The sequence below is a fragment of the Pleurodeles waltl genome, chromosome 3_2, assembly GCF_031143425.1.
Source record: "Pleurodeles waltl isolate 20211129_DDA chromosome 3_2, aPleWal1.hap1.20221129, whole genome shotgun sequence".
In the NCBI taxonomy this organism is placed as follows: Eukaryota; Metazoa; Chordata; class Amphibia; order Caudata; family Salamandridae; genus Pleurodeles; species Pleurodeles waltl.
The window spans coordinates 8,299,464-8,371,552 of record NC_090441.1 but is presented as its reverse complement, the minus strand read 5'-3'; positions in this window follow the sequence as shown (position 1 = coordinate 8,371,552).

Sequence of the window (72,089 nt, the reverse complement as noted above, 5' to 3'; positions counted from 1 at the left end):
GGGGACCAACTGAACATATTGTCTCCCTATACGCCGACGATATACTTATTTATCTGAGGGATGGGACTGGTGGACTCCCATGGGCTCTAAGGGTCCTGGAGGACTTTGGGGTGGTGTCCGGGCTTCGCCTTAACCGAGGCAAAACATTTGTGTTTCCCATGCTGCCAGGCTGCGTACGCCCCGGAGCATGCCCGATGGACGTGAACTGGGCCCCACAGACCTTCAAATATTTGGGCATTCAAATATTCCATGAGCTGAGTGATCTCCGGGATGGTAATCTTGGTAGGATGCTCCGCTCCCTGCGGTCCTCGGTTGGGTTCTGGCTCATTGAAATTATCAATAATGGCCAGAGTGGCGCTGTCCAAAATGATTATGCTTCCTCGCCTCCTCTACTACTTCGCTAATTTACCATTACTGATCCCCCTGGCGTGGTTTCGCGAATTGAACACCTTGCTCAGGGAGCTAATATGGGACGATGGTCGTAGACGCACAGCACTGAGGATCATCTGTAGACCAACCCACATGGGTGGGCGGGGTGCCCCTGACTTCGAAGCATATCACCTGGCATCCCAATTACAGTGGGTGTCTGGTTGGCTGGTGGGCAGGGGACATCTGGACTTGTGTACCGCCCACTGTGCAATTGACACAGTTCGGATTGTAGCACGTATGGCAGACAGGAAGATTGCCCCCCTAGGGGACAACATAATGAATAGTGTTGCGATGACATGCTGGAAAAGGTGCGCGAGAAGGGTCGGAGTGGGCCCACCATACTCCCCAGCTTTGCCGTTATCGGTCCTTGCTCTGGACCCGGGAGGTAAGGGACTGGGAGGTATGGGGCTGGGTCCTTGGACAAGAGCAGGAGTAGGGACAATTGGGGAGCTCTTCGGTGAGGGAGTGCTGAAAAGCTTCACTGACCTAACAAGAGTGGGTGTCCCTCAGGGACAGTTTTTACTCTTCAGGAAGCTAGTGCATACCCTGAAGGACCACTGGGACACGATTAACGCGGAACCCACTATCCACAGGGTGTTACACCTCCTGCTGACATCAGGAGAGGAACCTCATTTGATTGCTAAAATAGATATCGGGCCCAGATTGAGGCCGCACTAGACCCTCTGCATTCCCTGAGAGAAAGATGGGGGAATACGATCGGGCGGGACTTATCTGAGGCAGAGTGGAGCAGAACTCTGGCTTATCCCCGGATGATTTCACGCAACACACGGTTAAGATACATTCAATACAACTACTTACATAGGACGTACCTCACTCCTCACCGACTGTTCTGCATCTATGGGGGGACCCCTAGGACATGCCCTAGATGTGGGGGTGGGGAAGCGGACTTCGACCACATGGTGTGGGGATGCCCGGTGCTCCAGACTGGTTGGAGGGAGATGAAGAAGATCCTGTCAGGACTATTTGGGACGGAACTGCCGCCCACCCCTGCTTTGTGCTTGCTGGGCCTCAAGACAGATGCGCTGCGGGGGAAAGTTAGGGGTCGTTTCCTGGACCTGACCCTGGCCCTTTACAAAAGACTGATCACGAGGGCCTGGAAGGCCTCTAGCCACCCCTCACTGACTGAATGGAAAGGCGACATTGTGAGATGGACTAGGGCTGAACTGCAGGTCCTGAAGGCTGAGGAAGCCAGGGGCATCCGTCAGGCCCCCATTGCTCCAGAGTGGGAGGACTTAGTGACGAGCTGGGATGACCTAATGAAGGGACCGATAGGCCCCGAGATAGAAGTATGAGACGATTAATACACTCAACAGGGTTGGCACCTGGGGAGGGTTCCCAAAGCTGAAGCCGAGATATTGATGAATACATCAACAGACCGCACCAAGTGATATAGAGCAGAGACGGGTGAGACACAAATTGCTACATAAATGTCGGTAGGGGGGGAGAGTGGGTGGCTGGCCGTCCCCCGTACACTGACGTGCCCTAGGAGTGACTTCCTTTATCAGCCGCAAGTCCCACCCACACAAAGCCATTAAGTTGATTTTTTATTTATAGTTTAAAGTTTAATTAAGACTGTTATGTGGTCACACAATTCAAAATAGTGACATAGAACCGCAAGGAGTATAACCCCTTAAAGCAAGGACGTTAGCATATTAGATCTAGTGATTAATGAATACAATAGGACAGATAACTGTACTAAGAAGGTGTGTAACAAAGTACATGTAACGTATAACATAAATGCGGATTATTTGATTTATATGTATGATAAGAACAAGATGTTGCCACAAACGGAATTGCAAATGTAAGGCAGCGAAGTGTTAATAAAAATATATTTAAAAATAAAAATTAAAAAAATAAGTGTGTGAGGTAACAGATTTTAATTCATATTCCAATCATATCACCAACAGCACTCAGATGGCACACCCAATGTGTTTCAGCATACAACGCTCCTGTGAACAAGGCAATGCATGCTGGCATGCGTTGGGTATGCCTTCCGAGTGCTGTTGGTGAAACAATGGGAATATGAATTAAAATCTGTTACCTTGTATGCTTATCAGTGCATGTGTTCTTTCTGCGGTTGGAGACCGGAAGTGGTGAATGGTGAATATGAAAATATACATTAATTAATGTAGATAATAAATAAAATATTAAAATTGGAAAATCAAAAAAACAAATTGAGAAAAGATAATATAAATATCAAAATACATTTAAAAATGAAAACTAGTGATATAAAATGCTAAAAAAACATAATGGTATAAAGTCTCTTTAACAAATAATATGAAAACTATCGGACTATATGAATATTATATTTACTATTCCCACTCTAGTTTATGCAACAGTAGGGAAAGTGTTGATCTTCGGAGGGGTTAGATTTACTATTCTTACTCCAGTCACCGCAATAATAAGGAAAGTGTTGGGCTTTGGAGGAGTTACATTTACTATTCCTTCTTTAGTCAGTACAACAGTAAAGAAAATGCTGAACTTTGGAGTGATGAAATTTACTATTCCCACTTCAGTCTACACAACATTAGGGAAAGTGTTAGACTTGGAGGGGTTAAATTTACTATTCCGACTCCAACCAGTGCAACAGACAGGAGGGCATTGGATTTCAGAGGGGTTAAATTTGCTATTCTGACTCCAAACAGCACAACAGTAGGGAAAGTGTTGGGCATTGGGGGGATAAGATTTACTATTCCCACTCCAGTCTGTGCAACAGTAGGGAAAGCATAGGATTTCAGAGGGAAGAAATTTACTATTTCCATTCCAGGCATTACAGTAGTAGGGAAAGTGTTGGGCTTTGAAGGGGTAAAATGTACTATTACATTCCAGTCTTTAAGTATGGGTTTATCTCTTAACTATGCAGATAATGATCACCAAACTTAAATTTACTTTCCCAGTTCAATATGGTCCCAATCAAATGGAGCATACATATATGTCATTTCTTGTCCAGGACTTCCTTGAGTAAGCCCATAAAAGCAAACAGTTGCATATCCAGGAGAGGTGGGTGGGAACTCAGAGCTGTGAGGAGGAAGACATGGATTCAGAGTAATCAAAATTAACAGTAACTAACCGGGAGGGCATTCCCACTCCAGACTATGCAAGAGTAGGGAAAGTGTTGGATTTTGGAGGGGTGAAATATACTATTCCCACTACAGTCAGTGCAAAAGTAGGATAAGTGTTTAACTTTGAAGGGGTAAAATGTATTACTCCCACTCCAGTGTGTGCAAAAGTAGGGAAGCATTGGATTTCGAAGAGGTGAAATTTACTATTCCCAGCCCTAACAACGCAACAGTATGGAAAGTGTTGAACTGCGAAGAGATTAATTTTACGATTCTTACTGTAGTGTAAACAGGGCTAGGGAAAATTCTAAATATGTGAGTAACCCCATCAATGTAGAAAAATAATAAACTCAATAAAAATAGTACTTAACTTTATATATATATATATATATATATATATATATATATGTATATATATATATATATATATATATATATATATATATATATATATATATATATTCAATAAAAATAGCAATTACTAAATGGTAATTAGCAAATAAATAATTAACTTCCCACTCTGTACCCCTGCAAACCTAGCAGGCCACACTAAAATATGACTAAACAAATAACTTCCACAATTTACATATTTAAAGTTCAACTAAAAAATTACTTTACAAATAATAATTAATAGTTAATTAATACTTATTTAACTTCTTTCTCCATGCCTTTACATACTTAGCATTCCACAACTAAAATATAAGTAAAATAAATCAGTATTCCATATTTACATAATTAAAAATCAAATAAATAAATAATTAATAATAAATTGTTAATTCTTTATTAAACTTCCTACCCTACACCCCTGCAAACCTAGCAGCCCACATCTAGAATTTAAGTAAAACATAAGTATTCTATAAATGACATAATAAAAATGAAATTAAATAATTAATTAACCATTAATATTTAAATGTCAATTATTACTTAATTAACTTTGCACTTTATACCCCTACAAATCTGTCACACCACAAATAACATATAGGAAAAATAAATCAGGGATAACTAAATTATACCAAACAAGTATCAAACATATAATTAAATAAAATGTATTATATAATTCTTAATTAATTATGTCCTAATTAACTTCCTACCCTATCTCCCTATAAACCCACTATTACTATTACAAATTAATACAAAATTCTAAATCATTTAAAATACAAGCTACATTTTAAAAACAATTAATAACATTTATTTGAACAACAGTAACACATACAATTAATATATCAACAATAAACACAGTGAAAGAATTTAAAAAACAATATTTTAACCACTATATAAGTGAAAAAAATATTAAATACATTGATATTTTTTATAGTGACATTATTTACTTAAAAAACAGCATTCTGGTCAGTGATATGTGTGCATCACAATATTTCTGTGTCACAATATTTAATTTCCGATATTTCAGTCTCCCAATATTTTTAAGTCAATATTTTGTCCAAACACCGAACTGAAAATTCTCTCAGTGCTTATTACTTACTACAGCTTAAAATTACAATCATGACCAGGCTCTTGACTGTAATGAAATCCACAAACAAATTGGCACTATGAAATAGTACCTTTGCCAACATGTGCAGAATATTAGCTGGATTACAGGAATGCAAGACTACGGCTGTAGCAATTTCTGAATATTTGTGGATTTTCCGCATCAGCCTTATAATTCTTCATCTGTTGCATAATTTGCATATTTTAACAAAATTGTTTCTAGTTCAAACTGATTAATAGTTTCTAAAATGTGGTGACAGGTGTTACTCTGCAGACAAAGGCCCTTTTCAAGGGTTGAGTGGTCACCTTTCAGCTGGTTATTGGTGTATTTGGGTGTTAAACTGGTACTTATTAGGTGAAACCTTTGCTGAGACAGTGTTAAAACATGTAAAAAATGACAAAATACTGAAGTTATACTATTCCAAACTATGCTGCATTAAGCCATATAATTTGCCTTTTCTGATGCATAATTTGTCAACTCTGCCTCTGGGAAATCTTGTTGTTTGTTTTAAAGTGTTTGTAGTGCTACCCGTGCCTATTTACTGTAGGCTCCCTGTGTTTCAGTCAGCTTGTCCTTTTTAAACTGCTGTTTTTTAAGCCATGACTGTTTGAAATTTCCCTCCAAGTTTTTTGGCAAAAGACTGCATAAAGCCAACCCGCCCTCTTTTTTTTAAGAAAAGAGGCTACATACACCTCAGTGGCTAACCAGAGTGTGTTTAGGAGACTGCTTGATCTGTTTCTGTGAATTATTTAGAAAGTGTCTGCATCACTTGTTTTGCCTTGAAAAAGCCAAATATCTGAGTGCGCGACAAGCAGTATTTCAGTGTTTTTCAATCTCTCCCTCACCTGGAAAGTAGACTCTGCTAGCTTGGAAGCATGAGTTCAGCCTGTCTGTATCCAAGGAGATTCTGAATAGAGCAGCAACTCCCTCCTCCCTTCCACAGGGGCTTGGGTTTCAGTTAACGTGGCCCTTATATGAGTTTCTATTGGTTGTTGCATATGTTGTTGTGATTGGTTGCTGGGATCAGTATTTCTATTGGCTTAAGGATTAGGGTCGGTGTTGTGATTGGTACTAGGGTAGGGATTCAAATTAGTTCGTGATTTTAGGGTTAGTGTTGTGATTGGTTGTCAGGACTAGGGGTGTGATTGGTTAATAGAGCTAGGTCTCCCATTGGCTGTGGGGTTTAGGGTTACAAATCTGATTGGTTAGGGTTAGGACTAGGTTTCTATTGGCCAATAGGGCTATTTAAGCCTAGGGTACAGGGCGGGCGTCGAGGCTAAAGGCGGAGAGAACAAGGGCAGTTGCCTGTTTGAGCCTGTTTGGGACTGGTCAGGCCTAGTGCCAGAAATGCTATCCAATTGACCATTTACCAGAAAGGACCTTACTCCCTACCCATCCTTCAACATGCAAACACATTATCAGCAAAGACATCCAGCTCTTGCATCACAACCTTACCTCATACAGATTGCAGTGTCTCATCAATCAACACAAAACCCCACTTACCACACGCATACACTTATACACAACAACTACAACAGTAAGACACCTTCGTTCTCATAGCAAACACTACTCTGCCCATTCACACTAACACAACCTGCCTTCGCCCACACAACACAAAAACACATTATACAGTAGTTTCAGCCACCCAGGTACACACTCCCTGTTTATACAAACCAACAGCACTGTTCTCTATTTGCTACCGCCAGACCCCCTTTGTAATGACAATACCTAAACCGGGTCTTTCAACACACCATCTACAAACACCCTCCCCCTCTCTTCACCAATTACATACAACCATACAATCCTTACACTCCACTCCACCAAATATATTACCTCTTCCAGTGATCATAACTAACACAAACACCACTGACCCACATCCATCTCATTTTACACACCTTATACACTCTTCTCCAAAACACATCCATACCCCCTGTAATATTCTAATACCACTCATCAGCCCTAACTCACATATAAATCCTTCACAGAAAACCACCACATCAATATATCCTCTCACTGTTCCACAAAAACAAAACAGACCACACACATTAGCACATCAAAATAACACAAACGTTCATAATACTTTCCGTCACACCCACTCCCACCCTCATGATAACACAAATAATACAAATCCTGACCAATCTTTACTCCTACATTCTCACTCTTCACAAACATCTACCACAAGCACCCCAACACAACAACATTCATTCACCCACCTCTCATCCACTGCACAATTTAAAGCCTTACATTATGATTCATGTGCTCATCCACCACCCCAGCCCGTACTCCTTCCACACTAAACAGACGCAAACAAAATAAACAACAAGCCACTATTAACTACTTTGCATCCCCTTGTCTATTACACAATAAGGATACTCTACAAAAAAACTACACTCTTCATTTCTTTCTCAGCCACCAAGTCTACCACCAACACACACAGACCCAACAAAATGCCTCCTAAGCCTGCTGGAAGAGGAACACTATATTGAAAAACAGGACTCACACAGTTATCACAACTAACAACACACCTGCTACAAGCTCAAAATATACTGCTCACCCTTCTCCAAAACAAAACACCACCACCACAAACACACATTTTCTAAACTGCCTGCTCATAAATGCTTGATCATTCTCAAAAAACAAGCTCTACATCTATGACCTGCTCACGGACACACAACCTGACTTACTATTCGTAACGGAATCATGGTTGGGAGATCACATGGGCCCAGTGTTGCATGAAGCCACTCCTCCGGGCTATCAAACCATCACACAAAACTGTAAAAGTAAGAGAGGAAGTGGACTGGCTATTATATTCAAACAAGCAATACATCTCAGTAAAACAGACAACATTTCCATACAAGGTTGTGAGGCCCTCCTCACTAGATGCAACCATACACCAACTTCCTCCTGTAACTTTCTCCTCCTTTACAGACCTCCACCTAACAATCCAACATTCCCGGATACTTTTCTAGAAAGAGTCTCAAACCTCATAACATTATACTCAAATCTATGCATTCTTGGGGACCTGCACATTTGGTTTGACAAACCCAATATGCCCCATCCAAAAGCTATCACCATTGGCCTAGTCACATTGAACCTACACCAGATTGTACACAATCCCACACACATCGCTGGACAAATCCTAGATGTCATTTTTGCAAAGCCTGAACTAGTTACTGTTCGATGCATCATGCCAAACACATGGTCAGACCACTATTTGATAACTTTCTGACATAAAACACTACAAATCAACACACCCCACATCAACTTACATACATGCATCTATCGATCATAGAGCAAACTCAATTTTGAAGATTTGGAAACACAACTAACAGCCAACACAAATGTAGATAGAATTAATTATGTTCCATAACCTTATGAGTGGGTACAGGAAGCTTTTGATATCCTAATACCACTCAGAAAAACTAAACAGGACAAAAGAAAGCCAACACCTTGGAATAACACAGAACTTAAAAAGATAAAGCAACAAATCAGAAGACTGCAATGGACCTGGCTCAAAACAAACAACATTCAAGACAAACTTCAGCTACACAAACTTAACAGAATATACAAATCATCAAGCAAAAAAGCAAAAAAAGTACTACTCAGACAGAATTCTAAATGCTAAATCTGCACTTAAAGCATTTTATAAAATTCTCAATGAATAAAAAAAAAAACACATGCATGGAAGAAAGTTATCCCACTACTCACATTTTCACAAACAAACTGGCAACTCATTACACAACCAAGGCAGACACATGGGACTCCTACTTTAAACAGAAGAATATAATCAGCACCAACCTCTTTCCTAAAATCCCCTCTAAAATTAAACCAAGCCAGCCTCTGCACTCTTTCAAACAAATATCACAAGGTGAAGTTAAGGATTTGGCCAAAGCAGGCAGGCCTTCCAGTTGCCCTTCTGACCCTTGTCCACCACACATCATCAAGAACATTCTTTTATCTACTTCTGCTGCCAAACCTGTAAGAACAATCATCAATAACTCTTTAACTACAGGAACTTTTCCTGAAGACCTGAAAAAGGCATACATACGTCCAATTTAAAAAAAAAAAAAAACTTAGACCCACAGGACCATAACTACAGACCAATCACAAATTGACCTTTCCAAGGAAAACTGATAAAAAGGGCAGCATTCGCCCAGATGTCACAATTCGTTGATGCCAATTCCATACTTTCAGACTACCAAACTGGATTCCGCCCAGAAAGAGGCACTGAATCGGCACTCTTAGCAATCTGGTATGATCTTAAAAACAAAGTCAACTGCAATGAAGTTGCTGCACTACTTCTCTTGGACCTCTCAGCTGCCTTTGATACTGTTGACCATTACACCCTAATTCAAAGACTCCACGAAGCCGACATAGAAGGGACTGCTCTTGACCAGATTACATCCTACCTTCAAAACAGAACTACTATTATCTATTCTCTCCCCTTCTCGTCCAAACCCTACCTCACAAAAGCAGGGGCCCCCCAAGGATCAATCATCTCACCTATGTTTTTCAACATCTACATGATGTCATTACCAGAACTGATCAATGATTTTCAACTCACATGCTGCAACTGTGCAGATGACACACAAATACTACTTAAATTGGAATGCCCCAAAGACATTGACAACTCACAAATCTCCATTGATCAGTGGATGACTTGGAGCCATCTCAAACTGAATGCTTCCAAAAGGGAAGTACTCACATGACTGGAAAAGTTATGAAGCACTGTGCACCTGGCCTGATGATCTCGGAGCACCTCCTCAAGTATCCAAGGAAGTTACAAACCTTGGAATTACAATGGACTCCAAGTTAACAATGAATGCCTAAGTGGACAAATTAGCACGATCAAGCTTCATCACCTTGAAGACTCTGCGACTCAGAGCAAAGGTCGCTCCCCTGGGGGGCAAATTTATTTTAGGCCATTTCTGCCCCAGGTGGGGGCAGATCGGCCTATATTAATTAGGCAATAAACCACTAGGCACCAGGGATTTAAAAAAAAAAAATTGTAGAGATGGGGAGCGACCCCTTAGGCAAGGATCACTCCCCTGGGGGACAAATTTATTTCGGGCCATTCCTGCCCCCCTTGGGGGCAGATCGGCCTATTTCTATTAGGCCCATCTGCCCCCGGGGGACAGTAACCACCTAGGCACCAGGGATTAGTGTGTGTGTTTTTTGTTTCGGGGGCAGCCCCTTGTGCAAGGGTCGCTCCCCATGGGGTACATTACTGTTGGCCATTTCTGCCCCCCGGGGGCAGATCGGCCTATTTTTGTAAGGCCCATCTGCCATCAAGGTGGGCAGAAGCCCACCATTTAGCAGGGAAGGTTATTTTTCAAAAAAAGAGGGTGGGTATGACCATACCCCCACCCCAAATAAATGGGGACAAAGTTGTTCTGCCCACCGGTGAGCAGATGGGGCAATTACTCCCAATCAACTCCCTGGGGGGGGTGGGAGAAAGCCTACTAGATGCCAGGCAATAACAAAAAATTAAAAAAATAGTGGGGTGGTGGCAACCAACCAGTATGGGCATGGTAATGCCCCCACCCCAACTGAAGGGGGTAATAGTCTTTCAGCTCTCCCCCACACAATAATAGATCTTATCCCAACAGCAAGCAAGAGGACATTTGATTATTTGGGGTTTTAGTTTTACATTTGGGCCATGAGAGCTTGTCTAACTCTCAAAATCATCCCACTTGGAATGGTAAAGGCTGAACTTTTGGGACTTTAGGATGCTGACACATCTGAAAACTAAACATCTGGGTGAGTCCAGGGTGGTGTGCTTCACATGCATCCCGCACCATTTTCTTACCCACAATGCCCTGCAAACCTCTAACTTTACTGGAAATCACACATTTTTCCCACATTTTTGTGATGGAACCTTCCGGAATCTGCAGGAAACCACCCAGCATTGTTGCATCTATACCGATAAAAATTCTGCCCCACTTGTCAGCCCAAAAATGTTTTTTTTCAAAGTGACCTTTTGGACCCGCTTTGGTTCCCCCTCATTTTTTACATGTTTTTGGCTTTTCCCTGTCACAGGCACTCGGCTCACCTGCACAAGTGAGGTATCATTTTTACTTGGAGATTGAGGGGAAGGTTGGGTGGTAGAAAATTTGTGCCAGTGCGGTAGTCCCACACAGAAATGTGGGGAAAATGTGATGTTCTTTAGCTAAATTTGAGGCTTGCTGAGGATTCTGGGTAAGAAAACACTGGGGGATGCATACACCTCCCTGGACTCCCTCGGGTGTCTAGTTTTCAGAAATGTTTGGGTTTGGTAGGATTCCCTTGATGGCTGCTGAGGTTAGGACCAAAAACTCAGGTGCCCCTCCCCGCAAAAACAGGTAGTTTTGTATTTGATAATTTTGATGTGTCCACATAGTGTTTTGGGGCATTTCTTGTCGTGGGCACTAGGCCTACCCACACAAGTGAGGTACCATTTTTATCGGGAGACCCGGCGGAACGCCAGGTAGAAGGAATTTTGTGGCTCCCCTCAGATTCCAGAAATTTGCAGCACCGAAATTTGAGGAAAACTTTTTTTTGCCAAATTTTGAGGATTGCAAAGGATTCTGGGTAACAGAACCTGGTGAGAGCGCCACAAGTCACCCCATCATGGGTTTCCCTAGGTGTCTAGTTTTCAAAAATGTATAGGTTTGCTAGGTTTTCCTAGGTGCCGGATGAGCTATAGGCCAAAATCCACAGCTAGGCACTTTGCAAAAAACAGATCAGTTTAGTTTTCTTTAGGAAAATGTGATGTGTCCACGTTTTGTTTTGGGGCATTCCCTATCGCTGGCACTATGCCTACCCTCAGAACTGAGGTACCATTTTTATTGGGAGACCTGGGGGAATGCTGGGTGGAAGTACATTTGTGGCTCCTCTCAGATTCCAGAACTTTCTATCACCGAAATGTGAGGAAAAGTGTTTTTGTGCCATATTTTGAGGTTTGCAAAGGATTCTGTGTAACATAATCTGTTGAGAGCCCCACAAGTCACCCCATTCTGAATTCCCGTAGGTGTCTAGTTTTAAAAAATGTATAGTTTCGCTAGGTTTCCCTAGGTGCTGGCAGAGCTAGAGGCCAAAAAATCACAGCTAGGCACTTTGCAAAAAACAGGTCGTTTTCTTTGGGAAAATGTGATGTGTCTATTTTGTGTTTCCTGTTGCGGGCATTAGGCCTACCCACGCAAGTGAGGTACCATTTTTATTGGGAGACTTGGGGAAACAGAATAGAAGAACAAGTGTTATTGCCCCTTGTCTTTCTCTACATTTTTGCCTTCCAAATTTAAGACAGTGCGTAAAAAAGACGTCTATTTGAGAAATGCCCTGTAATTCACATGCTGGTATGGGGACTCCGGAATTCAGAGATGTACAAATAACCACTGCTTCTCAATACCCTATCTTATGCCCATTTTGGAAATATAAAGGTTTCCTTGATACCTATTTTTCACTTTTTATATTTCACCAAATGAACTGCTGTATACCCGGTATACAACGAAAACCCATTGCAAGGTCAAGCTCATTTATTAGCTTTGGGTCTCTAAAGGTCTTAATGAACCTACAAGCCCTATATATCCCTGAAACCCTAAGAGTCCAGCAGACGTAACAGTATATTGCTTTGAGAATCTGACATGGCTGGAAAAACTTACAGAGTAAAACGTGGACAGAAATTTCAGTTTTTTTACCTCAATTTTAATATTTGTTCATTTTAGCTGTCATTTTCTGTAGGAAAACCTTGTAGGATCTACACAAATAACCCCTTGCTGAATTCAGAATATTGTCTACTTTTCAGAAATGTTTAGCTGTCTGAGATCCAGCATTGTTTTCATACCCATTGCTGTCACTAACTGGAAAGAGGCTTAAAGCACAAACATGGGGTATGTTCCAAAAAAATGCCAAAATTGTGTTGAAATATGTGGTTTTCTGATTCAAGTCTGCCTGTTCCTGAAAGCTGGGAAGGTGGTGATTTTAGCACCACAAACCCTTTGTTGATGCCTTTTTCAGGGAAAACAAACACAAGCCCTCTTCTGCAGGCCTTCTTCTGCAGCCCTTTTTCTCATTTTTTTAAAAAAAGGACATTTTTGCTGTATTTTGGCTAATTTCTTGGTCTCTTCAGGGGAACCCACAAACTCTGTGTACCTCTAGAATCCCTAAGATTTTCGAAAAAAGACGCAAATTTGGCGTGGGTAGCTTATGTGGACAAAACGTTATAAAGGTCTAAGTGCTCTAGTCAATCCAAATAAAAAACTCACATATCCTCTGCTCAAACTAACTCATAATAATACTAATACTGTACTCATATTTCCTTATACTAATCCACCACTAATTCCTCTTGGGTCCCGGAGTAGCGTGCTACTAAGAGCTTCGACACCTCGTCAGGGATAAAAAGCACTATATAAATACAATTACAATTACAATATTTTGGTCCACCCCAGTAGCAATTCTAGTTGCCCTGCGTGTACGAATATATAACATAACAAAGCCTAACAACATACCAGAAAAATTATGAGGAGTGATAATTGTGTCACTATGAGAGTGTCTGAAAATAGTGTTGCAGCGAACAGCACTACAATGACAATAGATGGCCTGACGGAGGGAACAGCACCAGATGTCTGTTCAGAACAATGGTACCTGGTGCCAGGGAGGAGTGATAGGGAATGTGACAGAGCTGGCAACTTCACTACATGGAAGTGGTGTGTGCCAGGAGTTATGACCATCGTATATAATTGTTTCGACAAGTTGCAACGAGTAATGCAGGATGCACCATCAAAGCCATGTCAGGCTTGCACAAAGTGCTAGACATCAGAAAGGGCAGTGCTGGAGAGGTTGTTCAAACTACCTTAGCTGGCCGCCAACAAAGGCTGCTTGACTTCACTTGGGGGACATAAGGCTCTTTTTTGTGCAATGCCTGTCATCACTATGCCCTAGCCTGCTGCACCGTTGTACAGCACTTGTGCTCATAATAGTCCGTTCTATGTTTTAGCACTGAAAAATAAAATATAAAAATACAATTAAATGTTCGATTTCATAAAAAAAGAGTGCCTATGTTTCGTTGTCTAGTGGGACCAGGATATGAGTCCTCACTTTTAGCCACTTGTGCACATTGCATTTGGGGACTTGAAACTTCAACTTCCCGTTTAACGCTGTATGAACGAGATTAAAGATACACGGCAGAAAAATCATCTTAGCGTAGTGCTAGAGGCCATATTATCAAAGTGCCCCGGGCATTTATGTCATTTTAGTGCTTCTGAAGACGACTGGCACTGGAGCGTGGACGAGACCATTTTTCAGGCTGTTCTGTAATGCCCATTGTGTGACTGCCATGTCAGTGTCTGCATAATGTAAAGTGTGTGCTCGCTCATTTGCATTGAGGCGTGGCCCAATGAAAATATGAGAAAAGCTTTGTTGATCTTCAAGGAGGTCTCAAAGAAGGATTAGTGAAGTGTTTGACTGCTGTGAGGACCTGCGGAGTCCCCTTCGTAGGTCCTTGATGCCTCCTACGTGGAAACATGAATTAGTGAGTAAACTGCAACTCAATACTTTGTTATTATTCTTCTTGAAGCACGTGCAATAACTTATTACATTAAGGCATGAGCTGCAAGAAGCGTCATTATTTTAATATTCAGGTGCACATGCCGATTCAACGTGAGGGAGTCTATCAGCAACTCAGGACTAGAAGGTCTATCTGACCCAAACGAGGCCGAAGGTGCCATATATGGCATCGGAACACTTGGCACTCATAGATCACACAACGTATTGTATAAAAGGCATGCTAAACATTGCTGAATGCTCATAAGATTCCTGAAGAACTTAGAAGTCCCATAATGGTCTTCAGCCCTACCCACATCCTCTTTCCTGTATTTGAGTAAGATGGTTGGAAGGCCCAGTGAATTTAACATTTGCTGCTTAACAAAGGGTGATGATGTCCAGGTCAGAGTTTTAATCCCTACAAGGCTGACTCAACTTTCATACTTTCAAAGGCCTGTAAATGCAAAGGTTACAGAGGTAATGTGAAAACGTGTTCTTACACTATTTAGAAATGGCAAAAGTGTGGCATGAAGAACTATGTAAGCCTCAAACTATTACTGAATTAGCGGCCTTAAGTACCTTATGCACATTGGTGTTTTATGGTTGCAAAGCCTGCAATTTACAAAAAAAGGGTTTACAACCCCAAAAACACATTTTTAAAATGTAGCAAAGCCATTTTAGGGGTCAGAGAGTTCTTTCTGGATCTCTCTGGATCGAGTTTCAAATAGGAGGGCCACGTAAAAGAGACTTATTTTGCTATTTGTGATTTTCAGTGGAATGCATCAGCCTTTTTTGACTGCAATTGCAGTTGCAAACCATTGATCAGTTACCAACCTGTGAGCTGTGGTCCTAACTGATCTGCAAAGGGTAATTTGCAAAAGCAGGGCAATGTATCATAACCTTCTGCGGGAGCAGGCAGTTGAGCCTTGAAGTGTTGCCATACGGGAAACATTTTTTAAGTAGTTCATTCCATGAAAGGGACAGGTGCTACGTAAAAACGAAAAACGTTTCCTCTTTGGGAATGGAAATGCATGGATAGTGGGCTGCTGCCTGCATCTCTGCATTCACAGCGAATCACAGGGTGTCACAAATTATGACTTACCTAATTAGTATTCATTGCACTGATCATATTGTGATTCCCTATGAATAGAAAATATGCAATGAAACTTTTGCATTGCAAATTGCATGCCCATTCACAAGCAAGTCAATGTGCAAATCATCAGGCACATGGTGTTTTTTTTAAAACACAGTTAAAACTTTCATCAGGGCTCTTGGACCCTGGTATTTGTTGTCCAACATTTAGCAATGCTATTGGCCGTCTTGTGAAGATTTCTGTTGTCCATTAGGCCATATAAATAACTTCACCAAAGCAAATGCTCAAAGGTAAAATGGTCACTCAATGGCACTTGTGTGTTCAGGGGTACCCCATGCTTTTCCTGCAAGAGGTCACAGTGATCCTGTCATACAGATAGCGGTGTTGGTTTTGGGGGAAGGAATGTGGATAGACTTGTCAACAACAAAGGTAGCTTGAGACAAAAAAGGTGGGGAAACAATTGCAAGCAGAGTGGACAAAGGATGATGTGAGCTGCCAGAGATGTGCCCACTGCAATAGGTGAACTCTAAGAAGCTCTGTCTTAGTCTGGGGTCTCTCGCCATAGACATCAATTCACCATAATACTAGGGATAGCAGAAGAAACATTGACCACCTCTTCACCCTAGATCAGTGGTTCTTAACTTGTGGTCCCTATTTAGAGGGTCTGTAACTGTTTAGAATGTTTAGAATTAAATAATATTAACAGATTTATGAAGTGTATATAAATGATAAAGCAACATTGAAAATTGTTAAATGTTCTGTAAATGTGAATGAATTTGAAAGTGGAGGCTAATAACTTACGTTTGTATCCTCAGATTTATTCATGGGAGAAGCGCAAAAGCATCAAACGAATAAAGTATGGACAGTGAGTGGACTCAATTGTATTTAGAAGAGCTCCAACATTCCCTTTAAAATTATTTTTGTATTTATATATTTGTTTATATATTAAATTAAATATTTAATTATTTGTATATTTGTTTGATGAATGCTTGTTTCTGTATTTTTGTTTATAGTTTTATGGTTCAAATTATCAAAAATGCTTAGGCCAAGTCCTCGGCTTCCATTACTGACTCAGTGGTTGGGGGGGGGGTCCCTGGACTCTAACGATGATTCAGATGGGGCCCCTGGGTAGTAATAAATGAATAGGAAGGGTAGTAGTTAATTTGTAAATACCAATGTACCGGTGCTCAAAACTCTCCTCTGAAACATAGGGCTGCTGCTTTTAAATGTGCGAGCACAGAATACTAATGCAACGTAATCCTAAAGCCATCTTGGGCTTCTTTAACTCATTTACAGCCACTCCTTGCCCCTTTAGCTCACTCCTTCAGCTTTCTGCTTTCTCCCTTGTGACGCTTTTACATCTTACCTTCCTCCGTCTTTTGCTCTCAGTAATTGTCTGATGCAGAAAAATAAGTGCCAGCCCTCAAAAATAAGTGTTGGTGCCCCCCACCAGCATCCACCGGCTCAAATTAAGCACTGAAGTAGGGGTTCACAGAAGTTAAAAGGTTAAGAACCACTGGTCTAGATGACATCCTAGGGTTGAGCCCTTGTCCCTTTCTTAGCCCTTTTAACATCCTAATGTTCACTGCGACGACAAAATGACGGGACAATGAAAACCTTAGAGATTAGCTGCTTTTTCGAACCGTATTAATTTTCTGTTGTTATCACTGAGTTCATGAACCCTGAAACAAAGCCAGTATTAAGGTAGCAAAGGACAAGCCAGATGTAACCCTTAGCTGATGTGTGCATTCCTGGCTGCAAGCGTAGGGCTGTATGTGAAGACCTTGTTACACACTCAACACCAAATCTCACATTTAACTGTATTCGAACTGGCCCTTTTCAGAGAAAGGTCTTACTTACTAAGAGTAGCTTGTTTATTAAAGCGCATTTTGTATCCCCATTTTTAATCTTTTAAAGCAGCTTACAATGACACTTATTATTACACAATTTAACGCTACTCGAATGTTCACCTCACAAGGATGAAATGATAAGGTTTTTTTCTGGACTCGAACTTATGACCTGCAGCTAAACCAGGCGACAGCATCGAGTGTTGGTGAAATCGCTGAGCATTCTTTTGGTCCCATTGTAATAGCTTGTAACAATGCATCGTTACTTGTAAGAATTTTAAAAATAAACATAGCACAAGAAACGTCCAATGTATTGAAAGCAAATATATAAGTGCCACGTGCGTAACTTTAAAATAAACCAATTTCCATTTCAGCCGTTCGATATATACAATAAAATATATTAGAAAATAGGGCAGCCCTAAAAAAAAAAGGGCACCAATGCAGTGTGTCTGGAAGGTAGGTAAACATGAAATATGCACTCGCCCTCTTGCCTCCAAGACTTGAACGGGTGAAGCATGTTCCACAAATGTACATCAGCTCATAAACAGGCCCTTAATGTCACAGTACAGCCGATACGGTCGAGAACTCCCTTCACCCCATCCCTCCACCTCCCCGTGATCCTAATTGTATCACATCTAATCATTTTTAGCGGCTAAAAATATTTCCACAGATCACAAAGGGTGGCATGCTTAGGCCTGTCGGTCCATCAAGTAAAATTAGATAAAAAATTCTCTCCTCAGCAATGATTTCAAAGGATGGAGGGCGGTGGGGGCATTGGGGGGAATCCACGTCGATTCTCACACTACCCTCCTCGGTTCAAGAGCGGAAAATGCAAATGCGCAGTTCCTCTTTGGACAGAGGCAGCTGCTTCTATCAGCGCCGGCAAACTGCAGCGGGACAAAGGGGTAACTCTGGTAAAAAGGAAAGGTTAATAGCAATGCGCGGGAAGCTCATCAAAATGGGCGGCACGTCGCCGGCTCCACCGCCGGTGATGGGTTCGAACTGGGAACTGACACGAGATATAGAAGTGCTCATTGAAAATAATTCAGAGTGACGGCCACGCTGGCCTGAAAGTGGAGAGGAGCTGATTCACCGCCGCGCACTTGGAGAATATGCAAGGCGCGAGGCCGCCCCTCTCCCCCTCGGTGACAGCCGCAACTAAACCGATACCCACTCAACACCCACGCGGGGAAAGAGCCTCCATCCCAGCTTCACAATACTCGCCCCGTCGTCTGCTAGCCCTTATTTATTTTCCTCAATAATTTATTTTTGTTTTTCCTGTTTTCCTCTGCTCTAAATGGGAATTTGGATAATCAGAGAATTGAAAAAATATCTCAAAGGCAAAGTCAAGATGGCTTTCATTTTAACAAAGGTGTCAGTGACAACCTGGTCTTAGAAGAAATATCAGTCAACTCAAGAATACTAATTATGTGACCAACATTGATGGACATTGATCATTGGTTACATAGGTGAGTCAGTCTTGTTCAACTCTGGATCACTTAATTTTACCGATCATAGGCTGGAATTGAGAGAAAATTGATCACAGTGCCATAAAACGGGCTTTGTGCCTGACCTTCTGATCATGCTAGACTCATTTGTAACAAAGCACTACCCTCTTAGAGACTAGATAGCTGATGCCAATTAGCGCACAAATCTGTACCTCAACTGAGCGATGTAATTTTATCAATTCGCTCAAGGTACACAGCAAACCACAAAAGGAATATTAGCCAAAGAAATCAATGGAAAAAAGAAAAAGCCACAATTGCACAAGCTAGTCTGCCCTTAAAATAAATAACATTTAGAAAAAAAATGAAATAGCTTATTTTCTTACATTTTTGACCAATAAACTGACAGCAACAAACAGAATTACCAGTTACCTAAAAAGCACATAGACAAAACTCAGAGTTCTTTGATGTACTAGATTTCCAAGATTATTTTTTAAAATGATGGCAATGGGTGGTGCAGTATTTCATTTCTGATTTATCAGAGCGATACAGTCAGTGTCAGAGGTATATATGAACTGCCAAGGAAGCACTTGTTCAGATATATGAACGTTGCTTGTTTATCTCTTTTGAGATACATGAACATACATATTCACAAAACCACCCTGACAGTTTTCAGCTCCCCTTTTATCCTTCTGTGAATCAAGGTTCTCTCAACCAATATATTCACTTGGAGAAAGGGTTAGGGCATGCAACTTTTCTAACATGTCTGATTGGGGAACAATGCCAGAATCCCCCAGATCCTCTGTAATTAATAATAATATTTATCAGCAAGCCAACATGGTAACTTCCACTGCATATAATTGGTCAATGTACAAGTTAGCAAATGTTGGTCATATTTAAAAATCTATTGTCTGCCACATGTAATAAATGAATGACTTTCAAACGCAGGTGTTGCCGTCTGTCAGGGCTGCATAGCCTTGATTACACTGCTTGCCTCCGTCTTTACCACCCTGTACTTCCGTCTCTTTATGTCACTTGGCAGGTTCTTTTTCATCCCATTTTCTGCTGCTGTCACTACTACCTGCTAATTCTGCAGTTCCTCCGTTATCTTTTTTCTGCTCTCTGAGTCTGGTTCAAATCTAATGACAAAAAATAAGTTCCAAGGCGTGGGAAACATGCTGAAACGGGAAATAGTGGCTAAATACTTGTCCAGGCACAACCCAGACATGATTCTGCTGCAGGAAACAAATTTGTGGTTTTCTCACTCGGGGGTAATACATGCTTTTGGCCCATGCAGGCTTTTCTAGGGAATTGAGTGGTGGATATCCTGGTGCGCAAAATACTGCCTTTGCAGGTTACCAACACCTAGGTGTCATCACAGGGCTACTATGCAGCTAGAATGGCATAGGTTTAGCGGTGGCGTCCTGGTACTCACCCCCTGCCAGCCCCTCCAGGCCTACAGAGAGAGGGGCTGGTGAAGCTCGGAAATTAGATAACAAACGCCCCTGGGAACCATGTTTAGGGAAGAATACAGGATCCTTGCCCACTAGGAAGCAAGGATGCACCACAAAAACAAACAGGGTAGAATGTACGAACTGGGCATGAAGGTGGGGAAATTGCTGGCCAGAAAAGAGAAGGATGCGAGGTGGATACACAGGGGTGACCGCCCTTGGAGTGTCCGTGGCTGGAATCCCTGAAGGGATGGTGAGTTTCATTAGTAGTCCTTCTGTTCCCCGGCTGGGGGTGGAAGTATGTAGAGCCCTCGAAGCAGAGATTACAGAAGATAAGGTTTCTAAGGCCATGGCCCAACTCAAGGTGGAAGGGCCCCGGGTCCCCTCCAGAGTTTTTCAAGGGAGTGAAGTCTTGAATAGTGGTCTCCATCAGTGCTATATTCAGAGAGGCAAAGAAGAAAGGTATCTTGCCCAGGAACCTGCTTTATTGTTAAGAAATTCAATAGACATTTTAATTAAAAAAAAGAAGTTCCAGTCACCACATATGAGTGTCACTGCCCACTACTAAAGTCCACAAAGAATGATGAATGGAATGCTTGAATTAATCTCAGCTACTGGTAATTACGCATGCCACATCACAGTCCATTGTTATTTCATACACTATGCCACCTCAGAAGGAGCCAGTCATATGCAAATCAGTCTTGGCCTTGCTCTGATGGGAACAGCCCTGCCCGAACTGCCAGAGCACAAGCAGCCCAGGACTGGTTTTGTTCTAGTTAGTGCTCATTGGTCAGGTACAGCTTGGTTCCAGTGACACAGTGTGCACGGGACCCAATTCTTATCATACCTGTCCCACTTAAGATGACACACTAAATAATTCAAAAACACTGATGGATGTAATGCTTGAATTAATCTCAGCCATTGGTAATTACTCAGGGCCGCATTGCAGTCCCTTGTTATATTGCACATCATGCCACCTCAGTTTGGAGCCAGCCATATGGAAATAAGACTTCACCCTACTTCACTTGTAACAGGCCAGTCCAAACTGCCAGGCCGGTCCTTCCTGAACTGGAGCATATGCAAACCAGGGGAGCTATTGCCCTAGTTAGGGATCATCAACCATGTATAACTTGGTTCCAGTGACGCAGTGTGCATGGGACCCAGCTCTGGGAATACCCATCCCACTTATGGCGACACACTAAAGTATAAAAACACCACTAGCAACTACCTACACAACTCAAGCACTAGCTGGAATACAGGTGCCTGGTAAAGGTCGGTATCAAACAGCAAATTATAGAAAACGGGAGATGCTTTGTGGGTCAGCCTTGCAGAAGTTTCACAATGGGAACATATGCAAGGCCTATGGGGATTTCCTGATTTGTGTCAGGTATACACAAAGGTACAATACCATTCAGCACAAACCAAGTTGAAAATGAGGTTTGATATTTTGCTGAATGCACTATATCTGTAATATAGCCGTACACATTTGCACTGCTAAAATGATCATATCACAGCTTTTGAACCACAATTAAAAACAATCTCGTTTCTGCATGCACGATATTGAAGAGTATGCACACCTTGTGATAATCATAATGATAACAGTAAGCATTGGCAAAGCTAAAAGTTCTTGCCTTTTCGACCTAGTGGCTTTGTCAGCAATGTTTAATGATACTATGAAGAATTGGTAAAAAAGAAGTAAAACAAAGGTGTAGTGGTGCAGCTACTGTCGCCGGTCTCATCATTCTGTAGGTGCACATATGCGTTACTATATATGATGTTTGCTATTGTGTACCCTCTTGTCATGTTAGAGTTTTGTGAAAAAAGTAGGAGGTGCAAGATTCAGTTAGAGGAGGTTTCCCCAAGTCTTTCATGTTGCCGTATGTTGACCATATTTGGGCAAAACAGTATGCAAGTTCACATCAAGTGTTGAGCTGCGTTCTCCATCAAGGATAATTAAGACAATTCTAATCATATTCAATCTAAATGTTACATTGGCACCGATGTTCAGATTCAATCTCCTGATAGAGTGATCCATAAATATCAAATCCCACTCTGACCAATTCTTTCATCAATTCTGAAGAATGTTTAGGTTACATTTTCCAAAGGTTCAATATGACATATTACACAAATATATTCTAAGCGTGAACTTGCCGACGCTAACAATAGTAAAACGTATTTTTGAATCCCCTAGTCCTTTGCAACTCTGTATTACCTTCAAAGGATAAAAGGCTGAGTCACCATCTGTCAGTCACTGCAGTTGGTTCAAATATGCAACCCCAGGTTGCACAAAGACCTTTGTGATTGTCACATTAGCTCACTGAGGTTTCCATCCAGTTACAACATTTCCTGATGTCTAGCACTGCACTTACATTATTAGGTTCAGTCAAAGTGCAGTTCAGACAAAGTGCAAGATGCTAAATCCTTCAGCGTCCTGGGGATATTCCTACCGCTTCAACAGCTTTTCCGATTTATGTGGTGGGCCTTGGAGGTCACTGAGTCACCAGATCAGGGAAAGCCTGACTTAAAAAAGTTGTGCACATTATGGGGAGAGCATTAATTAATAGCTGTTTTGCTCCAAATCTAAACCCAGAGGCAGATTTTGTTAAGGAAGCACAAGTTCGATCTATTAGAGTTGAAATTAATAATCAAGGATTAATTTAGTTCGAATTAGAAGCAGTCTACCTGAAGGGCATACATTCACAATATCAGTACAGGTACAGGGCCACCAAAAAGAAAAAGATGGTGTCAGGCATCTGTCCAGGGTCTCCGAATTCAACGAGACAGAAGTGCATATTTGATAGGAAACACAACCTAGTATCTCCGAAGGTGAATGCTTGCAAAGCATCCATGCCTCTCCCAAAATAACTTTAGGGTAGGTTGGATGGTGAATCGATTCAGCTGCCTCTGTTTTTCTGTTTGTTCGAGTAAAGAGGGTATGTTTCTTTTACAGACACATGCAGGAAACTCTTTTTGATCATTATGAGAAGTTGGAGTGGGAACATTAAGAGTTAGTCTTAAGGGATACGCATACTGTACCCCCGCACTGGACCACCCCCCTGGCTATAGCGTCATGTCCCTTTGAGCACAGGAAGACACCTGCCAGGTGCACCTGGCTGTACATAGCGGACTGAAGAGACAGCGGGCCAGATGTAGCAAGAAACCAAATTGCGACTTGCAATTTGCGAGTCCGTGCGACTCGCAAATTGCAACTCGCAATTTGGTATGCAGAAAGGTGTCTCAGACACCTTCTGCAACTCGCAATGGGGTCGCGAAGACCCACCTCATTAATATTAATGAAGTGGGTCGCATTTTGCGACCCCATTGCGAGTATGGGCACTCACGGGGATGGTGGCCTGCTGGAGTCAGCAGACCACCATGTCCGTGACTGCTTTTTAATAAAGCAGTTTTTTTTTTTCCATCTGCAGCCCGTTTTCCTTAAAGGAAAACGAGCTGCACTTGGAAAAAAAACGAAACCTTTAGTTTCGGTTTTTTTCAGGGCAGGCAGTGGTCCATTGGACCACTGCCTGCCCTGAAAAAATATTTTTGTTTCCAATCACAGAGGGGAAGGGGTCCCATGGGGGTTCCCGTTTGCGATTGGGTTACCATCCACTTCAAGTGGATGGTAACTGCGATTCCATTTGCGACCGCTTTCGCGGTCGCAAATGGAATTGAATCGCATTGCGAGTCGCAAATAGGAAGGGAACACCCCTTCCTATTTGCGAGTCGGAAATGCATTTTGCGAGTCGGATCCAACTCGCAAAATGCATTTCTGCATAGCAAAGAGGCTTTTGTGCCTCGCAAACGGCGTTTTTCGCTGTTTGCGAGGCGCAAACCCTTTGCTACATCTGGCCCAGCATTTCTACCCGGCACATGTGGCTGTAGGGGGTCCTCTCTCATGCTATACATTTGTCTGTGTGAAGACCTGGGTCCTAATTTAGAGTCTGGCGGATGCAGACATCAACAAAGAAGCAACGTATATCCCCCCGTCCATCATTTTGAGTATTTAGACATATGCACTGTAAAAATGGGGGACGAGACAACCACTTTTATTTTACGAATGTCGCATCTACTCTTCAAAAAGGCCAGACGGGACATCCACTACTTTAAGGTTGATATTCACATCCTCTAATTCGGGTCTTTGGTCCTCTGTTGTACCTGTCTGTAGCAGTTTATCGTCCTTAGCAGTAACCAGGAGGTGATTAGGGAGCGTGCGTAGGCTGAGAAGCTGCGTGAAAGCACGTGTAGGTGTTCTACTGGTTGAGTGTGTGTGTTTGTGTGTGTGGCAGAAGTGTGAATGTTCTTAGAGGTTTTATGAGTAAGATCTACCAAACTGTGGTGAGCCAGGGATGTCAGAATTGTGAAGGGAGGAGGATTGGCCTAATGGCCAGAGCTTCCGACTTTTGAACCGGGGAAGCAGGTTCGAGTTCTGACGTCTGCTGCACATCCTGTGATTCTGGGCAAATCACTTAATTCCCCCGAACTTAAAAAAATATTAATCTGACCCTGTTTAATGTAATCTGCTGCTCATGTAAAATGCTACATATGAATTGAGCAGAGTTTGTGCTGTATACAAAATAAAACTATAAAAAGGGACACTGCAGAGGAGCTCAGATCTGTAGAGGTGTGAGGCTGGGACATGTTCATACTAGGCTCGATCTGCCCCAATCTGCCTTAAGAGTCTCACCTAACCTAACCTAATGTTTTGCTATTCAAGTTATTTCATAAATTAGGGCACAAGTTTGATGCCCAGATCAGGGTAGCAGCTGCATAGGTACAAACAACATGAATTGTTATTTTATAAGGCATAACTGGTAGAAACCAATTAAGAACCCCATATTTGCCTTTAAATGTAACAAAAGCATTGGGGCCCAGATTTATACTCTGTTTGCGCTGAATTAGCACCATTATTTAACGCTAATTCAGCGCAAACCTAACTCCGTATGTATATTTTGATGCCAAACTAGTCTAATGTCAAAATATTGGAGTTAAAGTCATTTTTTGCAAGCGGGAAACTACCTTGCAATGAGATGCAAGGTATCTGTTCCCGGGCAAAAAATGACTCTAAGGCCCTAGCACATTATCTATCCGACTGTGCAAAAATGGTGCACGGGAGGGAGGTGGACCTAAATAATGGTGCTAAACTTGCTTAGCGCCATTATTTAATGCCTTGGTTAGGGCAGGAGTTAGGGGACCTGTGGGCCTATTTCCATGCTGGAACACTATGGAATAAGCCCACAGATGCCCTCCCCACACCCGAGGAACACCCCCACCCACACCAGAGGAACGCCAGGGGATGGGGGAGCCAATCCCAGGTAAGTAGAGGTAAGTAGAGGTAAGTAATTGGTTTAATTTTTAAAAGTGCCATTGGGGGCCCTGAAATGGGCCCCCTTACATGGCACCGGGTGCAATGGCCATGCCCTGGGGACCCTTATCCCCTGTGCTGGCCATTGGGGTAGTGGGCATGACTCCTGTCCTTTCTAAGACAGGAGTCATGTGGTATGGTAGGTTTTGAATTGAGAAATGATGCTAGGCTGGTGAGAATATTTTATTTTATTCTAACCAGCCTAACGTCATTTTTCAGTGCAAAACTCCCTTCCCCCATACCGGCTAACGTCATTTTCCTTGACATTAGCCCACCCTTAGCGCCGGCTTGCACCATTCCTTAAATATGGTGCCCGACTGGCACTCTGGAATGGCGCTAGCCGGTGGTAAACTTTTTCACGCAAAACTGCATTAGCGCAATTTTGTGTGAGAAAATTTAAATATGGGCCTGGGTTTTATTGTAGTGTTTTCACAGTTTTCTTGCCATGTCAACATTGTATTAGGAGTAGTGCCATAATCAGTATACACTTTAATTCACTTATTGGTGGTAGCCACTCTGTAGTTATAGTTAGGGTGATCAGATATAGGGATTTATTTTTTATTTTTGTCTGTTAATGACTTTGCACCCCTTTGATGAATGTGTGCAAAACTTTGCAGACCTGCTGCTGCTGCTGGGACCTGCTGCCCCATTTCATTGTCAGAGTACTGAACGTTTTCTAATTTTTCGTCAAGGAGTGCAAAGAAAAACAGGGAGAGACCCAAATGGGCATGAAATCCATTGCATTTTACCTATACTTTTGTATTTCGCACAGAATACATCTTACTCTACATACGTTTTCGATGCATGCTCTCTGGATTTCAAAATAAAACTATGCCCAACACGCCAAACAAAAGCCATCTTCCTTATGTACTCCTGTGCAACAAAATGGAAAAGTGACCTAGCAGTGAGATACACACACTACTAAATAGAGGACATGATAATTGGGGTTTCGTTAAAAAATAATTTTAATTTGTATAACAACAAGGATTGGCTTTCATTGACTTTGAGCTTCATATAAAATACAATCCTATTAAATGTAGCAAGGAATCCCGAAAAATAAACTAGAGTGCATATGTAAAGTTACAGAACTACTACACAAACAACTAAAAGACACACTTGTGGTCACATGAGTATGTAGACTAATAAGCAAATACAGAAGAAACAAAATAGATAAAAAGAAAGACATGACATGAAATCTGATTGCCATTCTGTAGTTATTGTTAGTATACCCAAAATGACAATTCCTCAGATTTCCCCAATAACTATTCCTCTGCTTGACAAATCACCACAAAACCTTACAGACCTATAGCATTTTTTACAATTTGACATGATGTGATTTTTGTGGTGAATCCTCAAGGCAGTGCAAAGATGTAAGGGGGTCCCAAAATGTGTTTTTGCAGCAACGCATTTTCCATAGACTATTGTATTTGACATAGCGAGAAAACAGCTGAATGGATTTACATGTAATGTAGCAGGATTACACATTATGAAGGAGAGAAGATGTTTTTTTGTGTCCTGCAGTTAAGTACAGTAAGTGTTCTTTTAAGCTGTAAGGCTTTTAAACTTAGTGAGATATATCACTGCAGTACTTTTACAGAATTTCACAAAATGTTGTGAAACTACCACTATATATGGCTGTACACTTATTTAAAAATGTATAAAAACTAAATAAATAAATTTCCCTACCTACTACCACTTAGGTTAAGTGGTAATAGGTAGGGACATACTACTTACTGATATCTAAGGCCCAAAAACTGAACACAGCCAAAGTGTAGTAAAAACAATATGGATGTATTTTCATTCTCTAAAAACAGCTATTATCCAATTATATACTGACTTGTCATCGCCATGTACTATGGTACACTGCAAAGTTACCACAGTATACCATGGCCCAAAATATAACTAAGGCCTAGCTGTATTATCCAATGCGGCAATCTAGAGAAATGCAAGCCAGCTCAATTTGCTATTTTGTGTTCCTCTGCACACTATTATCTACATTGCTGCTAAATTTCACATACATCTGTATGCCACACCACTGTAGCCACTCCTATATATGCTAGTCCTCTATACTACACTCCATTCTATGCCTCTCCACTGTACGAGACTACAATTCTATACCACTTCACTATCTGCTATTACATTGTATGCAACACAACTGTATGTCACTCTAGTCTACGTCACTCCACTGTACGCCACTCCACTGGATGCTACTCCACTATACGCTATTCCACTCTACCTCTTTCAACTGTATGCCACTCCACTCTACTCTATTCCACTGTATGCCACTCCACTCTGCAACACTACACTGTGTTCCACTCCCCTGTGCACTACTACACTCTACGCCACTCCACTCTATGCCACTTCATTCTACACTATTCAATTGAACCCCACTCCAGTGTACACCACTCCACTTTATGCTATGACACTGTACCCCACCTCACTGTACCCCACCTCACTGTACACCACTCTGGTTTACTCCACTCCATTATAAGCCACTCACCTCTACGCTACTCCACTATACACTATTTCACTCTACGGCACGCCACTGTAAAACACTCCGCTTTATGCCACTCCACTCTAGGTTATTACACTGTAAACAACTCCACTCTATGCTAGTACAGTGTATGCAGCTCCACTCTATGCCCCTTAAGTGTACACCACTCCACTATATGCCACTCTGCTATACACTACTCCAGTATATGCTATTCCACTCTTCGTCATGACACTGTAAACCACTCTACCATATGCTATTCTGGTATATGGGACTCCACTGTACCCTACTTCACCCTATGCCACTCCAGTGAATGGCACTCCACTTTATGCTATTTCATTCTACACTATTCGATTGGACCCCACTCCAATGTACACTACTCCACTGTATGCTATTACACTCTGCCCCAGACCACTGTACACCACTCCAGTCTATATCAATCCATTATACGCCACTCCACTGTATGCTGCTCCACTACACATAACTACACTCTATGCCACTCCACTGTCTAACAATTCACTCTTTGCCACTCCACTGTACACTATTACACTGTACATAATTCTGCTCTACACCAGTCTACTCTGTGCTATCCACTTTATGCCACTCAACTGTATGCTATTCCACTCAATACCAATTCAGTGTATTCTCCTCCACTCTATATAAGTCCACTCTACCTACAAAACTCTGCTACGCTATGTGCCACTCTACTAGACTCTATTCTACTCTATCCATGTACACTTCACTGTCCAGATTTGCACTCGACTCTATACTCGTACACTCTATTGTACATTACTTTACCCCACTCTATGACAGATTCCAACACTGTACAACACAGCCCTCTACTTTACGGTATGAGATGCCACTCCAACTTATAACAGTTTCCTCAACTCTACACTATACCACTTCAGTGCATGCTATTCCACTATACAACACCTTTCTATGTGACACAGCACTCCGCTCTACTGTACGAGAACCCACTCCAATTTATAACAGTTTATGACCTATGCTACGCAAGTACACTCCACTCCATACCACTCTACTCTACAAGACATCAATACACTCTATTGTACTTTACTCCACACTACATAATATCACTCCACTTGACTTTACTCCACTATACAAGACTTTACCTCACTCTACCCTACTATACAACAATCCACTCTACACAGCTTCACTGTTTCACACACTGCTATACTCTTTACAACTCCACTCTACAAAAGTCTACTACACTTTATGCCAGTCTCTGGCACTGTACTCCTGTCTGTACCCCTTCACTTCACTGTACAACACTGTAATATACTGTATGCCACTGTGAAACAATCTACTCCACTGTAATCTCCGATTCTCTAGTCCACCATACAACACTGTACACAACTCTTTGTATGCTACTGCACCCCACTTTCCTCCACTCTACTCTGACACAGTACTCCACTCTACTCCATTACTCCACTATATGCCAGTCCTCTCTGTGCAACTCAATGCCATTTTACTCTATAACACTGTACTACACTCTACAACACTGTACTTTACTGTGCACCACGCACCCTACAAAAATCAACTGGACTGTTTGCCACTCTACTCTACTGTAGTCTATATTACTTTTCAGTACTGTACAACACCCCACTACACTCTACTGTACAACACGGTACTCCAGTTATGACACTTTACCCAACTGCATGCTGCAGCACTCCACTCTACTGCACTTTATGCTACTATAGTTTACACCACTCCACTTCACTTTATAACACCTCACTTCACTCTACAATACCCCACTCCAGTGCACTCCACTCCAGTGTACTCCACTCTACTACACTCTATCCCACTGTACTATACTCTTCTCTAGTACTCTACACTGTTTGACACCCTACTTCACTGTATGAAACTTAATTCCACAACACTGTACTACACTCTGTGCCACTCTATGACACTCTTCTTCATTCTATGCCCATCCACTGTACGGCACTATACTACACTGTATGACCCTCAATGACATGCCACTAAACTTCTCTCTATGATTTGGCACTCCACTATAAGACACAACACTCCACTTTATGGCACTGTACTCCACTTCACTTGATGATACTCCACTCTAAAACACCCTGCCCCACTCTAAAACACTCACTCCCCTCTATGGCAGTCAATGACACCCTACACTTCTGTTCGACATGCCATTCCACTGTACCACACGCTGCTCCATGCCACGATACTTGACTCCACTATCTGAAACACCATTTCATTACACTATGTAACACTTTACTCCACTGAACAATATGATAATCCACTCTACTTTATTCCACTAAATTCCAATCTACAGTACTCCAGTCTGTGTCAATAGACTTTACAACACTCTCCTCCGTTGTACTGAACAACAGTCTACATAACAACTCTGCTCTTGCGACACTGGACACTATGATTTGAAACACATTTTTATTAAAAATGTGAAAAAAAAACCATTAAAATCCTATGAAAAAAAACTAAAGTTAAAGTTTTGTTATAGATAGAATAACTTATATTCTCCATACAAACCAAGTTTAAACAACACTTTAAAAGTTCTAAAGTTATTGTTATAACTTTCATGTACATTCAAATTATTATTAGTGGAACCTCATCATACAGTCTTTTCAGCTTGCTAACCAGACAACACTAACTGTAACTTGCCATTCTACCATACACTGTGTTCGCACAAATAATGATAACGCACTGCACAACACTACACTGTATGAGAAACTCTGCCACTGTACTTCACAACACTACACTCAACAACACCAAACTATAAAACACTCCACTTCATTGAACTCCACTCTACAACACTCTGCTACCCTCTATGCCACTTTACTCGCTGAAAGCCCACTCCAACACACTCTATTTCATGACACTCCAGTCAACAATGTACACTGCACAACACTCAGCTCTACTGTTCGACATGCCACTTTACTGTACAATACGTGCTCCACTATACCATACTCTACTCCACAATATGACACATCATGCCACTCAACTGTATAACATTTTACTCCACTGAATTCTAAATCAATCCACCAACCTAGACTCCACTGTATTCAACTGTACAGTACTCTACTCTATGGCACTAGACTCTATGACATTCTCTGTCACTGTACTGTACTACACTCCACTTTACAACACTCCAGTCAATTACACTCAACACTGCGATTTGAAACACATTCTTATTAAAAAATACAAACCATTAATATACAATAAAAAAACAAAGGTTAAAGATAATTTATAGTTAGAAATACCTTATGTACTCCTTCTATACAATCCCAACTTAAAATACAAAAACATTAAAATAAATTGTACAGTTATAGTTATAACATATGCACCACCTTCAAATTATTATAAGTAATGCACCTTTGAACACAAAGGTCTTGTCACCTCACTCGCCACACTACATTAACCATAACTCATGCACATGCATTTTTCCATGCACTGTTTACACCTTTGCATACTACATCACTTATAGCAAGTGAAATAAGATCATTCATAACTACACTTATAACTTCTCAAATGACATTATTTGTCACAACAGAGTGCATGGTAGAGTGGCAAGTTATAGTTAGTGTTGTCTGGTTACTGAGCTGAAGAGAGTGTGTAACGAGGTCTGCTACTTATATTAGCTTGAATGTGGTGGCTAAATTGTAAATGAAAGTCATAATTATAACTTTTTAATTTTTAAAGTTAGTTTACTTTAAACTTGGTTGTTATAGAGAAAATAAGCTTTCCTAACTATAATTAAGCTTTAACCAGTTTTTTTTATTTTTCAGCACAAGCCGGTAAAGTTAGAAAGATACTCAATAAACATTGGCATGTCTTGCAGACAGATGAGGATTTGAACAAATACCTCAAAGATAATCCACAGGTAAAGTTTAGAAAAAAACCCTCTTTAAAAGACACATTGATGAGGAATGTTATCATTAGGGAGTCCCCAGGTATCTCAACAGGGTTTGTGTGTTGCAGAAACTGCAAAGCATGCAAGAACAGCATTAATGTGACTACATTTAATATTCTTAATACGACATGACGATTTACCATCAGGAAGTCCACTTCTTTGCAATTCAGATTTTTGTGTGTACTGTTCGAAGTGTCAGTGCAAGCAATTGTATGTGGGGAGCACAGGTCACATGGCAAAGAAAAGGGTGCTAGAACACCGTAGGACTATTGTGCATAATAGTTCACAGTACCTGGTTGCATGACATTTCGCTAATACACATTACAATTATGCTGACTTGGCACACTTTTTTGTGATTGACACCATACCAACCAACACACAAGGAGGAGATAGAGTGAAGAAATCAAGGAAATTGGAATCAAGGTATATCCTTGAGTTAGACACACAAGCTCCCTGAGGTTTGAATTGTGATGAAGAAATGGCTAGTCATTTGTATGAGTAGATAGGTCTCTTATGCAGGCCTCCTTTAGATGTATAGTTTCACAGTTTGTCTTATTTTGGTTGCATCATTCATTTTTTCTCTCATATTTATTTTGTATTTTCACAGTTGTTTATACGAGGTGTGGGAGCGAACACTGATTATTGCCTGTGGGGTCACTCTAACATGGAATGATTGCATGAACGATTACATCTGTTACTTTGGTGGTGAATGCTCTTTTGTGTTTTATTTCCATTGCTATTAAACTTGCTATCGCAGACGTAGATCAGAGACACATGTAATGATTGATTTTTTTTAGAAAAAGGTCTCAATATTAGTATCTCAAGTGAGTATTTTAGTCAGCGTAGTAAGTAGTTATTTGATAGATTGCGTAATTGCAGATATATCATATGTTATTGAGTACATTAGCCCCTATCCATAAGAGTATGTGTTCATTTGTTCTAATGATGCATACATACAGACTGTAGTAATTAAATTTAGATATTAACAAAATACCTTTTTACAGGAAACTGGTGTATCAGCGACTAACAGCGATAGTGTAATATGCTTTTTTGGGTTAATAGCGGTGTGTTTTTATACATGTAACAACAGTCAAAGATGGCGCCCATCTTATGGCGATGGCACGTATTCATGGTTTTGCCCTTCTTTTACATTTAGTATGCAGAGCAGGCTGTGAGCTCTTTTGTTGATGTGTTGATGTATAGTTGATGCATAGCCATGTATTTCATGCATTTCTCAACAGTCAAAGATGGCACCCATGTTATGGTGATGTCACGTATTCATGTTGTTGTCTTCCTTTTATGATTATTATGCACAGCAGGCTGCAAACTCCTTTGTTGATGTTGTTGATGTATAGTAATTTATATACGGGGGGAAGTTTGTACTGAGTCAACCCGTGATCAAGGCCCGGCTAGTCCAAAACGCGTTGGGGATTAAGCATCAGTAAACCACGATCTTTCATTATATCACAAGCTGTGTCCGGGCGTATCTGCTGGGTGGATACTGTTCTTTGATATATTTGTATATCTTTTCATCTTTTCATGTAGGTAGATGTAGTAAATCTATACATCTATGCACACCAATATACATTTACCTTTATGGTGTTTTGGTTCTCGATATATATTCCATGATATTTTAGCCCTGCATTATTTTGTACTTGATATTCTTAGCTGTGTTCACTAAGAAGTAAACTAGTTTCAAACTACTGTTCTTAGGCACTCTCCTGGTACATATATCAGTGTTTCCAAATATTCACTTGTCTCAGGTATTGGTCCTCAGGAATCTGACCAAAGTCAAGATTCCAGGATCAATCACTAATTGTGCACCTTTACCCACAGAAGCAATCTAGGCCAGTCAAACTTCATTCTCAAATTTGTGAAAGAACAATATTGAGCAGTAAATTTATTATGAACTAATCGGTGTGCCAAGGAGGATAAAACATTGTAAAATAGAGGTAATTACATTTATTTTCGAATTGTGTCCCAAGGTTTGTGCTTCACTAAACTCACAGTCCCCCCATCTTGTCACTATGCAACATTGCTATTGTTTTCATTCCTCACAAGCACATTCCTGCTTTTGGGGTTTGTTTCTGAAGTAGCAAACATAATGGTGTGCAGGCTGAAACAACACAGTGGCCTGGTCAGCATTTATCTGTACTTACAGTGCATCCTTTCACCAGCTGATGCTCCGAACGCCCTGTCATTGATATCAGTTGTTCAGTATTCCCTAAGTGTGTCAGACAGTCCTCCACAGAGAGTAGAAATTACGCCCTTGCCAGATCCACCTATATTTGAGTACCATGTTCCTGCTGCTTTTCTTATGCAACGGACATACAAAGTTCATTTTCCAGCAATCGCATTCAAAGCCATGCACACTGTTTCAGGGAGATTTGCTTATGAATTTTTGCCCAGGACAAACACAAGTCTTAGCAAAAATACACACTATATGAATCATCATTTTCGCCTAAAATAGCTTTGTACGGCATCTGCTCTGAAGAATGTTGACTATCCCATTCCGGGTCTTCAGGCAGAGGGCATCATGTATTTATAACACTGCTGTGATGCGCAGACTCGTTTCACATAAATCTTTCGGGAGTTAATCGTGCTTGCATTTCCAATTCACTTTTATGGGGTCAGAGCTGTTGGCCCAGGCCACTTCCCACAACCGATGCCTGGCGCTCCACCAACCACTGCGAAGCAGAAAAAGCTATCTACCTCCTGGTGCCAATGCACAAAACAAGATTGCAACATCCAGAGCAATCCCCTGCATGCTTCCAAGGACAACCGCACCTGCTCACAAACGACGCATCGTTCAAATGATCTGTAAGGAATCTTTATTCATTTACAGACCTCTCCGCCGATCATCATATCTCCCTTAAAAAGGAAATGCCGCCATTTGGCCAGATTGATTTCCAGTCATAGATTCCTCCTTTGTGTTGTAAGTGAATAGCAGATTGTAAGCAATGACTGATTCAGATTTGTAATTGAAACCAACTGTAAAGAACAGTTCAGAGTGCAATTAAAGTAGCTCACAAGGCTGGTAACGAGACGCGGTGTATGAACAAGACATTAAAAAAAGGAACATGGTTAAAAATGGCGCCCGAATGAATGCAGTCTGCAGGCCACAAAACAGAGATGAGCAATGCCAACTGTGTTCTCTCATGGCATGCCACGTTACATTACTTTTTGCTTTAGGTAGGTGTGCATATCACTGAAACGACAAGGATACAACAGAACTCTCTCGGCAGGTAAGTGTCTGGACTTAGGTAATGCATAAATGCCAGGATGCTGACAAACAGGCGGGACTTGGCTATGCTTTTAAGTCTGAGGTTTTGGCAGTTTTCGGCAGTCTTAGAGGTGGGGTTTATTGAGGTTGACGGGACCCAGGTATTGTAAGGATCACCCCCTTGTGAAGGCTTTGTGCAGGGTTTTAACTGGGCCACTTCTCTCCGGGTCCCTTTCGGTCTCTGTATTCATGAATTTAACTTAACAATCAAAACACTGATAGATTTCTTTTTACATCTTACATACTTTATTTAATTTTGCATTCCCTAAAAGTATTTGCTTTTTCCATATTGTTATGTTACAATATCTTTTTTTAGGCAGCATATTACTCGTGCATAGTGCAGGCTTTGAAATGAGTAGCATTCATGTGTTTATAACTGGTCACTGTGTTGTGACTGAAGGTACTGCGAGATTCTCTTAGTGCCTGTCAGTGGGTCAAAAATGTGTTTAGACTACATGGACATCTAATCCTTCGCCTCGCTGCAATGTGCACAGAGACATGGTCACCTATGCTAGTTGTAGTCGTGATTCTATGTTAATGTGTGAGTAGGGTGTCACACTGGGGGAATGTTAGTTTACATGTTAAAGCCGTGCTCTTAAGTGGACAGGCCACTCTGCTGTTAGGGACCCCACACTTTTTTCATTGCACTTAAAGCCCTGGCTTTTAGTATTACAAGGAGGGCTTAGATGTTGGCATGGAGTGATGGTTGAGCCACAAGGATTAACTTTGTTAATAATGTGTTGCATGGCTCTAGGGGTGAAGATCAGAAGTTCCACAATGACATATGCCAAGAATGGAGATGTTGGGTGTTGTCTAAGGGTGGACGTGGTATGCTTGTCCTTATGATGTAGATGATGTCCTATGTAATACCTTTTTTACTTTTTTTGAGTAAAATAATTTCTAGGCCTCTTTAAGACTAGAAAGGCCGAAAACATTAATATCTGGGGTCATAGCCCAAATCAGGAGATACACTCAGCAAGCCACAATCTAAATTTGAGTCAGATTTCTCAGTATCCCAGTTTAAAAGACATTCACACAGAGATGGAGATGGTGAGAGGATTTGACCTGCGGTGATTCTGCACACATATTTTGGAATTTGACTCGAGTTCAGATTGTGTCTTGCATGGTGCATCTCCTTATTTAGGCTTACATTCCGGATACAGAGGAAATTGACTCAAATTTAGATTGTGGTTTGCCAAGTGTATCTCCTGATTTGGGCTTTGACCCTAGATAATCAGGTCTCTGGCCTTCCTAGTCCTGAAGAGGCCTAGAACTTTTTTGAGCCTAAATACATCGACAGTACCACCTGGAGGAGTCGTGTCTGAAACAAAAAGGAAATGGTGGAATGATATGGACTATGAAATATTGATAGCATTGTTGCCCAAGACTTTGATTATTGATGACTACCTATGTGGGAATTGCTTGGTGAATGGATTGTGCAACCACTAGTTGAAACAAGAAGGAAGCAACAGAGATATTATAAATTAATGCATTTTGATGCAATTTTGTTTCGGTGATGTATATAGGTAACGTGATGGGATTAACAACAAACTTTTTTTATTTTTAAAGATTTGCTTCGGGGACTTGACCACTGAGAGTAGACACTGAACAGACAACACGTTTATAATTGCTGGATTAAACGTCCTGATATGATTAAGTCAAAGGTCTCAGTGTTAAAATGTCTGATTTCACTGTGATAAAAGTAATTCATGTGATTTATTCCTGCTGGATACCAATGTTTTGTATTTGTAGCCCAGGTATTGTGGGGTCATTTGGGCACACATAATAACAAGGAACATGCAGTTCCTTTTGAGGTAACAGAAACAGAAACAACAGTCGGTCAATGGGAAGGTAAGCAAGCAGATCAGGGTGGGGGATATGATTGCTCAGAAGCAAGAGCTCTCACGCACCCAAATGGTGTTGTGCTTCATCATTGGGCAGTTCCTCATTGGGCCAGTGCTGCAGTGCCCAATGATCCCCTCAGGGGCTCTCTGTTGGAGGTCTTTTGAAAATAAGCCGCAGTGGAAAGGTGTGGGTGGAAGTCCTCTATATTTGTGTGAAGTTATTTTAAAAACATCTGAGTTACCAGGGCGGGTTGTTAAATGTGGAAGTTCTCCTGTTGTGAGTAAAAACTGTGTGTGGACAGGTGTGGGTCTCGCCAAGGACTATTTCTTTGGTGGGTACCGTCAAGTCACAAATGCCACATGAACCACAAGGGTAATGTCCACTGATGAGGGACATGCCCCAAAAGGAGGGTTGTGATGATCTCTGGGTCTTCTGTGGTCTAGTGTGGATAAGTAACCATCAAGCTGAGCACACCGTTCCTAAGAAGAGATAAGACACATGGGCACTTCTAAATTTAGAATCTAGAACCCTCACACATCTATTAGATGTCATGCTTCATCATCAGGTCTGCTCCTCATTGGACTGGCACTGCAATGCCCGACGGGTCCCTACGAGGGGGCTCTGTGCCGGAGATCTTTTAAATGCATGCCACGAGGATAAGTAGAAAAAAATCAGACCTACTGTGAAGAAAGGAGAGAACTAGGACTTTAAAATTGGCTCGAGAACTACCCAGCAACAAATTTATTGTGAATGATGGGTCTCGGACAAGATGAAAAACACAGGGAGTGTAAGGAAAATGATTTTCCTATACTCTAACCATTGACATGTAGGGCACAAAGGACATTGGCTCTCACCCTAGCTATAAGGTCGACATGTTTCACGCCTCAGTGTGTCCCATGTGTCTTATCTCTTCTTAGGAGCAGTGTGCTCAGCTTGATTGTTACTTATTGCCTAGGGAGACTGCACACTGGACATATCCTAATACTCCCAGTCCTTCGTTTTTTTATATAGTCTAGTGTGGACAATCATGTCTTTGATGTTACTGGTTCATTCGAACGCAAAGAGTGGTGTTGGGAGTTCAAAAGTGCCTGTGTGCAAGATGGACCAGTGCTTGCCAATTATCTTTTTGTGTTCTTCTAGAGTTTGGAATGAAAGTGCTGACAAAGGTAATGGTGTTCTCCTGTGTATGTGTGTGTGATTCCTAAAAAGCTGCCCTATTGGTATTCCTGACTCTCTTCCATGCCAGGTTGATGGAGTGATGTGGGTAGTGCTGAGCTTTCAGGTTGGAGGTCAGTTGTTTCGCCTGCTGGTCCTAGTCTGCTGTCGCGCTACAGTTGTGGTGCAGGTGCAGGAATTGACCGTAGGAGAGGTTATCCCTAAAGATTTGGAGTGATGACTGTCATATAGCAACAAGCTGTTACAGTCAGTTGGCTTCTTGTATGTAGTGGTCATCAGTTTCCCATTGGTGATGGTAATGCAAAGGTCAAGGAAGGGGAGACCTTAATCCGAGGCATTTTTAGGGAATCACAGGAATGAATTAAGTGTTAACCCAGTTGCAAAAACCTTGACAAGTTTCTATATCTCCCTGCCAGAAGTTCAATATATCATTGATGTAATGACGCCTTAGAAGTATGTTGGCCGTGTAGGGGTTATTATAACAAAACATGTTTTCCTTTTCAAAGTTGGCCATGTGCAGGCATGCCCGGCCCAGCGAAAAGGTACTTCCCATGGAAGTACCTTGTTTTCCTTACATGCCAAGGTAGCACATTCAGTAATGAAACTAACTAGGGTTGTTGATGACCAGTCCTCAAATATGAGAATACTCTCTATCACCTGCAATGTAGCATCCTGGTGGATGTTGGTGCATAGAGCCTCCATATCAAAGATCACCAGAAAATCAATATTAGTCATGTTATTAGACTCCTCAGCTAGGGTCAGCACATCCCTAGTGTCTTTTAGGAAAGATAGTGTCTTTGTGACTAGGGGATGAAGGAAATAGTGCCACGATTTCGGCAGTAGTTCCAACAAGAAATCTATGCTAGACACAACAGGTCTGCCTGTAGGGGGTCACCCTTTATGTATTTTAGAAAAGATGTAAAAGTAAAGGATCATGGGATGGGTGTTGACCAAGAATTCCACCTTGTTCTTACTAATCCAACCCTGGGTTTCAGCTGTGGGTACTCAGCCTTATAGTGGAATCCTGGTTAATGGACTGTGATTAGCTGATTGGCGGAGGTATTTCTGGTTGTAATCAGCAGTAGACATTATGATAACTGCCGCTCCTTTGGACGGCTTGTTTGATCATGATGGTGGTGTCCTCAGCTAGTGACTTGACTGTTGCTAAATCCTTATTGGACATACAAAAAAAACAAAAAAAAACAAGAGCACCCGTAATCCAATAAGTACAAACAATCAATTGAAAGTCCCACAATATGTTTCAAATTATTCCTCTTTATTGTTCTTCTCCTGCGCTCCAGCCAAGTCAACACGTGTTTCATCTGGGTTATATCTCCCCTTGACTTCCTTAGGACTTTTAAGGCTGTTAACAATATATATAAAAATATACAGAAAATTCTATTATACCGCATCTAATTCCCTGTTTACGTCTCATGCACAAATAAGACTGTAGTTCAAAATATGGTGCAAGGTGGAAGTTGTACAGGTGGGTAACACACCTCCTATTATCCAAAAAAACTAAATTTCGAATCCTCAGTGACGTGTTCAAACTCCATGTGTTACAAAACATGCACACACAAGTGAAATCCCTTAACCAAACCTATTCTGTGTCAATTTCTGTAGTGCTCCTAATGTTTATATTGCCCTAAGTTTAATAATATAATTGTACCTGTTCTTAAGGAATTCCGAATTCCTTTCTTTCTCTATGCTCAATTCCCACATAGATTCAATATTCTTCTTACGAATTATATGTTTTTATGTTTCTAGTATTAGTCTGGGTACACACTTTAGGGTGTATCATGAAATACAAAATATGCAAGTATCTGAGCCCCAAATTCTTTGTAGAACGCTCCATTAAATCTCTTCATCATATATTTTCAGACTTATCTCAAATATATAGGCCCTCATTACGACCTTGGCGGTCGGTGGTAAAGCGACGGTAAGACCGCAAACAGGCCGGCGGAAAAAAAATGGAATTATGACCGCGGCGGTGTCATCCGCCACTTCACCATTCCGACCGCCATGGCAGTGAGAACCGCTGGGCTGGAGATTGCGGTCTCCAGCCCGGCAGTCGTCACTAGACCGCCGACAGTATCAGGACCCTGCATACCGCCATGGATCTCGGGTGGTTGGGAACTGCCATGAGATCCATGGCGGTAGGCACTATCAGTGCCAGGGAATTCCTTCCCTGGCACTGATAGGGGTCTCCCCCACCCCCGCTACGCCCTACGAATCCTCCCCCACACCTCCCACCCCCTTACCACCCCCAAAGGTGGCACAACCCCCCCACCCCGACCCCGAACATGAACATATACACACCCCTACACGCACACACCCCCAACATGCACATATACACACCCCTACACGCACACACCCCCAACATGCACATATACACACCCCTACAGGCACACACCCCAAACATGCACATATACACACCCCTACACACACACACACCCAACATGCACATATACACCCCCCTACATGCACACATTCACCCCGACAACACATACCGGCACACATACAAACAGACATGCACACCGTCCGACCCGCACACATTTCCCATACACACAGCACCCCCCTGCACGCATACACTCACTCACTCACCCCCTCTACACTCTCACACGCACACCCCCATGCACGCACACAACACCCCCCCACCCCCTTCCCTAACGGACCATCAACTTACCTTGTCCATTGATCCTCCGGGAGGGGCGGGATCCATGGGGGCAGCTCCGCTACCAGAACACCATCACCAGAACACTGCCACACCGAATTATGGGACGTGATTCAGTGGGCGGTGTTCTGTTGACGTGGCGGTGGAGGTAGCGCAACCTCCACTTTCCCGCTGTCGGGCAGTATGGCTGCTGGCAGCTTTCCGTACGAAAAAGGACGGTGGCCTGCCAGCGGTCATAATACGCGACGCGGAAGACCGCCACCACTGGTGGTCTTCAGCACGGCGGTACCTCGGTGGTCTTGCGAAAAGACCGTGGAGATTGTAATGACCCCCATAGTCTCTTTTATCTCTTTGCACTGCGTGTATGCATGATATTAGTCAAAAGATGTGCGTCTTTCCGCTAAATAAGTAGCCCCTCCTCCTATAAATAAAACGCCTGTGTTTCATAACGATGCGAGTATGCATAAAGTAAATCAAACAGACTTCGCGTCTTCCAGCTGTTTAAATAACTCCTCTTTCGTAGTAATAAATAAAGAAAGAGGACTTATTCATACTCTGCATGATCGTAAGGTATTTCTCATCGAAGTCCTTTCTCTCTTCCATGCTCGCTATTTATAAACATGAAAAGGGGACAAACCCTTTCAAGTTTGTATGCCACAACCATGCCTATGCGTACATCGTTAATGGGTCAGATGATAATAACCCTTCACTAACTATAATTAGTTTTCCTTTCTAAAGTAGTATTGATGTTTCTAAAATACCGTATTTTATTTTTAATATAAGGCAAACATACTAATAAATTATACATAGTCGATCTGCACCAATGTCCAAGGTGTGAATTTAAAGCAACAATTGATATTACACATAACTCTATTACTTATGAAAACTCTCTAACAACAAATCCTTTATCCTTTATTCACTTATGTCTCCATAATATACCTTAAACTGAACTTACTATATTAATATCTTATTAGTGCTCTTAGTACCAATTGATGTATATTCCTTGTGTGCATAATTTGTTACACATATTATCACTAATGATTACACAGGTAGATTATCTATCCCCTAAAAAGTATTCCAGCTCATAGTCTGAATTCAATCCACATTCTACATTATGATAACTGCCGCTCCTTTGGACGGCTTGTTTGATCATGATGGTGGTGTCCTTACCTAGTGACTTGACTAAATCCTTATTGGACATATTCTGAAAAGAAGATCTAGGAATAGTTCTTGAGCACTGCTTGCTCAAAGGTCAGGATTTCATGTGGAATCATTCCTGCTGAGGAAATTAACTTTGATAGGTTGCGTTGCCCTGTGTCTGTTGCATCTGGTTTAGGTTTGTCTTCAAAGAAAGCACAGAGTCTGATCTTCCTAAAGAAATAATGAATTTCACAATTGAGGCAGAATTTGTCTTCCTGTGGTGTAGGAATGAACCCAAAACCTTTTTGGAGGCCAGATTCCTCCTCTGAGGTTAGGATTTTAGTGGAGAGATTCACTATCAGTTTCTTTTGGTCTGGTTCCTCGTGTGCAATTGGGGTTTTGGTGGTTGCCACTGGACTCTTTTGTGGCCCCCTCTTCTTCTTTCCCTGCCCCTATTTTTCCTTTCACTAGGTAGTTTTTTAGATATGCACAGGTATACCCTACTTACAGAGTGCTACATTATTGCAGATGACTGGGTATTTTTGTATTTTTTTTTGTATAATTTTACACACTCACTTCCCCAATCACCCATAGATTAGGTTTACTGGTCCTGATGAATTACCCTGATCGATAACGACAACTCTGGCTAGAAACACGTTATCCTCTATGTACACTACACTATGAACTGTTTTAGATCATTACATCCATACTCAGCCACACACGGTTTTTATTCGTAGCAAGAAGACTTCCACATTAAAATATCCCTTTAGTACCGCTCAGTTATTTTTAAAATCACTTCAGGCCAATCTACATATAGAGGACCCCACCACGATTGTTTATTTTCAGATTACTTCCAGCAAAGAGCCCCCTGAGGGGCCCGTAGGGCATTGCAGCACCAGCCCAATAAGGAGCTGCCCGATGGTGAAGCATGACACCCATATGGGTGTGTGAGGGCTCTTGCTTCTGAGAAATCAGACTTCCCCGATCTGCTTGTTAACCTTCCCACAGGCTGACTTGTTTCTATTTCTCTTACTTCAAATGGAACTGCATACTCTTTGTGAATACGTATACGTTTGGGAAGCTTGTATGCTGGGTCTAAAAATGATACCAGTTCCTCTTAGTGTTCTGTCATTTGGGAACACCCCTAATTGTCCTCTTTATGCCTTCTTCAGGGCTGACATCTTGAGCTTCTCTCAGAGGTCTGTGCACTTCTAAGCTTGCATAATAATGGACTCATGCTTCAAGTACAGATTTGTGTAGGGATAGCCTGCATGCAAATTAGGGAAGTTATACCATAGGAAATGCGAAAAGTTGGAAAGGATATATGGTATTACAAAAGTGGATTGATGGCCCACCTCCAACACCAAGCTGCGAACTGCAATGCAAATAATTCAGAGTGCCATCTGCAACTGCCCTGCGTTGTGTTTATTAGGACCCGTGGTCATCCAATGTGCTACTTACACAGGATTACTACAAAAACTTTTAACTAGCTGCATGAATTGTACATTTCCACTTCATCCTCTTTGATAGGATTACTCCAGCCCCTGTTTGTTGCATACACTCATTTTCAATTTTCTAATCCGAGCATTAGGGAGAAAAATTGTTCAAGAATTCATTTTTATTTCTCAAACAGAATCTGAAAAGAACCCTGTAAATAGGTCATTACACCAATCCAGCTCCATGGTGATTTATAATGCTTTATAAATATTTTCTGTGTCATATCTGTGACCATCTTTATTTTACTGAAAGTAATGATACATTTTCTGTATCAGTCACCAAATAAATCCTCTACCCCAAACAGACATGAACTACAGTTTGACCTGAAATTATCGGAAAAAAGCTCACAACATTTAACTATAAAATAGGTATGAGGACCACATCATTTTGTTTTCGGGATGCACCTTGTAGCACCATTGTTTTCTTTCCTGTGATCTAGCTGAAGGACTAACAAAAATCCCATTGCTCTTCAAAGATCTGAAGGGGTAAGCGGGAAAAGGCAAATACATCACTGTTTATTTTAAAAGTGTGAGCAGGTGGTCGCCTAGATTTCCTTCATGTGGACAAAATCTTATCTCCTCACGCTGATAAACAGAATTTTATACTTGTGTTCAATCTTTCCGATAGATTAACACAGCAGAATTAATTCCACCGTTCCAGTTTTTTAGCGAGTCCATCATTACTTCCAAGGTCACAAAGGGCTTTTTGTTTTTATATTAAATACCTATTACATCTAAAATCAATACTTGAACACGGGCAGCCATTAGTACAGATCTGGGAGTAAGGAGGAGAGAGATGGCCTGTGCGGAGACTTGCTGCCCACCTATCGACACAAAATGGCCGTAGGTTGATACCTTCTGCGAAATGGAGACCAGTACATAGTGAAATTAGCAATACCATTATTGTGATTTGGTGGGGGCGATGGATGACTTAGGGGAATGACATGTGTGGTATTGAAAGGGGTGTGTGAAGTTTAAGGTGGTCAGCAGTTAGGTTCCTTAAGACAATGCACTGGTGAATTGGGAATGACTTAAAAAGCTTTAGGAGGTAGGTTCAGTGTTTATAGGTGATGTGGACCACGTTCTACAAGAATGGTTCCAGTATTCAAAGAGGTGTAGTTGACTACTCATCCGTAACTATGGAGAGTGATTTAGAACACTCTTTTGACAGGCTTTGTATTCTATTATATTATGATCTCTATTACAACATAAAGGTATCACTGTGTACCAGAGCATGGCAGTGCACAAACACTGCCATTGCCAGTGGCTTCGAATCTGTGGAAAAGTACATTCTATCGGCTGTATTACAAAACATTTTTGACTGGCACTATTTCATGTCCTTGGTGGTAAGTTAAAGCAGTGCTTTCCTCTAACATCTTTTATCACCATATCATTTATGAAAGCGCAATTCTGGTGGTGGTAATCTGCGACAATAACTTCTGTGCACCTTTGTGGTGTGCCATTTTATTCTGGTAGTGACGTGTTCTTTTGTTTTTGTGCATCACTGTATTGTTTTGTTCATTATTGCATTATGATTTTGTTGTGTTGTGTAGTTGTGCTGCGCTCGGTTTTGAAAGTTTTGCTGTAATGTGACCTGTTTTTAATTGTGTTACACTGTCATTTGTATGTGACTGCTTAATGTTCAGTGTTTACTTTAGCAAGTGTTGCTACATGTGTAGCCAAAAAGCAGCACATGCCTTTCAAAGATTATGTGACAAGCAACCATTTACCACTGTCTACGGTGGTAAAATGACGCAGCTGCAGCCCTTCAACTATTTAAGATACCAGTCAGTCTAAAACTGTGGGAGAAATTGGGTCTGAACTTAGAACTCAGGATGATCCCTTTATTGGATTTTTCACACCTCATATTAAGTAGCAAAGGCAACAATATCCTGCAAAAGTACATTGGTGTTGTGGCAGGAACTTGCCCAGTTTATTATGGCAGTTTAGCAGTACTCATGTTGCAGTGATAGTTACATTTACTTTCCCCTACATCTTGCATCGGTAATGGGTCATGCCTTTTAATTTAACATACCTCGTCAGAGGTGTTATATAGTGTGGGTGGTGAACTCCATTCTCGGAGCTTGCAGAGTTATTCCCACTCCACACTCCTCTTAGAGCGAGGAGTTCTGTAAAACCTCCACGTAGTAGAGCAGAGTTTTTTTATCAAGCGCAATTGGCAAGGTTAAGTTGGTGAGCAGTGAAAATCTTACTCAGACCACCACCCAGTGAGATTTCTCAACGCTGACGGTCACGGATGGTGGCTACCACTCATGATGAGAAACCTTCCGTTCAAGTTGAGGAAAGTGCCGCTCAAGTAGAAAATCTACTTGAGTGGCAGAAAAAAAGCAGGTCCCTCTTGTGCTGCACCTGGTGCCATTCGCACTGATTTTTCAGCACGGGACAAACATCCAGCACTGAAAATAAGTGTGAATGGCGTGACCTAACGCACTCCGCCACTTGCAGACCTGTGCGTAGCGCAGCAGAGTTTTATGGTCACTAAAGATTGATTTAACAGTGAGAAGGTCTAACTTCTTTAAAATGGCTGATAAGAAACACTGAGTAAATCTTTCTTATTTGCCAAAGTAAGTTTCCCTTTTGATGGTAACAAAAATTGAGCTAAATATGTAGAAATAAAAGTGAAGGTATACAGACTAAGAACTGCAGTTCTCTATTATTGCTCCAAAAAGATTTTACATCGACCATCGCCTACTGCAATCGGTCTTGCTCCTTGGAACTTAATAATAGGAGCAATGATTTTCCATTTGACAACACATATTTTTTTCACTTCGCAAGGATAAAATGCTTAGTTGGCCATTCCAGAATCCAATCCTATAACCTGTAAGTGTCCCGGAAGGCTTTGGGATGCCACTTTGAAAATGAATAAAGTGTAGCATCTAACAACATCCACTATATAGCAGGGACTTTCAACTAGCACAATTCATCGACTGAATTGTTGTTGTGTTATTCACACGCTTCTTCTGCTCATAAGCCATACAGTATGTGACAATAGGCCATCCTCCTTCAGCCACTGGTTAATTTCACCATGACAGGTGGCATTCTCCTCTCTCACAATAAGCAAATCCACATGCAAAGTCACTCCGTTCTGTTCCAGGGACTACTATGGGAATATGTATGTTTTGAAACCAAAAAAATATTTTCATTTTTAATATTGGCGAGGGTCTGGCAGATCCCATAATATTTTATAAAAACCATGGTAGCATGGGAATGGAATTCCCTGAAAATGACATTCACTGGTTCTTCTCCTCCCTTTCCAACCACCACCATATTGTTCGTATGGGCACCTCCATGTCCTAAAAGATCCTTGACACCTGCAAAGTCCCCTAGTGTTACATACTCTCCCACGTAATTGTCAACCTCTACAGGGAGCTCTTCTCAAAGATAAATGTATTCCAATATAATATGCTAATGATACACAACTCTTCTTAAAAGTCTCCGCTGCGTCATACATCCAACATCGTGAGCACTGCCTACACATCATCCAGACCTGGATGTTCATTCCCTGCTTAAACTCAACCCAACCTGGAAAAAAATCCTGTTATTTGCCATGAGCAACAAATGAGAAAACAGTACAAACCTGGCTCAGTGACATGAACATTGACGTCTTTGAGCCCCAACTTTCACTGAATAGCATGTCACTTGGATTAACATTGGAAACCAACCTCAACCTCAAAGACCATACTACAAACAAGAATCGCTTGTTATCAGCTCCCTCGCTAAAAAACATAAAAACTGTTTCTTCCAGAAAGTGACTTCAGAACTGCTGAAGTCACTGGATGGAGGTAATGCCTTGCTCCATAGCCTCCCAGATTTCACACTGGCACCCTTTAAGGTTTTGCAGTATGTCTCATCCAGGAATGATAAAGGAATTTGATTACAAAACCTTTAGGCTGCTGGAACTCCATTGGCTCCCCCCTGGCCTCCACCATCTTAAAACCAGCTGCATCACTTACAAAGCTGTCATGACCAGCACTCCCACTTATCTTGCAAACTCAACATTTTTGGTGGCTCTCAGCACACTTGCAGCCAGGACAACATCAGATTGCAGACTAAGCAATGTAAAAAAATAAAAAACATGCAAGAACACATTTCTATTGATGTATCCAGGATATGAATTAACATCCATGACACTGCTCCACTCCTGTAAAGAGTTGTAGATGCTACATAACAAAGCAAGAACAGTCCTAAAACCAGCCACTTCTACAATCCGTCATTGACTGTCTGTTTGTCTTTGATCCTGTGCAGTGCTCTGCTGCCTTTATGCTTGGTTCACACTACAGAAATGCCACATACATACAGACATACATACATATATGCATACAAAACAAAACAAGCATTGACAAAGACAAAAAGCTAGCAACAAATTCCAAACCAATTTGCTTTGCCAGTGCTTGTTTCTTACTGTCTTGAGATTATTCTGCTCAGAAGTGGTACACAAGTGTGCAAGGCTGACTTAAGGTCCATTTAAAAAGTGTTTGTTCTATCAGATTCTCATTCTTCTAACTGAAAGTTAAAGAATTGTCAAACCACGTTGCCAGCACAAATGGGAGCATGATACAGCACCTGCCGCAAACATCATCGTTAGTTGCCTCTGACTTGCATGACAACAAAAAAGTGCCAGCAAATTAGAGAACAGCATGTCCACATTTGTACAAGTAAGGTGGTCAGTAGGGTGCACCATACATTGTGATGAATCTTAGCACAGATGAAGAAGTCCCGTTGAAAAATAAACTCACTACTGGTTAACTAGATTAGTGGTATAGCTGGAGACTGTGCAACAAAGATAAATCAATTCGATCCCCAGTCCTCACTACTAAAATTTGTGTGATTCTGGCCAAATTATTGCACCTCTCTCTTTCTTTCTCCCGCTCTCTCTTTCCCTCCCTCTCTCTTTAGCTCTTTCTCTCTCTTTCTTTTTGCTGTAGCTGCCACATCTGCAAACATTTGGGGTGTTTAAAAATAGACCAATCCATAATATTCAACAGTGTATGCAAGGCATTGGAGGCTGATACCAATAAATAAGAAACTTAAATCCTAAGAAAGATTAATATTTTTTCCAATATGTTTCTACCGGCAGGGGCGTATCCAAATCCAAATCGATTTATAGAGTGTGACTTATCACCCAGGATGGTATCCAGGCACTGGGAGTTGTGACTGAGATATGTATTATGCTTTCATGCAGCACAATACAGCAAGGGCAGGAATGTGCCATATTTAACACCAGACAGCGTATTCCTGTCCTTTCCTTGTGTTGATGCACTTTTGGTTGCCTAGAGCCAATGCTGGCACTCTTGCTTCATGGCGCAAGGGTGCCACTGTTGTAGGTAGGATTGTTTTTGTGCATGAAGGGACACCTTATGTGGGTACACCAATGCTTCACCAATGTAACGCCTTCCTGGGGCAGAGTAACACAAAACAGCCATTTTCACTGCATTGTGTTACTCCAGAATTATTAAGCTATTCAAGGCTATGCAAGGAGGCCTTACAAGGCTTGATAAATTCTTACTTAGGTTTTGCGTCACTCTTGCTCCCTCTTGGGTGGCACAAGAGCATTGTAAAACCTTAATAAATCTGGCCAGCAATATTTGTGCTAAAGTGTTTGTATCCAGGGTGACTTTGAGTGACCTTGTGTACTATGGACCAGTTTCACATAAAAGCAATTTGGTGCTAAAATGACATTCAGGCATAGAAATCGATAATTCCGTAGTTGCCACACAGTCTTGATACACAAAGTTGAGCCAGTGTTATTTACATTGCTGAGTGCATGCGAATGAGTGCATCCTTGAAGAGAACCGAATGAAGGGTCATGGACAGCCAAACCAAAATTTCATATTGGAAGCCAAGCTGATGTAGAACTTCTATTTCCCATTTTCACATCAATAATCATGTGCATCTAATATCATCCCCATTTTGCACATGATTTTCAAGTGATAGTTTTGCACAAATGCACATTTTCCATTGAGGCAAAATGTGCTCATGGCACATCTTAGTTTGGACTTTCTGAAGTGGGCTCATTGCATTGTTGGACTTGTAATTTTGTGTTCCCTTTTTTCACATATCAGAATGCAGCTCCTGACACTTGCCATGGGATAACTTGCATTCACAGATGCTGGAAGCCCCACTCTGCACTTCCAAGATCTGTATTCAACAATCACAAACAATAGTGGCATCTGATGCTAGCCACAGTCACATAAACCCAAGCCAGTGGTTACAAGTGGCAAAACTTTGTTAGAAAAACAGACATTTCAGGTGAGCAAATTTAGTGTGTCACTGTGTGCATAATTTATGCATCACTCTAAGCCTGAAAGGATATTGTTTTGACTTATACTGGGTGCTGACTTGTATCTGGATAACACCAGTCCTCCCCGAAGAGCTGTAATGAAAGCAAAACACATGTCAAGAATTGCTTTTATTCATTCCAGGTTGGCTTGGATTATGTTTTACCAATCCAAAACTGTAATGCTTTGCCTGGAGTGGTAAAAGGCTTTTTGACATTTTACGCTTGGCATGGACGGCACTATGCTAATCCTATGCTTGAAAACTTTGCTAGAAAAACAGACATTTGAGGTGAGAAAATGTAAGTGTCGCTGGTGTTGTAGGGTGCTCTATATAGGAGCTGCTCTCCACCTAAACTTGTTTTTTTATGTGTGTGTGATTTTAAATTGTCAGGATTGTGTGCATGTGTGTCTATATATTTACATATATATATATATATATATATATATATATATATATATAATTTTAAACTGTCAGGATCATGCAAGAATATGTGCCGCAGGAGCTCAACTGATCGAGCTACACTTATTGGGACTTCCAAATAGCCATACATTTCTGGCGCTGGTGAGTTGACACAAATGTATTTCCTTTTCGAGGTCTCGATGTTAGGTTGAAATCACCAGAAGGTGGGGAGTAAAGACTACTATTCCGTTTTCTGAAATAATGCCTGCGCGCGCTTCTTTCGGGCCTGCTTTCCCACAGTGATTGCTACTTCCTAATACATCAACCCGTGTAAGGGTGAAGTTAAAAGAGGCACTCCCTCTCTGTTTCTCTGCCCACTTTCTTTCTTTACTCTGCCTCTATTCCTTTGCCGGCCTTGCTCCCGCCTATGAAAAATCAGCAAATAAAAAGTTACATTAACCCCACCCTGACCTCGGCTACATAATACACTGAGGGCTGATAGGCCGCCTTTGGAGCAGTGTTCGGGAGCTGTCAGTCTCCGCCACCCCAAGTACAGCCTGGGGAGCATTTACCGGATAATTAATATATTAAATGCATGAAAAATAGTTACACAGGACCCCCCTGCTCCCTCCCCCGTGCCGTGATCTTTTCAGAGGAGGCGGGGGGCGGATGAATGCCAGAGACAGATACAGCCGGGGCGCCATCAATACAGCAGCATCACTTGAATGGCCATCATAAAACCTGTTCATAATTTTATGGCTTCATTCGCGGTGGAGCACCATAAAGGCAGACCATATTTTTTACACTCAGGACGCCTCATAAAAAAAAAAGTTGGCAGAAGGATAAAAAAGCCAGCAGCACACCTGAGGGTGAAAGATGGAGAAGAGGCACACGTTTGTCCTCTGCGACCTGAAAAGCTTCCAATCCTGATGAGCCCCACAGAATAATTATTAATTGGCAGTCTTTATCGCAGCAGCTTTTTTTATTTTTTTGCTGACTGCATAGCAGTTCGCTTTTACAAGGATGATGGAGGGCCGGCGGAGCGGCCCTGCCCTATAACAGTGTCCTTCACCTTTAAGAAGGGGGAGGGGGTCTGCGTCCCCTTCCCAGGGCAAAATTCATGAGCTGGAGCACAGATTTGACAAATAAATTATAACGCGGGCACGGGTAGCAATAAAAAAAACAGATTCACCTTCACGTAACACCGCCCGTACTACAAAAACCTCCAATTCCGCATTTCACAAATTCTTGGGCAGTTGATGGTGGAATACCTTTTGTTTACGTTAAATTTTATACAGGAATACAAAAGACGTTACGGGAAGGGGAGGAGAGGAAAAAAACATATTTTTCTTTCCAACCAGGAAACGTAAGTCTTGTACCCTCAGCACGCATGCATTCAAATGTCTTTTCTTCACTTAATTCCTGTTTTTTCATGACTGCTGCATGCTTCTTTGTGTTTGCTTCATATAACTTTGATTTGGGAAGAATTTATAAGGTGACAATACAACCTCACAGTCTGTAGGGACTGGCGTGGTCAAACGTGATACGTCATAGAACCGCTGTGGAACCGGAAGTGTTCATTTCTATTGCCAAAACAGGTTGATTTATTTGGTGACTAGCCCGGAAACTGATTAACCCACTATTTTCTCTCCAGATGGTTAGTGCTGCAATATTTATTTATGGTCAAGGTTTTGGTAATCCAAATTGATGCAAACATGTTTGTGTGAGATGTTTCTCTAATTATATATTCTTATTCCACCAAGATATTCCTTCAGCGAAAGGCAAAATCGAGGACACAATTTGATGACAATACCATTATCCACAAAGGTATCATGATCAGCCCATCCGCGAGGAAAAAGCTATACTAAACCACTTGTCAGCTACAATCATTCTCCCAACCATACACTAAAAGAAAGTCCTAGTAGCCAATGTGTGGAATTTCTTACCACTTTCCCTCTATGCAACACAAGACATCTCATCTTTGGGAAATACCTAAACGCCCCTCTCTTAATAGGCACCTAAAACAGAGCCGAGTTTCTAAACTAGTAAAGAGCTCCTAATTTAGGAACTATACCAATTTTAAACATATTACAACTGTAGGAATCCACCTTATTCAAGTGCTCGCCCCCATTTTTGTTTTATTTTTATGCACGGATTTTCTGACATACCTGGAACTCAAGACACTGGGAGTCTATAAGTACCTCCCTGTATCCTGGCATGAGGGTTGTCCCAGTAGCAATGAACTACTGAAGACAAAGCTTCAAGAAGCAAATGTCAAAATAACACTTTTGACTTTTTGAAATGTATCATAAGGCCTACTTCTAACATCAAATGTCACCTATGCAATATGACTTGGAGCCTATAAGGCCTAGGTGTATCATATGTAGATATGACAAATGGCAATTATATAACTGGTATATGTCTGTAGGTAAGTAACTCAAACAACACAAGATAAACCTGTCTATATTTTCAGAGGCTTTGTGTACTAGGAGTTCAAATTTAACACAGGAAAAAGCTAGATGTTTCCTTTTAATTGTGTTTTCATAACTATTAAAAAGTAAATTAATCAGTGAACTTGATTTTTGCTATAATTGTCAATTAAGTGATTTTTAGAAAATCGTTTGTCTTTGCCTAACCCCTGGTACCCCCCTAAACAGGTTTGCAAGCCTATTGCATTGGCTACATTTAGATGTGCTACTGCCCAGTACTACCCAGTAGAAGGTGCAAATGACTGTCTTCAGGGTCTACATGGAGAACAAATTGGCCTCCTGGGGCATCTGCCCAGGTTGGAAGATTCTCATTAGCAGAATACGGAAAAAATAATTACAGTCCCTCATACACACAGGAAGCATCTGCCTGTAGGGGAATGTGAAAGAAGGAGAGACACTGAAGATAACTGATAAACATAAAAGACAGATGGATCCCTTTCCTGATTTTCAACGTCTATGTTAAAGGTATGACATTGACTGAGTTTGCTTTTGAAATGGTCATCTGATAGACTCTATCATATCTTTCATTCAGGGCAACACCAGAGCCACAGACTCAGTAGGCTTTCTACTGATTTGTAGAGGGAAACACCTCATTTTAATAGACATGGCATTGGTTGTGCTTAAGACCCCCCAGCAATTGAGACTGTCAAGACATCTTAAAAGGTAATAGTGCTTATAGGGATGAATATAACCATAAGGAAAGGAATAAACTGCAAAATTGGGAAGACCTCAATGTGGGAATTTTGTGAGGATAAGTGCAGAACACTACACCAACCACTGCTGAATTAGGTTTATATCTTGAGGCTCCCACCACCCTGAAATTAATCAGACCAATGCTTGGAATTTGAACACGCTAAAGAGAAGAGGATTGCTGTTCGACTATTCCTCCTTCCCAAGAAAGGACTTAGGAAATGGATTCTGCTTTCTCTTGACCCAAAAGTTCTCAAATTTGTTCCCAAAGGGTCATAAAAGCTGGCTTTTTACGTCCGCAGGAACATCAAGCACTAGACGGGCATCTAAGATGAACAGCGACTGACTAGTTGGGTCTGGATTGCATCTGGAGCCCTTGCTGGGCATAGGTATAGAGCCTGTCAAACATAGATGTATGTCTTTTGGGACCCCAGAAGCTTCCTCTGCAGTTTGGGACTTCAGGAGTGAGTGGCTAATGGGAAGATAATAAGTATTTTGTTAAGGAATTTATTTAGCAGTTTTATATAGCACCAAATACTGAGTGGTATGAGAGAACTGTACATAGGTACATAGCAATGATGCCGTGGTTGTACACAAGAACAGAGGGTCAAGTAAAACAAGGGAAACATCCTTCACCACACAGTCAGAACAGTGACCTGCCTTTACAACGCAGTCACTACCACAACTGCGATGTTACCATGCAATACTTTACCACTCGAGTCATTACAACGTCTTGCTTTAGGGTGCGCATTGTTGGACTGGTGTTGGACTTCTAATACCAAGACCTTTCCTAGTGTTGCGTAGAATGGAGTTGGAATAGTAATTTATACTATTCCAAAGTCCAGCACCCCCTAAGGCAAGTCGTTGTAACAACTTGCATGGTAGAGTAATGCGTGGTAATGTCGCAGACATGGTAGTGACTGCATTCTAAAGGCATGCAGAGTAAATGCATGTGGGGTTCTGTCATACAACCATAAAACAAATCACAGTCTCAGTTAGATATATCACATCAAGATAAGGGAACAAGGCAATACTTGAGATGAGGACGTAGTGTAGTATTAACATGTGCTGATCTCTTGGGTAGCTTGGCAAAGAGCTGTCAGGCTTAACTCCGAGGTAGTGTGTAAAGTATTTGTGCAACACTTCCATAAGTAACAAAGTGAAAATACACCCCAAAAAGGATACCACACCAGATTAGACAAATAGAGTATTTTTTTAATATTAAGACCAAAACTACAAAATCCAATCTGTACAACTGAAGATATGAAATTTTAAAGATTTAAGTGAAAATAGCACCAAGAAGCACAGAGTGCCAACTGTGGATATCTGGTCATGCTGGAAAAATCACAAATTCAGGCTGACTGCGATGGAGCACGGGACTACACGGTCCCAGTTAGGCCAGCTGAACAAGAGTACCTTAATTCCTGGTTGCAAAAGCTTGCGAGGTCCAGCTTCGAGGATGCGTCATGCAGCCAAGGTGATGCGTTGGTTCCGGGGAGCTTGGAGGATGTGATGCAAGGTCTGCATCATCGTCTAGGAGTCCGCTGATGAGGGAGCTTGTGTTGCAAGGTCCTGCATCAAGGGTGCGTTGCATGGATCAGGTTCCAAACAGACTGCAGGGACTGTGATGCGAAGTGTTGCATCATCATCAAGGCTGCTGTTGACGAGAAGCATGTGGCTGCAAGGTGAATGCGGAGACTCTGTGCTGGAAGAATCCTCGCAGCAAAGGCAATGTATTGATTCTGTTGGGGAGTGCACCGTGCAGCAGAAGTCATGAATTGGTTCTGCTAAATCCACAGATGGGCTTGCATAGCAAACCCTTCAGGCCCACTTCCAAGGATCTAGAACTGTGGTGGTGCCAATTGGCAGGACATGACTCACAGTTGCAGAGTCCAAGTTCTGGTTACAAGAAACTTGCCCTTGGAGTTACTCTGGTGGTCCTGGGTTCAGATCACAGGTCCAGCACATCAGGCAGCAGTTCTTCAGGGCAGCAAACCAGCAGAGCGACAGTCCTTACAGTAGCACAGCAGTCTTTCTTCCTGACAGAGTCTTCCACAGGTCCAGAAGCATACTGAAGAGCTGGAAACTGAGACTGAATATATATACCTGATGCCTCTTTGAATTGGGAGAAGCTTCTAGAGGTTTCCCTTGAAAGTGTACAGGTTTTCCGCCTCCCCTGCCCTGGCTTCAGACTAACTACAGGGGGTTTGTAATCTTTTGTGAAGGCAGGACACAGCCTATTTAGGTCCACATTGAGCTGTGCCTAACTCCACCTTCCAATCCTGCCAGTGATGGCCCATCTAGGCACACATACACTCTCTAATGTGTGTGTCTGTCTAGGAGGTATACACAAGAGCAAACTGCCAACTACACCCAGTCATGTGACCCAGGTACAGACTACAGGTACTAAATGGTGACAGCAGGAAAATACCAACTTTCTAAAAGTGGTGTTTTCAAAATTATAATGAAAAAATAGACTTCACCATAAAACAGGGTTTTTCATTACAGTTCCAAAGAAAACAAACATGAACTGTTTGCCAGTTCTGATTTGGAAGTTAAAGCGTATTCAACGTAACACGGTAACTCCAATGTTTTCCTGTGGGAGAAGCAGGTCTTGCAGTAGTGAAAAACGAATTGAATAGTTTTTCACTACCAGCACATGTGAATCTTAAAGTCACATATCCCACTTTTTTTAAAATACATTTTTGGGGAAGACCACGCTTATGCTGACAGATCTAATATGTGTCCCCCAGCTGAAAGTGGAAAGAACTCCCCAACCTCTTGAAAGTTCTCATCACTAAGGTCGAAGAACCTGGATAGACTATCAGCACTGGTGTGGGATGACCCAAGTCGGTGTTCCACCTTTAAGTCCATTCTCTGAAGTGACGTGGACCACCTCAACACTTTGGGATTTTCACCCCTCATCTGCATAAGCCATCTGAGGGGCGTGTGCTCTCTCTGAACCTGTAAGTGAGTCCCAAACATTTGGTAGGATCTCAGCTTCTTCAGTGCCAAGACCATCACAAACGCATCTCATTCAATCACACTCCAACTCTGTTCTTGGGAAAGTAGCCTCCTACTAATGAAGGCTATGGGTTGGTCTAGGCCCTCTTCATTTAACTGTGTCAAGACAGCCCTTATACCTTGTTCTGAATTGTCTATCTGCACAATAAGCTCCTTAGAGAAGTCAGGAGTCTTGAGTACAGATGCTGTGCACTTGAGGGTGTAAAATGGTATCTGGTAGGCCTCTCTCTAGATCACTTTTCTGACCTGCTTTTTAGAAGTCAGTTCTGTTAAGGGGGCAACAATGGTTTCATATCCCTTAACAAACTTCCTATAGTATCCTGTGAGGCACTGGAAGGTCTTCACTTTGATCTGTTTTTAGTGTGTTGCCAGGCCAGAAAAGTCTCAATCTCTGCCTAGAGGGGTTGCACCTTGCCCCACCCACCATGTGGTCCAGGTACAGTACGGAACTCTGCCCTACTTGGCACGTAGTGGCCTTGTTAGACAAACCTTCTGGAGATAAGGCAGGTGCTCCTCCCAACTGGAGCTAAAGACAGCTATGTCATCTACACAAAAGGCCTACTTCCCAGCTAGGGCCCTGCAGACCAACCTCTGAAAGTTGGCAGAGGCATTCTTTAAGCCAAAGGGCATCACCCTAAACTGGAAGTGGCCATCTGAGGGTGAGAATGGAGACCTCTCTTTTGCCCCCTCAGTCAGAGCAATCTGCCAGTACTCTGATGTAAGATCAAAAGTAGTGAGAAACTTGGCAGTGCCTAGCCTGTTTATGAGCTCATCAGCTTGGGAGATGGGCCATGTGTCAGTCTTAGTGATAGAAATGAGTCCTCAGTAGTCCACACAGAATCATAATTCAGGAGTGGTGCATGGTGGGGCAGACGTGGGTACCATCACCACAGGGCTGGAGCAGGGACTGTTGGAGGGCTCAATCACCCCTAATGCCAGCATCTTGGAGATGTCCTCCTTGGTTCTGACCTTCACCTTCTCCAACGGTCTGTACATTTTAGTTTTGGCAGGCAGACAGTCTCCAGTGTCTATTATTGTGGGTACCAAAGGTGTAAGCCCAGGGGTGAGGGAGAATGGAGAGGAATACTAACCTAACAACAGGTGACATTCACTCTCCTGCTCTGGGGTCATAATAGGGGAGAAGTTAACAACCTCTACTGACCCATTGTGCTCTGGGGGACGAAGGAGGTAAAGGAGAGGTTCACTCTCTTCTTCCACCTCTTTATCTTCCAATAGGAGCATGTTGACTTCACACCTGTTAAAGTAGAGTTTGAGGTGGTTTATGTAGAGCACCTTTAAGGGGTATATAGTGGTCTTGAGATCCACCAGATAAGTTAACTCCTGCTTCCCCTTCTGCTCCTTCACCTCATATGGGTCCTTCCAGCGGTCCAGGAGAGCTCAGGGCTCCACGGGGCTCATAACCCACACCTTTTGGCCAGATTGAAACTCTACCAGAGGGGCCCTCTGATCAAACCATAGTTTCATGAAAACTTCGCTGGCCTCAACATTGTCTTTTGCCTTTTACCAGAAGTGGTGAATCTGGTTGCAGAGTGCCGACATGTAGCTGACCACATCCTGAGGGGGCTTTGTAGGAGCTTGATCCCATACCTCTCTTACAACGTGGGTTGGTCCTCATACAAGGTGTGCATAGAAGAGCTCGAAAGGGCTAAACCTAACCCCCCTCTGTGGCACTTCCCTGTAGTCCAATAGTTGGCATGGCAGGAGGATGTCCCAATTACATCTCATGGGCCCCGGTAGGCCCCATATCATACCTTTAAGAATCTCTGCAGAAGCTTGTATAAGGGTAAGAAGGTGTGGAGAACGTGTAAGTCACTCTGCACTCATGCCTCTTGGACTTTATGTATGCTGACATGAAGTTAGTGTCTCTGTCAGACACTGTCTCTTCGGGGACCCCCATCTACGTAAAAATTCCCATCAGGGCCCTGGCACCACTGGTGCAGTCACCGACCTGAGAGGAATGATCTCTGGGTAGCGGGTGGCATGGTCCACCAAGACAAGGATGGACCTGCTGCCTAAAGGGGTCAAGGGGTCCACAAATATCAATGCCTCCCTTCTCAAAGGGAGTGTCAACAATAGGTAATGTGGTCAGGGGAGCCTTAATTTTTTTCTCTGACTTCCTAGTGGGCTGGCTGGTAGGATAGGACCTATAAAATGCATCCACGCCTGGCAAAGGTTTTGTCTTGCTCTAGATGTCTGGCTATGGGGGTATTGTGAGCCATCCTCAGTGGGAAGGCCCTGTAAAACACACACCTTCCTTTACTCCCTTCCATGGCAGCCAGGGACCTGGTGGTCACATAGATTCATCCAAACAATCCCAAGTGTGACCTGAAATCCATCTCTTTCCAGATAGTGTGCTCTTGGTCACTGCCCAAAAGACAATCTACAGGCATGGCAGGACTCACAGATACTTTCAGAGAACCTGAATCCCCCCAATCAAAGGGAACCAGAGCTACTGATAGATGATTCTTGTTGTTGTCTGTGACTGTGACTTGGTGGAATGTGTTAGGAAGGACCTGCTCTGAGGACACCAGCTGACATCTTACAGCAGTCATGCTGGTTCCTGTGTACCTCAGAGCCTCCACCCATTAACCACTGATGGTGGTCCACTACCTCTACATAGAAGTATTTGCAGGCATATGGGCTTTTGGCACCATCTCTTTATCCCCCAGGTGCACTAGGGTAACTTCTGTTTTCTCCCTAATGCTAACTGGGACCACCTCCTTCCCAAGCGCTACACTCACCAACCCAGATGTCTGCCCACTCGTGGGAGGCTGTACCATCTTGGTCCATCTGGGTCACCCATGGAATGCCCATACTTGTAGCAACCAGTACTCTAAGGGACAAGCCACCCTGTCTGATAATCAATGAACCCTTTCTTCCTTGGCTCAAATTAGAACTGGTCACTGCTGTTCCCTTGGGAATTATTTTATATTGTTTTTCTCCTCTTCTTCCTTCACATTGGACTGCCAAACACCCTTTTGGGAATACCACTAGATACCTGTTTGGACACTCTGGTACTGGCCTTAAGGTCTACCTCCTCAGCAAGCTTCCTAGGGGCCAGTCAGTTTATTGACCACTAGGTGTTCGTGCAGCTCGGTAAAACAAATATTGAGCATGTGCTAACTGAGAATCAATTTGTACAGGCCATTGTAATCAGTAACCTTGCTGCTCCACACCCAGCCATTCAGTACCTTGCTAAATTAGAACACAAAATCCACTCAGGACGGTTTTTGGAGCTTGTGGCTCTATCTGAACCTTTGGCAGTACTTTTAAGGGGTTAGCCCAAATTTAGTGATAAGCATTGCTTTCTGGGTTTTGTACTATATATCTAGTGTGAGTAGTGTGTCCTTCCCCACTGGAGGCATATGCTACCACAGAACCTCCCACCTCCCCTAGTGCTCCTCTGGGATCTTGCGCACCTTCAGGGTCACCACATAAGAAGAAAACCACTTATATGTGCCATCTCCCACCCCCTAATTGAGCACTAGATCTTTAGGTATGCAAATCTTCTTGTTTCCTACAGACACTGGGTGTACACTGCCACCATTGCTGCTGGACTCTGCTTGTTTGGTTTTAAGGTCCAGCTCCAATGAACAATTTTTTTCTTTTCCAGCACTCATTTCCTTTCCTCTATCTTGACTTTGGCCATCTGTAGCCTGAACTCCCTCACTGACTTCCTCTCGAACAGCTCCTTTGGGAACATGCTTTGTGAGGGCATACTGCTTCATGCTCTGGCAGGAAGTTCCAGCTCAGGAGATGGGTCACCCTCCTCCTCTGAAGGCTGTGTTTAAGGGCTGTCAAGGTCCTAATCCTGTTCCTCCATATCATCCGCCTCATTTTTATCTTCTGTTGCTGTCATCAACAGATGGACATCTGCCCAGGCCCTCAGAGCTTGCTGAAGCTCCATCTTCTTGGTGCCCTTAATCATTTGCAGTCCCCTTTCCTTTCAGGACTGTTTGAGCTCAACTATAGTGTAACTTCCCAGGTGGGGTCCATTACTGTGGGTATGGGTTCAGACAGTCCAGTGGCAATGAAAGTAGATTTGGAAGAAACAAAAAGAGACAATCAAGGAGAATTTTAAAACAACCTCAAAATTGTCTCATCCCATCTGAGATGGTAATGTTACACAAAGCTACTGTATGGCACTGCACAATCACAACTCCAAATCCTCACCGCTGAACATCAGTCTAAGAAGTTGGGTTACTGGTTGGAAGGTGTGAAACCCTTCTCAAGCAGCAACAATCCTTGTCAGCGTTAAGTCACAAGCAAACCCTAAATTAACCTGTGCTCAACCCTCTGGTAGCTTAGCACAGAGCAGCCAGGCTTAACTCAGAGGCAAAGTGTAAAGTATTTGTGCAACACTTCAAACAGTAACAAAGTGAAAATACACCACAAAAAGGTTACCACACCAAGATACAAAGAAGGAAGGCAACTCAAGGGAAGGGCATGAGCAGTTTTGAAATAAGCTGGCTCCAGAAGGAGGCTGTTTTTGATTCTTAGTTCGACTACCACTTGACAATTTCAGCAGGCAGGAGAGGTAGGCCAGGCCACCAAATTCAAACTCTATCTTCACCTGCATAGGGAGACAATGGAAGTTACTGAGAATTGATGTGAAAAGGTTGAATTATTGGTTGATAATACAAGTGTGGCCACAGGACAGCTTTTACTGGTAGAAGAGCAGTTTGAGAGATGCCCACAAGTGCAGCGTTGCCGAAGTCCAGCCTTGATTGAATCAAAGCATGGGCCATGGATTTTACACAAAGAAGTTTTTAGATGACTTGGGGCGCGATTCACAAAGGTATATTTAGATGTTTGGTCTAAACTGAGACCAAACGTCTAAGTTCATAAAGGGCACGTATGAGTGGTATCGTTAGGGCCACCCTGAGTACGGACCTAAAAATACTACTGTTAAATGCCCTTTGTGAACTCCCAAGGTCGGAAACCTCTAAGTTTAGCTTTGTGAATCGTGCCCTATATCTTTAGTTTCTGCAATAAAGCAGAGGGGTAGAGAAGTCTGCCTAACCTTAGGTGTCTGTGAGTTGTGCCCAGAACTAAAATCAGGCTCTCCTGTTTAGAACCAAATTACGTTTTGCACTTAATTCCAGAAGGTTATGTCAAGCATACTCAAGACATGGCGACAGACCATGTTTCTGAGAATTTTGCAAATATGATCACACCCCAGTCTCAAGCCAGTATATCATGCAATATGTCATGGCTGTAGGCCAAGCCTTATTGGTATTCTCAGCAGCCAAAAACTATATCATTACACAACCAAAGAGAGTCACTAAAAATATAAAGGAGAGAGTGTTATAGGTCTCTACTAAATTCACATGCAGAACTACAAAAATACTTAGTTTTAGGGATTATATGTGTGTATTCATCAATTGTCCGACTAATGACATTATATACATCACCCGATGACATTACCTGTGATGTTGGCTATGGCCCCTGTTCTCAATGCACCAGATTGCAGAGTGTATAGGGCGTGGCTGGACTTGAACTTACATTTTATAAAATTCTACAAACTGTTTTAATGTAAGAAATTGTACCAGTTCTATTTCTCATTTTTCTCTGTCTACCCTCTCCTTTTCAACTTTTACTCTTGTACTGTGTTTACGTTTATTAGAATAGTTCATCCTCGGTCTTGTAACATTGTATCACGAGAAGACACCCAGTTAGCATTCTAATTACGATTAGAACTCGTGAGTAATTGAACTGAATTATTCAGGAAGGCATTTAACAGTTATCATTTTTCGTAATAATTAATTACATTTATAAAACGCGCGTTTTGGTCCATACTGCGCGAGGATATAACGGGCAGCTGTCCATGGTGCTGAAACGAACTTTAACATGTTTTCCTGCAACTCTTGTGTAAAACCACCAACTCACGTTGAGGATTAATGCGTACTGCACCGACGTTGCCAAGTACACACAACAGTTTTGATAATCTCAAAAATCAGATGAACTTGTGCATATACATGAGGCGAGATTGCCTTAATCGGAGATAAGAGGTCGGAAGACTACAGGAACTGTGCTCCATAAACTCCAGCGAAAAGTAGAAACGTGCCCCCAAGGCGTATATTTATGGTTCTGCCTTCATACATTCACAGGACACAGAACCAGCACGTTTAGTGGCCTAGCAAGGATGCCAGGGACCGTCACACAAGCCAGGAAAATTGCCACCACACCTTGCTGTTGGGTAAAAGTCATAACCGTAGGGGGTCACTGGGACACTGTCCCTGTTCATTATACGCCCAGATAGCTGGCATCGCGGAAGTTGGATGCTGCTATTGGGACAGTGCTTTTGACGTGGTTTCATTTTCAGAAGGAAATGACGTCATATGCATTAGGATGTACGCGTTTTGGTCCATACTGCGCGAGGATATAGCGGGCAGCTGTCCCTGGTGCTGAAACGAGCTTTAACATGTTTTCTTGCACCTCTTGTGTAAAACCACCAGCTCACGTTGAGGATTAATGCATACTGCACCGAAGTTGCCAAGTACACACAACAGTTTTGATAATCTAAAAAATCAGATGAACTTGTGCATACTACATGAGGCGAGATCGCCTCAATCGGAGATAAAAGAGGTCGGAAGACTACAGGAACTGTGCTCCATATGCTCCAGCGAAAAGCAGAAACATGCTCCCAAGGGGTATATTTATGGTTCTGCCTTACTAACATTCACAGGGCACAGAACCAGCCAGCACGTTTAGTGGCCTAGCAAGGATGCCAGGGACCGTCACACAAGCCAGGAAAATTACCAGCACACCTTGCTGTTGGGTAAAAGCCATAATCGTAGGGGGTCACTGGGACACTGTCCCTGTTCATTATGCGCCCAGATAGCTGGCATCGCGGAAGAGGGGTGCTGGTATTCGGACAGTGCTTTTGACGTGGTTTCATTTTCAGAGGGAAATGACGTCATAGGCATTAGGGTGTAGCAGTGCTTCATTTGAGCCGGTGGCTTCCGGTGCGGGGCACTGGCACTTATTTTTGAGGGCCGGCACTTATTTTTCTGTCTCATGCATTTACTGCAAGCAACAGATACATATGGTAAAGACGGAGGAAAAGAAAAAATGAAAAAGCGTCACAAAAGGAGAAAGCAGAAAGCTGCAAAAGTGAGCTGAAGGGGCAGGGAGAGGCTGTAAATTGATTAAAGAGGCCCGAGCGTATTTCTGGATTACGCTTCCTTAGTATTCCGTGCTCGCACATTTAATTGCAGCAGTCACGTGTTTCAGAGGCGAGCTTTGGGTACCAGCGCATTTTTATTTACAAATTAAGCACTGGGTGTAAGGATCTAATGAGCTAATAAAGGCTGTTTGGAGAGGTGAAAGGAGGGTCCAAATGACACATCACGCACACCCTGCTAAAGGTAGGATAAAGCTGCCCTCTGCCTGAGACATATAACCGAGGAACGCCCAGGCTACAATGCATAACTACCAGTTCATGATTGAGCCATCCTCACAGGGCACCCCAGGCGCCCTCTATGGATAGTGCAGAAACACCCAATGTTCATCAAAGGAGAAGTACCGGAGAGGGCCAAAACAAGCATATTGAGTATTTTACTAACCCCCTCCTGCATGCCCCCAGCCTTTTTCCTTCGAGCTGCGCAGCTGGAAGGGAGGCGAGGCATACATAAAGTGGGTGGAGGCAAATACAACTATCACACTACTATATCACATGCAGTTAAGATGTCATGATGAACTGAGCCCCGGGTTCACATGTAGTAGTCACTAGGAATTTCCGTCACTAGTGGCTAACAGTAATAAGCACTGATGGCATAATGCTGGCCACAGCTTGCAAATGTTCTCAAAGCTCGCTTTAAAACCATTTGTTTTTTCAGTTTATTTAGAAGCAACAGAACTGGCCCACACAGCAGTGAAACCAGACCCCAACCTTCCAGGCGACTGATAGGCCTGGTCACCAGTTTGGCCCTGGGAAGAAGACATCAAAGGCCAGCAAGAGGAAGAATTCATTGATCCTGCCTGCTTCTCAAAAGTTTCCTTTGGTATTTTGTCGTACCTAAGAAACGTTTCAGGCTCATTGAGGTGCTGAACTTGGTGTTTGAGGTTGGCTGATCCAGTATAAGGAAAAGGAGAGTAGGGCATCCTTGGCGGTGGCTTCATAGATCATTTAAATGTTTGAAGTAAAGGGACATGAGGTCATTGCAATGTGGAGTTGAAGCAACAGATTAATTTTTTACACTTTCTATGTTTTAAAATCTTTTTATTAAAGTTTCAACAAACACGTCAACAGACCATCTGATTTTATGTAGAGACCACCTCTCATACCAAAGTTTCTAAGGTTAATTTTGCCTCCCATCCCATTTTCTCACTGGCCTTGTTATAGGATTTACTAACCAATGGTATCTGTGACGGTAAGACTGAGGTATGACATATCGCCCATCAAATGCCTTTAAGTCATCAGAGTTGGCTCCACATGGAGGGCTAAGCCCATTCATTTACCTCTAAAAATTATCTGCCCAGTAGTAATAGTTCAGATTGGGAGAGCAATCCCTCCACTATATCTTTCATCAGTGTTTGTAACGCTGCCCAGGGTGCCCCCGATCCCACAACAGTAATCTTGTTCTATTATCCACTGCTATTAAGAGCTAAATTGCTAAATTCACACCTCATAAGGTGTATTTTGCTGCATTTTCAGGCAATTTGGGAGTGTAATCAACATGTACAATGTTGCTCTACCTAGAAGCAATATTGACAGCTTTCTACAATACACTGCATCTATTTTGTTTGCAGTCCTCCAGGATTCTGCCTTAGTTTTTTAATCTTTCTTGATTGAGTATTTTTCTGTATATTGTAAAGTATTCACAGTTTGAGTTTGGGTCTGAGATTATACGCTGAGAATGGAAGCTTTTCTTAGCATGCTTTATGGCTTTGGGCTAGCCCATCATGTGGAGTTTGCATTTAGCCTTATATTCAATTCAATTTAACTCAGTTACCTTTTGTAAAGTGCAACTACTCCCTGTAAGGGTCTCAAGGAGCTGAGGGGGTTTGGTTCTATGTGAATCAGTCGAGGAGCCAGGTCTTAAGGTCCTTTCTGAATTGAGGTAACAATGGTGACTGCCTGAGGTGAAGAGGCAGGGCGTTCCAGCTCTTTGCCACGAGATAGGCAAAGGATCTTCCTCCTTCTGAGTGTTCCATATGTGAGGTGCGGTGGCCGGTGCCCGTTGAGCGGAGCAGAGAGGTCTGACAAGGGAGTAGAAGGTGATGCAGTGGTTTAGTTAGGAAGGTCCTAAGTTGTGGAGAGCCTTGTATGCGCCTTATCAGACTCAAAGTGTTTCCTTCTCCATGTGCATTTGAGATTGCATTCAATCTGTTTCAAATGTGCTTGGTTGTTGTTAAGCCATCTATTGGCCTCTTTCCTTGTGAATTTTTGGATCCTCCACTGCGTAGATGTCATTATGCTGAGAGTAGCATGTTTTGAAATTGGTCAGTTGTTGACCCTAGGTCAGTGACAGGACTTGTTGCACTGAATTTATAGTTGAAATCAATAAGATTGACACTACTAATTGTTTTAACAGCTGTTTCGTTCATTAAGTAAGAGGTTCCAGGTACTAAAGTGCACTTAGGTGCAAGCAGATGAGCTAACACCAGAGCATAGTTAGACTGACTGAGAGAAATTACTTCTAGATTGTCTAGACCCATGTCCCAGAAGAACAGGTAGGACATGTGACCAGCCTTCTATGTGTTAGTGTGCACCAATCTGGTGAAATAAGCCGTGATCATTATTGGCATATGAGACCTGATCAATTAGGTTTCATCTAAATCTTTTATTTTTATCGATTTTTTTTTATTTAGTGATATTTAATTTGTTGAAGGTAAGTAAGACCCAAAAAGTGAAGTGGATAGCTCAGAAAAGAGGCATTTATCTATAAGCAGAGATGTGCATGAACTGTTGCCCTTATCCCATTAACGGTTGATTATCTTGATTTCCTTGAATCAAATTATATATAGTTGAACATTTATGGTTTGAAAATACAATTTGTGAGAAAGTAAATATTTGGAAAGAGCAATATTTTGTAAATAAAGGAAACAGTCATGAGAAAGAAGCAAAAATGAGGAAATGGGAGCTATGATTGAAAGGACTTAGGAATGAAAGAGAGGGAAAGGTATATAAAGGTGCCAGGATAGGTCAGAGGTATAAAGAGGAGCAAAAGGTCAATGAAGGGAGAGATGAGAGAAACAGAAAAGAAAAGGAGAAAAGAAATAGGGAAAATAAGGAGCTGGCATTCAGTAAAGGAAATGCAACAGTGTTCTAGAAATTGAAGAGGAGTCATCTACTGGTGAAAGTGCCTAAACCGATTTTCTGAAGTGTAGCTACAAACTTTACCCAGCAGAGTGGCTTTTTTGCTGACAAAGAAACTAATTATGTGTTTACTAATGTAGATGAAAATTCCACTAGTGTCAACTCACCCTTTCAGTATTTGCATTCGACTGACTAATAACACATTTAAATCCTACAGAACAATTCTAATTTCATAGTGTTGTGTATCTACATAATCGGCCAATATTAGTAGGATATAGGTGCATGTGCGAGCACGCGCACACACACACACACACACACACACACATGATATATGTACAATGCACATACACACAGGTGAGTGACACTACCTCCTCTTCTTTTTCTTCAGACCCACAGAACAAATAACAGGTTTTAAGTGGGGTGTATGGAATGTAGGGGATATCCTCAAAGTAGGAGGCATCTCAGCCCACTCTTACAAGCTTGATGATATGGGACATGAGAAAACATCATAATATCTGGGTCTGATATTAAACAACAAATTGATGAAGGGAAATTTTAAGAAGAAAGCCAAAAAACCTTATCTCTAACCTTAAAAGTTATGGTCGGTCTTCAATATCTATTGATCTACCTGCAGTGCAATTTTTGAGGATTGTCTTAATTCACCAGTAGTTGATTTCTTGTTTTCTTGCTTGTACTTGCAGAATAAAATATGTCCCTGGAAATTACAATCACAGGCAGCACCAAATGGACTGAATCTAGAGGATGAATGTATAGAGCTGTTATAATTAAAATCTGCTGTTATTGGTAGATATTTCCAATTTGATGTAGTGGCTCTGGTAAATGCTTGGGTATAAGTCCCTGATGAAAGTGCTTCAATTTATTGTACAGTTGTAGCCAGAGTCTGTAGATATTTTGTGGACTGTTGTCGGAAATAATCTTGGAATGTTAGTATACAGCTTTCCAGGGTGCCATCATGTGTAACTAAAGTCTTGATGAAGGTCTTAGATTCATTATTATTTTTTTGGACTATAGAAAAAAATGAAAAGATGTAATCCAGGTCTCTTATGGTATTGATCAAACATATGCTTTTGAAATGTCATTCTGCACCTTAGTTCAAATGCGTATAAAAACAGCACATTTTTCACAAACACCAATACATGGTTCAGAGAACACTCCCCTTCTCAAGGCTGTAATCAGAAAATAAAAAGCATATAAGTCCCATCCTAATAGTGTTGTTGAGCATTTCATTATGAACTTAAGCAACTAAAAATCTGGTATATGGAATCATCCAATGGGTCACACATACCAAATTCACAAATGAAAAAGTCCAACCATCACACCCACATGTCCATGCTAAAATGACAAAAAATACTCATTAAACATTAATAATACTTAAATCATAAATACAATATGCACTTTCCCTAATATTCCTTCTATAGAGGACACTAGATGATAATTTGCCCATTCTAGCTATCAATTATTCTATATTTTCTTCATTGATTTCATAATGTAAAGATATAAATTTTATCTCCACATCTCAAATATTTTCCTGTTTTTATGTGTGTTGCGAGCCGAAAACTAGACAAACTTGAACATAAGATTATATCACTGTATATTTAATACAGCATACATATCACTGGTTTCAATGACGACTAGGTCACAACTAATAATATAATTGGTAAACTCACCAATCAATCTTAATACTTTTATTGTATTTAATCTTTCATTAATATTTGGGTTTCCCAATAGTTCATTTGAAATTTCCCTAACGCAATTCTAAAACAAGACTCCATTAGATGAGTATTTTTAGCCTTTGACTTTTGTACAATTCGTAAATGTTACCAGATTGCATAGACTACCGCTTGAAAAATGTATTTTGTTTGTCTTTTGCATATTGTCAGCGGATACGAGGTGAGCAGCAGTAGACCTGACGATCCCGACGGCAAGGAGGGACCCAACATAAGTTCAGGTGAAGACTCCAAGCGCTTGGTAAGCTTTTCACGGGAAGCTGGAGGATGATGCCAACATGGGCGTCCAACAAATAGGTGAGTATGGGAGGGAGTGGGAACACTGGAGATGAGCAGGCCTCATGGTCCAGCGCATAGCCTTAAAGACTGCGCACTCCACCCTTAAAGGAGGCCACCTACCAGGACACGTACGGCATGCCCATCACAAACTAATCTCAACTCATTGTGTGACACATTGGCACACCTTCTCCCAATTCCCACTGAAAATATGGATGATTTTGAAAGGACAATAAAGGACTGGCATAAGGGAGCCAGGGATATTCATGCCTTCTCCATGAAATAAAAAAAACGTGGTGTAATGAGGCCACAAAATGGTTCTCAGAAGAGCTAAAATCCACAAAATTGGAACTTTGGCATGCTGAAGGGACATGGCAAAACTCCGATCTGCCTGAAAACAAGCAATGCCTAAAAAGCTACAAAAAACCTATCCTACAGGCAACATCAACTTTTTTTTCAAACAAAATGTTAAACTCAGAAAACAAAGCTAAGGCCATCTTTGAGACTGTCAGGGAACTACCTAATGCAGATAGAGATATCATATCATGGGTCCCCACATAAGAACTATGCAATACCTTAAACTTCTTCTTTGTGGATAAAATAAAGACAACAAAATATAGTATTACCCCAAGTTCATTTATTATGACAACATTACCAAGAGACAGTAATTCTGAGATCCTTTCAGACTTCCCGGCGATTAGTGAAGATCGCCTCTTTGAATTGATGGCTAAGGTCCCCAAATGATATTGTTGTGTAGCCATTTTAGTGTTAGCTCCATGCACATTATTTTAGCAAACTCGGCCTGCCGCAGTGCACTATAACCTAGAAATATTTTATTCAGCTTCAGCTTCATTTTATTATTTTTACAATAGCCACATTTGCGTTCTTGTTTTATTTCTCTCTATCTAGCTGTTTTTGCCTAGGCCAGGACTATGTTCTCAAACAAGACATTCTTGCTCACTCTGTGTTTCTTTCAAGGCTGCAGTTAAGATAGGTTGCCGGTGAACATGGTACAAGTTTTGTCTCTGATATTCACAGAAAAACACACATCCTTACGTAGGGACAATTTCTTAGAACATCAGCTGTTTTATTTAAAAAAACACTTCCCTGTCCCTTACATGTTATGTTGACTCAAGTGACAACATGGTAATGTTATTTCTATGCTTTACTCTCCTTGTGACAATTTTAATGTTGTCATGTTGTATCGTCTTGGTTATTGCAGCACATACTTTGCTATCTTAGATGCAGTCGCTTCATTAAAATCTTATTGAAACATAAACTGCCTCTGTTTGTCATTGTGTATGTGAGACTAATGTAACTGAGAGAAACGAATGGAATCTGAGTGACCACGGTTTCCCTGAGAAATCAATTATGTCATGCGCGTGGCTGCCCAATCATCCCTGCCCTTGGGTAGATATGAGGCACTGCTAGTTAGCCAGAGCAACTCGGATTAGGGCGACAGGTGTCACCTGTAGTGTGTGAGACTCAGTCTCCCACACCGCAGACGATTCTGCTGCTCAAAATCCAGTAGTCTTATTAGAATAATGAGAGCCTACACAACATGGCGCCGCCAACGTTTGGTCAGGCTCTAATTTTCGGGTCCTCCTGAGTATCTCTGTCTCACTATATACAAATACACCTCAGTACTATGTACCGAGACGTCCATGGTATTGAGGATTTCCTCCTTAGCTAAGTAGTGTACACCTATCTGATGCTGGAGGTTGTTCAAGCTTGAACCCTAAAAGGAAAATCCCCATTTGGTTTGCATACCTCTAAAGAAATTTACCATCTAATATGGCGAACCTGCAACAGGTAGCAATTGCAGTCAATATAGACAACCCCTGACTGCACATTTATTGGCAAATGGCCTAACGGCCCAGGGGGGTCCAGTCACATTTGTGGTGGACGCACACATGCAGCTTACAGAACAGAACTCTTCTTGGGTCACATTTCCAGCAGTTGATGGGAACACAAACACATTTCATCACTATACACCTGCAAATGTACCTGGACAATACAGAGCATACGCATATTTAGAAATACCTTTATCTTAACAAGAACATAACAATTGGCTTGATGGCGCCCTACAGCATCGATTGGGCATTGGCACAGGCACCCGCGTTATATCACAACCACGTAGGATGGGACAAGGATTCCCCCTACCACGTAATTCCTATTAAAAACCAACCCCAACCTCAACTACAGTATCCAATAAAACATGATGCTAAAACACCTATGAGGGAAATCCTCACACAACTGGAGTAACAGGGCGTAATTGGACCCTGTGCCTCCCCAATGAATAATCCTTTATTCCCAGTACCTAACCCGGGATATTCATACAGAATAGTCTTAGCTACAGACACTTAAACAATCATACATGCACATGTGCTATACAAAATTCACATAGCACAGCAATAATGAACAACATAGTGCGCAAAAAATACAAAACAACACTGGACATTTCCAATGTTTTTTCTGCCAAAATATAGCACCTGAGAGTAGAGACTTAACAAGTTTCAGCGCACTAGGCTCCCAGAAAAAATTCCTTTGTTTACCCCAGGGGTACAAGAACAGTCCAGGATTGTTCGCAGCTCGTGTGACTTCGATCCTGCACGACATTGACCCTGAAGCATTGTCCTATGTAGATGATATCTAACTCACGGATGATGAATTGCTATAACATTTAAGACGGGTAGCCTGGATTGTTGTGGGATTTGCTGAATTTGGCTACAAATTCAATTTAAAAAATACAAAAATGGCCTTCCTCAGCGTCCTGTTTCTGGGATATGAGCTATCGAGTGAAGGAAAGAGCCTAGTGCCTCAATTTTGGGAAAAATGCACACAATTACAACCTTCAAATACCATTAAAAAACTCCAATCTCTATTGGGATTCCTAAATTTTGGCAGAACTTACATTCCTGATTATGCAACGCGCATAAAACCTTTATTTGACTTAGGTCTTCATTACAACCCTGGTGCTAAATCCCGCTTACTGCCGTGCTGAAGGCTGCCACCATACCGTGGCGGTGGCGGAAATCCACTACAGGTATTACGACCCACATCTCGTAATCCGCCACAATACAGTCACCCACACAAGTCCACCACACCAAAGGTCAGTGATAAACTGGCGATATCAAAACCTAAACCGTCACGC